Source organism: Haliotis rubra, unplaced genomic scaffold, assembly GCF_003918875.1.
Source record: "Haliotis rubra isolate DU_JTF1 unplaced genomic scaffold, ASM391887v1 Scf1294, whole genome shotgun sequence".
NCBI lineage: Eukaryota > Metazoa > Mollusca > Gastropoda > Lepetellida > Haliotidae > Haliotis > Haliotis rubra.
In genome coordinates this window covers 75,762-147,850 of record NW_025765219.1, presented here as the reverse complement: position 1 = coordinate 147,850, position 72,089 = coordinate 75,762, and the positions used below count along the sequence as shown (strand labels likewise).

Genomic DNA, 72,089 nt, shown 5'->3' with positions numbered 1-72,089 from the left:
AGCGTAACATAGATTTACGTAGCGCCAAGACAGCTTTGTGCATATGGGCCCTCACGTCATGTTCATGCAGTCGACCACTGGTTCACCTGACCTCGACCTTTACCAGCCGCCGTCAGTCAACAGAAGGCTGGCCAATGGCGGCGTTAAGAGCCCTCACGCCGACTTATCTCTCACACGCTATTACAGGTTCTTTATCGTGAACAGTATTCAAGATTTCCGGCACATCATCCCCCTGAATATAATGTTAAACAAAAATGTCAAACATTACATTTCTCATTTGAGGACGTGAGATTAATTCCAAATATATATTTCTTATGAAATACAGACAGTGCAACACGTGGTCTAAGAGATTGTTTTACAGGGAAAGTTTCAAACTGAGCAATGCCATACATGATATTCTGGTTGCATGTATTCAGTGAGTGGTATTACGTTTCAGATTTGCCAGGGGTACTTCAGCGGTGCGACAGGCCCTATATACTTCAGTCTTGGGTCACAGGCTGAGGTCCAGTTTGAGTACGATGACACGGATACTCTCAGCATGCAGTATGTTCACCGATACTTGAACGTAACCAGGTGAGTTTCTCTACCTGAGTGTTGGGCAGTGTCCGCTATTAACGCAATGATATTGATAAAGGGGCATAACTCTGTACCAGTGAGTTGTTAAGTTGATAATCTGAAACACAATTATCCGGTTAAACGAAGCCTCCACTGACTGTCACACTGTTGGTCCATTGGGAAGTGTGTGTGTGTGTGTGTGTGCACGTGCGTGCGTGCGTGCGTGAAGGGGTGCGCATACCTCCTTTTGTCCCGAGTTTATTAAATGGCCATTGAAACTCTCGTGATAACGGGTGAAAATGAAGTGTGCCCCTCACTTTCTCAAAGGTGTGCACCCCTTCTTTCTCAAAAAGCTGTATCCGCCCCTGGTGTTTCCTGCAGAAATGTTGCCGTGATGTTGCTATGGCTACATGATACCACGTGTGTCTCCCCGCAGACTGACGGTGATCCGGCTGGTGTGTGACGCGACCACGGAGGGAGAGCTGACGGTACAAGGACAACACAAGTCAACGCTGCCGCTTTACGTGAGTGTCACGGGGACAGTACGTGTCACGTGCACCATCCTCGGTCATCCAGTGTAGTATATCTACATTTCATTATGATGAAGACCCTTGAAGATCCCGGTTAGAATTGATCTTCAGGAACCCATGCTTATCGTTAGACGCGGGATGGTGGTCAGGCTCGCTGACTTGGTTGACACGTGTCATCGTATCCCAATTGCGTTGATCGATGTTCATGCTGTTGATCACTGGATTGTCTGGTCCAGACTCGATTATTTACAGACCGCCGCCGTATAGCTGGAATAGTGTTGAGTGCGGCGTTAAACAGCAAACCAACCAACCAATCATTATGATGAAATGCCCCGACCCATTAACCACCATAGCAGCCAGAAGTGAAACCAACGGGTATTCAGAAACATAATTTGGGCGAACTGAGATTCGAACTCAAGATCATAGCTTCAAAGGGTATAACGGATGCAGCTTGACCACATGGCTACACTCGTCATCTGTTGTGTGTAAAGCTGAAATGTTTAACTTATGAACATAAACATGTTTTACTCACAATGGCGTTTCTTACAATTCGTACAGAACTTCGAACTGATGAGCAAGTACGCATGCGTGGTTCCCTTCCCAACAACATCACCACCACTTACCGTTTCCAAGGAGACACGTGGTCCTCCCACAACAACGCCATCTCCCCAAATCCGGGATCTCAACGCCATCGTCGTGCTTCTGACCCGCGTATTGTAAGAACCTAACCTATTGGATGGTCGGATGAGAATATACGTAGATATTGGTCGTAACGTTACATGCATCAGTTCAGCAAGGTTGACTGAAGCCCCCATTGCCATGCTAAAACATACATGTCCATATTACGAGTCACGGGTCAAAAAGGCTAATCAACTAACTCAAACTGGCCTGTGAAAACAAACTCCTTTTTGTGAAAACAGACAGATCATTTATGTAAAAACAACCAATGTATTATAGTTAAATCACCGTCAAATATTCTTGTCAGAACGGCCAGAACTGTCATAGTCAAAACACTAAAATATGTCTATGTAAGAACCAAATATTCATATGAGAACAGCCAAGTAGCCAAATAGCCATAAGAGAACAGCCAAGTAGCCAAATAGCCATAAGAGAACAGCCAAGTAGCCAAATATCCATAAGAGAACAACCAAGTAGCCAAATAGCCATAAGAGAACAGCCAAGTAGCCAAATAGCCATAAGAGAACAGCCAAGTAGCCAAATATCCATAAGAGAACAGCCAAGTAGCCAAATAGCCATAAGAGAACAACCAAGTAGCCAAATAGCCATAAGAGAACAGCCAAGTAGCCAAATAGCCATAAGAGAACAGCCAAGTAGCCAAATAGCCATGAGAACAACCAAGTAGCCAAATAGCCATAAGAGAACAGCCAAGTAGCCAAATAGCCATAAGAGAACAGCCAAGTAGCCAAATATCCATAAGAGAACAGCCAAGTAGCCAAATAGCCATGAGAACAACCAAGTAGCCAAATAGCCATAAGAGAACAGCCAAGTAGCCAAATAGCCATAAGAGAACAGCCAAGTAGCCAAAACACATCGTAACAGCTAAAGAGCCAAACAGCCACAGGAGGAACAGGGTTTTAAACGTACTGAACATATACAAACATACAATATTTTACAGTGTAACATGACTGTCTGTCTGACTCGCTATGATGTTACTGAAATATATTGAAATACTGTTGAACCAGAACACAGCACTCTACCTATGAAGGCAGACCAGGGTAGCTTAACGGGATTCCACTCACACCTCAGTTTTCTATTTCTATTCTGGATTCTAAACACCCGGATGGAGTGACATCGAGCTTCGTCGATCATGTATTCAACTGGATTTCACATTATTAAAATGGTTGCTAAAACAGTTTCTCAGAACCTTTCTAAAGACATAATTTTGCGGGCTCTGTTGACCGGGGACCTGGACCCGACTTTAATGGTTACTTCGGGCTTTCATCCCACTTTACGCTGACACGCCAATGATGATAGTGTTACAAGCGTCCTAAACCAGACTCACTCATTCATTGACTGTTGAAGGAAGAAACCACCACATCAGGCAATATGCTGTGAAGCATACGCTAATACTGGTGGGAAGAAGTCGAGTTTTAGAATGTCTTTAATACACAAAAACACCACAACGTTTAAACACTCGAAAACCGGGAGCTGTTTGCTTTGCGCATTGAATTGCATGCCGATATGAAAATAAGATATATGTATGTGTATATACCTTTGTCCAACTTCCTCAAAATACAAAAGACAATATAGTGTAGCTAGTCAATGAAGCTTGGTGTGACTTGTGATCTTAGTTCAGCGGGGGCGGAGGGGTAGCCCAGTGGTTAAAGTGTTCGCTCGTCACGCCGAAGGCCCGGGTTCGATTTCCCACATGGGTACAATGTGTGAAGGCAATTTCTGGTGTCCCCCGCTGTGGTTATGCTGTAATATTGCTAAAAGCGGCGTTAAACCATACTCACTCACCCATTCACTGCCTGACCTGCGTGAACATTCCTCCACATCAAGCAGAGACGCGATGTCGTAACTGAGTAGGTTCACAGCAGCGTCAAACCCAACCCACTCACTCACTTCACTGCAGAACTATTCACTCACCCACCAGTCTGACTGGGTACATTTCCATCAGTATTACCGAAACACCAATGGGCTTCACACATTGTACATATTCGGGGACTCGAACCCAGTCCTACGGCGTGCTGAGCAAACACTTTCACCACTAGGTTTCCAATGCCTCTTCTTCAACATGGAGATTATATATGTCAAGTGGGTTTGTGCATCTGTATTGGTTGCAATAACAATTAGTGTAAAGTAAAACTGAATAATAATTTCTGAATACTGTTTTGGTACGTTCGGGACTAAGACGACTAATGATCATGAACACCTTCGTATTCACTTCTCCAGTTTTGAGCAGATCGAACTGGGGTTAACGCCTGTTTTCCAGTCGTCTGTTTGATGTGGGAGGAATGCCCTACTTGCTGAAACAATCAAGAACGGGTGCCGTGATGACAAAACTGGAAGTCAAAACATAGTCTATATGCAGTTTCCTGTAAAATGTGGGTATGAAATACTTCAAACATACGCCTCTGTGTTTCAGTGTGGGCGTTTGTGTTGTGGCGTTCCTTCAGTTGGCGCTCATCTTTATCCTTCTGTGCAAGCTCCCCAACACAGCAAGCTTCCAGCAGGACGCACCTGCTAGCACCCATCACAAGGCGAAGTATTGACACGGACAATCATAGTGTTGATTGGTTAACATGTAACATATAGAATGTCGAGAAACTAATTTCAAAATCGTGATATCAATCATAAAGTTTAATATAAATCTTAAGGGAAGAGTGTAAAAAGAATAATACTTATCTTAAGCCGGATGGTGCAGGAATCTAATATGAACACAATTAACAAAAGGCTAAATAGGTGTCCAGTCAAACGGCATTGTTTGCATTAAGGACAAGCTCCTCAGTAGGACACATTAAAACAATCAATTGATTTCATGACATTTGATAACCTAAGCAAAACTTGTTTGCATTGTATTTACGACACGCCCACAAGCAGTCTGTTTCAAGTCAAGTATGGGCGGGATTGAGCCTCCCTACGGCAGTGCCCTGGGGTCAGCGATTCCCCTTGTCTACAGTGCTTTGTGTTCCTGATTAAACTGGCAGTCTGGGAAGTCACCGACTCACTCGTGTTTATAAACTGACTTCAGCCTTCCGGCCCTTGTGGAGGTATGAACGCTGGCACCCTCGATTACCCAGTGTATCATATTCCTTCTACGTCATGAGTAAGTGAGCGAGTTTGGTTTTACGACGCATTTAGCAATATTCAAGCTATATCACGGTGGGGGGACACCAGAAATTGGCTTCTCACATAATACCCATGTGGGAAATCGAACTCGGGTCTTCAGCGTAACGAGCGAACGCTCTAACAACTAGGCTACTGCAATCGCCCCTCTGTCATGAACACAAGCCAAGTAATAGCTGGGTTCTTCACAAATTGAGGTGGGTAATTCATGCTGTGGTCAGACCTTCACCTCAAATAGCCTTAGTCAGGCGTTCTTCTTGCTGTTAAGGCTAGTTCTACCCAACCCTGATAAGACCTTTCCACCATTTACTGAGACAACACCTTCACCTCGGCTCAGGTGTCGGATATACCCTCATACTTTGGAACAGAGGACAGTGTGACCAGGTAGAACATTGGATTCATTTCCAGGACAAATACAGCTGAAACAATTGCCTTTGAAATAAAACAATTGTGTGTCAAAGTTCTAAATATCATCGTTTAAGATCTTACACGTTCGACTCGTTATATTCTTTTACTAATTAGACACAACACAGTTTCACTGAATATAATCTGATTTTATTACAAAAAAATCTTGTATATCACACTTGCTACCCCGAATACTCCCAGACATACTTCACAGATTATACTAACACAGAACCAGAACTAGACATGCAAACACACGTGATTCAGGCAAACAGTCAGTTCCGGGGGATGGACTATCTTCGAGAACATCTTGCACGTACATCAGGATCCTGCACCATGCTATCTCTTTCACTATTGGTCGATACAGCTACGATTATCATTTAACACGTATCTGCTCTGGGGGAAAAGAGACAACAACATGAGGGCACCCTTATAACCCTTGAGGACTAATTGGTTACAAAACGCAGAATGTGTTAATGATAGTTACCTTATAGGGAACTGACCCAGAATAGGACAGTTCACTCTGCTTGCTTGGCCACTCACAATATCACACAAGGACTAGCTGCTAATGGAAACCTTGTGGGGAATCAAACCAATCTACAACAGATGACCCTGCCTGCCTGCCCGCTCGGCTACTGGCGCCACTTCAGGACTGGTCCTCTCGGTAATCAAATCAGAGTTAGAGGTCTTGAGAGCTGGTCTGTTGACGATTGAGAATGCTGATGATGGCGTTATGTCCACCTGCGTGAATCCAGACCAATTGTATCCCTGAATCCTGCCACTTGTCAATGCATACAGATCACATTGCTAATGCATGTAAATGCACTGGATACCACATGAAATACTGGCTGTACTTCAATGTAAATGAAAGCATTATGAATGCAATTTGAATGCATTATATACATATTAGAAAATGTTTGATTTATGATTTGATGTACTATTGACTCCACCATCTTTTCAGCAACAGACTTGACATCTGTAGATACGGAGTTGTGTCCCCTTGCAACACTCCAAGTGACAATGTAGTGCATCAGTTTACATCACAACATTTGTAACATGCTAATGCCCTTCATCGTAAAAACACGAACAAATAAGGAAGACAAACTGATACAGTAATCTCATAAACAGGCTGATTCTTTAGTCTGTCAATGTACTAATGTAATTATCTGACTATAAAGGCTGAATTTGATCTAATTTAACTGATCACTCTTGTATCAATGTCTCAAAATATCTTCAGCCTGTAATGCAAACTGTTGCTAGGGGACAACAAGCTCCTATTTCTTCAGTTCACAAGCTGGTCCACTGTGTCCACAACATCACTCAGTCGGTATCATCATCTCCAGTGTCCATCAGAGTTCAATGATCAGTCTTCTCAGAAACTGTGCAAAACAATTCTGACTCACATTATCACACAACGGTGGTTCTGTGGAATTCCGTTAGAAGCCCATCCCTCCCATACCACCCATCCCACCCATGCCTCCCATCCCTCCAGCTGGTGCAGCTGACTCCTCCTTGGGGATTTCCGTGACAACCACCTCTGCTGTGGTGAGAAGGGAGGCTACTCCTGCTGCATCAACAATTGCTGTCCTCACAACCTGTAACAGAATACAGTCTAACTGTAATCATCCAGACTGTCCACAGAGTCTTGTTTGTTTCTTGCTTCATACCACACTCAGCAATATTCCACCGGCGGGGTCTGTAAACAATTGAGTCTGGACCAGATAATCCTGTGATGAAAATCATGAGCATCAATCTACTCAGTTTGATGACAAGTGTCAATCAAGTCAGCGAGTCTGACCACCCGATCTCGATAGTGTCCTCTTGGCAAGCATGAATAGCTGAAGACCAATTCTTAGCCAGATCTTCACGGGCCGTCACACAAAGGGCAAATGAATTGGCATTTAAGTGGGTATGTTCGTCCCATGTTCTCTTGACCATGATACTCACCAATCATAATGTGCACTCACTCAAGGTGAGGCAGGCAATACACGTGACCTTTTAGCATTAGATGCACCAAAAAGCTGGGATCATTTCAAACTTATCTTCTTTCATTCAGAGCTGTTTAACATTACATCGGCATCCATATTGGTGGGCTCGTTCAGCAAGCATGACAGAGTATCTCTTCCACAGATCCTCTTACACCTCGCAAATACATACACTTTTACAAATCATAACACTTTGGCATTTTTTAGGTAAAATAAATAAATGAAGGAAACAAAACATTATAAAAGTATATCAATTACCTTTGTTGGGTCAATAATTCCCTTCTCGATGAGATTCCCATCATTCCCATCATACCCGAAGTCTCCCTTCTCATTGAGGACCTTCTCCACTACGACGTGGGCCTCGACGCCGGCATTTAATGCAATGGTGAGACATGGCATCCTCAGGGCCTTGCGTACAATCTCAATACCTGGCAACAATGTACACAAAAGCTTTACACAATCCCAGATCAGCAAGAGGAAACAGTAAGGCAATTGGGAGTAGCTGCAAGAACTGCCATCTAACATTGATAATTGATAATATCCAACATGTGAACTCATATCCGACCTGTGAACCCGTATCTGACATGTAAACCTCTATCTGACATGTGAACCTCTATATGACAAGTGAACCTCTATATGACATGTGAACCTCTATATGACACGTGAACCTCTATCTGACATGTGAACCTCTATCTGACATGTGAACCTCTATATGACAAGTGAACCTCTATCTGACAAGTGAACCCCTATCTGACAAGTGAACCTCTGACAAGTGAACCCCTATATGACATGTGAACCTCTATCTGACAAGTGAACCCCTATCTGACAAGTGAACCTCTATCTGACATGTGAACCTCTATATGACAAGTGAACCTCTATCTGACAAGTGAACCTCTATCTGACAAGTGAATCCCTATCTGACAAATGAACCCCTATCTGACAAGTGAACCTCTATCTGAAGTGAACCCGTATCTGACAAGAGAACCCTATCTATCTGACAAAGTGAACCCTCTATATGACACGTAAACATACCCCTATCTGACAAGTGAACCTCTCTATATGACATAACCCCCATCTGAACCCCTATCTGACAAGTGATCCTCATGACATGTGAACCTCTATCTGAAAAGTGAACCCCTATCTGACAAGTGAATCCCTATCTCACAAGTGAACCTCTATATGACAAGTGAACCCCTATCTGACAAGTAAACTCTATATGACAAGTCAACAAGTAAGTGAACTCTATCTGACAAGTAAACCTCTATCTGACAAGTTAACCTCTATATGACATGTAAACCTCTATCTGACAAGTAAAACTCTATCTGACAAGTGAACCTCTATCTGACAAGTCAACCTCTATATAAATGTGAACCTCTATATGACAAACCCTATCTGTAAACCTCTATCTGACAAGTAAAACTCTATCTGACAATTAAACCTCTATCTGACAAGTAAACCTCTATATGACATGTGAACCTCTATATGACAAGTGAACCTCTATATGACAAGTGAACCTCTATATGACTTGCAAGAGCATCCAAGTTAAGAACCTGTACCTAGCCTCATCAGTAAAGAGACAGCGTGTTGACGGTGTCTCCAAGTAAACTGACTTGATTAGAGTTGATCTAGCACTACTGTGCACCTGAACAGTTACAGAACTGTGCAGGGAAGAAGAGTGCATTTCTGTTTGTTCCTGGCACTCCATTTAGGAATGAGACCACCCCACAGACCGCAAAAGTCTCCTTGCACCAACCTCCAAGACGGCCCTCTATCCTGTAATAAGACCACTCTACAGACCACAATAGTCTCCATGCACCAACCTTCAACACGGCCCTCTATCCTGTAATAAGACCACCCTACAGACCACAATAGTCTCCATGAACCAACCTTCAAGACGGCCCTCCATCTAGGAATAAGACCACCCTACAGATAACAATAGTCTCCATGCACCAACCTTCAACACGGCCCTCTATCCTGTAATAAGACCACCTTACAGACCACAATAGTCTCCATGAACCAACCTTCAAGACGGCCCTCCATCTAGGAATAAGACCACCCTACAGACCACAATAGTCTCCATGCATCATCCTTCAACACGGCCCTCTATCCTGTACTGTAATAAGACCACCCTACAGACCACAAGAGTCTCCATGCACCAACCTCCCAAAACCGAAAAAAACATAAATTAAAACTGAAAGCCTACGGCCTTCTCTTTAAGTTGAATCACTAACCCAAACCGCAATAACATAAACTTAAAACAAAGAGGGTTAAAACGTAAAATAACAATAACAACAAAGAACTAATAATACCAGTAAATTAAAGGGGAAAAAACATCGAGGTAAAGTCGGGCATGTGAAACTGAAATATAATCCTTGGCTCAAGTGATTTTCTACACTTGGATCAAGTTCTATGAATTGAGTCGGTCGGCCGGCCGAGGCATTGATAGTATTGTTTCCAGGTGAGGGGAACATGCTTTCAATGTCTACGAACTAGCCCGGATATTTGTCTTCAATTCCACCTGGTGTGATGGCGAACTGAATTTTTGCTATGTTTGCACTTGGTTTGATGTTGTCTGGAAGGATGAATAAAACGTTTTCATTGCTGCGCTTAGCCGTGGTATTGTTTTTAATTCCACCTGGTGTGATGGCGAACTGAATTTTTGCTATGTTTGCACTTGGTTTGATGTTGTCTGGAAGGATGAATAAAACGTTTTCATTGCTGCGCTTAGCCGTGGTATTGTTTTTAATTCCACTTGGTGTGATGGCGAACTGAATTTTTGCTATGTTTGCACTTGGTTTGATGTTGTCTGGAAGGATGAATAAAACGTTTTCATTGCTGCGCTTAGCCGTGGTATGTATTAGATATACCCACACTTTCCGAGGTGTGTTGTTAATTAGCTAGTGTTTGAGTCGTGGCCTCCGAGGCGTTAGCCGAGGAGACCACACGACTCAAACAGTAGGGGTATTGGGCGACACACCGAGGAAGTGTGGGTACATCTGACTTATACCTCACTTCTGGTCGAGTTACGAGTTTATTATAACTCTTTATGTTCTAGTTATGACAAAAAAAATTATTTCTTTTCCATCTGTTTCATTTATTTTTAGCCCACTGGTTAAGACCCTCCAATGTCCCGCGTCTATAGTCTGTTTGTAGTGAAACCTACCGATCAATTTCACTTTAAACAAAAATTATACTCAACAGTGAAATTAAGATTGCGAATCTCATAACTTGACCTTGCCAAATGAACATCTCAGAATTATATTCAACTTAGAATAAAATTTGTTTAACAAATGATCATAGTTTCAAATCAATATTATTGGTTTGTATTACAATTTTAGGGGGGTAAGCGCAGTAGTTGGAACAGTGAAACAAATGCCCGTGCGGTACGTAACAAGCGTTAACTTCTACCAAACCTGCATTTTCTGGGTGTTTCATTTAATGCGCATACCCCATTGTAATACAAACCAATAATAGCGCTTTGAAACTTTGATCGTTTGTTAAACAACTTTTATCCTAAGCTGAATATAATTCTGAGATTTAAATGTTCAATAGGCAAGGTAAAATTATGGGGATTTGCAATCTTAGTTTCACTTTATTTGATTTACTTTTTTAAAGTGATATTCATCGGTACGTTTTCACTGCAAACAGACTATAAGCAGTCGATTGCACGTGCATGCACGGGCTTGCACGATTTCCCACGATTTTAAACACCAGTTCGGGCGCGAGAATGACTTCAAGTAGCCCCAAATATGCACAATATTACTGATAATTGACATTTGTATGGGCAGACCAATGCGCATGCGTTCTCTGACTCGCATGTGGCATAGAAAACATTTGGAAGATCACACGTTCGTTCGCCATGGATGCTGAAGAGTGGACAGAGGATTTTCTTTCTCAAATTGACAGTTCGTTAGCGTCACATTTCGACCTGGATGATAAGGAAGATTTTGAAACAATCGAAATCTCAATGTGAGTCCATTGAAATAAAATTATAATTCACCGTTTGTTGTGTCTTTATTGCTTCGGTATACCCTAGTGAAAAAGTGTAGGTGTATCATTGATACACCTACACTTTTGACAGGTGTACCGGTCAATACACCTACACTTTTAACAAAGGAAACCATGGCAACGAGACCGGAAGTGGGGTATAATGTCTTTAATTCCACCTGGTGTGATGGTGAACTGAATTTTTGCTATGTTTGCACTTGGTTTGATGTTGTCTGGAAGGATGAATAAAACGTTTTCATTGCTGCGTTTAGCCTTGGTATTGTCTTTATTTCCATGTGAAGAGAAAACGGAGACACGGTTTTTGTGATATTTAATTCTTATTGTTTGTTACTAAAGGTCACCTTCACACAATTACATTCCTAAAGTAGCTTCATAGTGAGTTCTTACTCACCTCATTGTCTTCAAATGAGCCTTGATTGGTGTCACGTTTGCAGAGGCACTTGTTTGGGTGGAGCACACAAGCTTTGCTCTGATGTTTTGATTGTAATGCCTAATCCGAGAGTTTCTGAGTGAGACATGGAAGCCAACCAAGTGGCGGGAATTACGACTGAAAGCGCCAGTCGTTGATCGGTTGTTTAATCGCATAAGTGAATGGGATGAGTGAGTCGTGTCAGGTTTAAGCTACCAACCGGCCTTAATCCATGAATGATTGATTGACTCTGTGACCTCAATGCAGAGCTTAATACAAACACTTTTCAATCGCTCGGGCTATATATACCTAGCAGTCAGATGCAAGCATCACGGCACTTGTGCTAACATTGTTTGACACAACTCATTGTTGAAGACTTCATTCAAGCCATGGCCTGCACACTTTTTAAAGGTCCTGTTTCAAAGCCAGTCCACTTTGCCATCCTGGGACATAGCTTCGTGCGGCGACTTGATCAAGTCTGTCCCCCTCCACGTGGCATCATCACTTCCGTGCGAGGGATAGGAGGGGCGACTGTCGCTCGGATGAAAGCAGTGGTGGATGCCCTTGATGCAGGTTTCCAGGGCATTGTTTTCTTTCAAGTGGGAGAGAACGACGTGTCGGCGTCAACTGATCCTCAGAACCTGGTTGAGGACTTGCTGGATCTTCTGGACTACCTTCGGTGGAAACGGCCGGGCTCCAGAGCAGTGATAGGAAGTCTGTTCCCGAGGGTAAAACCAAGGAACATGACGGTCTCTGCCTACAAGCGGAAGGTGGAGCAGGCGAACCGGCGCTTGAAGAGGATGTTGCGACGCCGTCTGGATGCCACCTTTTGGGACCACAGCCAGCACATGAGGATGGAACCTGCACTGTTAGGCAAGGATGACGTCCACTTGACGTCAAAAGCCAATGCCCAGTTCTGGCTTTCCATTCGTAAGTGTATGTGTAGGTACGTTTAAACGCCCATGCCCTGTCCGGTAGATCATCATTTTATCGTAATTCCAAAACTCAATAATTGTCGTTTCGGCCCATTGTGTTTATATACAGCAGTGGCAAAAGGGTTCCGCGTGTGAGACAAACGGGACGCACAGATCAGTCAAACCTGAGCGCACGAGGCTTAGCTTGGGATGGCTTTAAGGGTGGGAAAACGTGACGACATCCGCACGTGTCGCACATGACGTGAAAGCTAAGACACGGGGCTTTCGATCCATAGTAACAATAAAAGCCTGTGGTCGATGTACGAAACATAACAAGCACCTGCAGCGTGAAATACTGCCGTAAATCGGGCAAATCGGGCTTAAAAGCGCCCCGTCTTCGAACCCGTTAAAGACAGGTCACTTCTGATGATACCACCAGTTGGCCCTGGGAACCAGCTTCACGTCGATGTGCAACATGTCAATGGATTGTGTATAGTCGTCGTCCACGCGACGTTTAAACAACAACACGCACCGTTTCTGGCCCCTGATATAGTAATGAAAGCGACACATCCTTCCCATAATTAGTAGCGAAAGTGACATACTATTAACATAATTACTAAGAAAAATGATAAACCCTTCCCATTATTACTAACTAAAGTGACAAATCTTTCCACGTATACTGACAACAAGACTAAGCCTCCGCATTATTAACAACAGCAAGCATGTGATAGCCCAGTGGTGTAAGCGTTCAGTCGTTACACTGTGTACCCTGTTCGATATTACTGGATTAGTGTTAAAATTGGCGTAAATTAAAATCACTCACTCACTACTAAGAGAAGCGACAAACCCTTTCGATGTTGAAATATTCATTTCTTTTTTTCATTATAATTGATTTCCTTTGTAGTATAACTATTGCGCTAAAGTTATCAATTTACATAATAAATACCCACTCACGCTAATCGTTATGTATGTCAAAGCCATTGGTATAGATATATAAAACTGATCTCATATTCACAGGTATAAAGGTAAATTCTTCATTTAAAATATATCCTCCAAAATGTTCATGCCCCTAACTATTATTAATCGTTGCATAGTGACACTGATGCAAAGCTGCTGATAAAGGAGTTGACAAATTTGTGTCTCAATACCTCTGTCTCAATATCCGACCATGGTCCCTAGCATGGTGATCTACCTTCAGTTGTTGGTGATCTATAGCCTATTTTTATATTGTGTTGTCCTCTATAGTTAAAATGTTTTAGATTTAATTACTAGTTTTACATTTGTATCTGTGATATTCTAGTTGTTTTGCTGTCCATCGTTGACAGGATTTTATACTCTATCTTTAATTATTGTTAATCTATTATATGTTGTTTTAGTCATGATATGGCTGAAATATTGCCAAAGTGACTTTAAATTTTAACTGACTCACTCACTCGCTCAATATCCGAATAGCATGAGACTTATTTGAGTGACATACTGATCTCATCTGCAATTGTCCTGATTATTCATATTCGATTTACAAGCGATTAAGAATTTACATTATCCTTCTTAGAAATTCACATTTTTGAAAGCAGATGGTAGCATTTACTTTTTAGAATGTCTGATACTAATGAAGTATAATAATGGTTGTACGAGTGTACCTTGTAAATACAAATGAAACTGTGTGTGGGATAATTGAATCTGTTAGAATCAATTCCATATGTTTGTTTGATCTGTGACTCTCACAGCTTGTCAAATGTCTTGAATGAGTGAGTGAATAGTTTTCCAAAATCACGGCAGAGGACACCAGAATTGGGCTTCACATCTTGTACTCTTGTGGTGAATTGAACCTATGAACTGACGAGCGAGGGCTTTAACCATTCGTCTACCCAAAATGGATTGACATGAGGACCATTAGATATTCAATACCAAGAGCTACAGCTCTCCCAACAACTGATGTACTCTGTGTCCAATGACAGTACCATTGGATCGCAGAAGTATAAATTTTATAAATACTAGTAAGAAGCGTGAACACAAGAAAAAAACCTAAACATTCCGCTGATGCAAAATCCATCTTGTGTAAGGCAAAACATAAGGTGAAATATACATAAATGGATCACTGAAAACTGCACTGAGCGTTCACGCCATTGGCTGCATTTCGTGGATGCTGTCCTCGTGATGAGCACTTTTCAATTGTTCAGTAGGTTCCAGTGCCTTCTGAAGTTTCTAAAACGCAAACATATTCAATCAATATGACATTTGAAAGTATGATTTCGGAACATGCTAATGCTGTATGGATTCTGTTTACCAGGGAACGAACAAATATCCACAATCTGTGCGTTTGTATTATCAAATTCGATATTATTACAATACTTGACAGTACGTGTTACTTCAGGTCATCTGAACCACAGTTGCCTTCAATGATGTTTCTCAACATGATCAGTAGCTTTGATATTTCAAACCCTTTTCCTGTTTACACTGAAAATAATTTCAATGAGTCATTGATTGAATTTTCTCGGAATTATGAATTTGTCTGCCCTTCGTGAATTAATACTGTAAGTAAAATGTTCAATATATATTAATTCGGAATGAATGCCCATTTTCTGATAGTTTGTTTTTTATTATTTAACAATACCTCTTTTAATGAAGTCCCACGTGTGTTGACAACCGTCCAGATGAAGACTGCCGGGAAAGGCAGGACTGCTACAAGTGATATCATCCAACCAACTACATTGGCCCAGGCTGGGAAGATGTAGTCCTCATACTTGGGCGGCCGGTATGAATACACTGAATGGCCAAATATCACCTAGGGAAGTATTAACGACGTTGTCAATTCATTACAATGTTATTTTTGAGTGAGATATCTGGTGAATAAATACACATTAGCTCTGAACGTATTTTATCGGGTATTTACAATCGGAGTAAGACTCGACAGTCGGGAGACCAAGAGTGTTTATATGTTTGTGTCGAACTTGGTCCATACTAAAATCATTTAATACTATGTTCGTATTATTTTAGTTTAGTTCGTGCTGGTAATAGGGGTAGGTTGCACACTTTGTTGAACGAAATATCCGAATATTTGAAAGCGTTTGTATTTATATTTCGGTATATTCTCCCCAGAAGGTGTTTGCTGTCACGTTCATGCCTCCTTTAACCCGTGGAGATCCGGGTTAGAATAGATCATTGTATCCCAAATGCGTAGATCGATGTTCATGCTGTTGATCACTGGATTGTCTGGTCCAGACTCGATTATTTACAGACCGCCGCCATATAGCTGGAATATTGCTGAGTGCGGCGTAAAACTAAACTCACTCACTCACCATAATCGCCTCTGTACTCTAACCTGCATATTTACGGGTAGAAGGAGGAAAAGAACCACGTGATATTCTAAACTACAACGCAGCAATCTGTGTTATGTCTTTTTGTTGTTTGACGCCAAACTAAGTAATTCTCCAGCTAAATGACGGTCATGTCGTACAACAAGCATTGATTATCACAGATTAAATACGCTGAATGTGTATTTTAACAAAATTGTTAGCTTATCGAGAATTGTCATCATATACTTTTGCCTGTTTAGTTTTAGTAGCTTCAGACCTGGTATGAATGATATATACCAAATCTGTATTATTTGTCATCACCACCGTATATAGTCCGCACTATCCATCGGAACAGATTCCACTGTTCGACAAAGCAACATAGGGAGAAAATTATACGAATGGATCACTGAAATCATTACTTCCGATGTCTACATACTTGAGACAACGGTTGTGTATGATGTTGTGGTCAGCCATTGTGGCAAAACACCCAGTAGACACACCTTGAGAATACAGGCTATAACCAAGAGGCTTGATCCATACCTTTGAACGTGAAATGGGAAAACATGTATTTATTCACATGCTATGGAATCAGTGTGGCTGTATACATGTAGTTGTTGCACAATATTGACGTCATCATCTCTGCAGAGGAAAGCAGATTTATCTTTGAATGGAAACATTCACTTTTACAATTGCTGTATTTTTACTTTTAAACCAGCATGTTCTAAAGTTTTGGTTTTGTAAAAAAAAAAAATTTTAAATATGAAACATTAATACCAGAGGATAATCTGTCTCGAGTAAAGGCTAAGATAGTAGGGAACATTTTATGTATGGATGATAGTGGTACAAGTTGTTCACAAAAAGGTTGAGGGTAAAGCATTCCAACTTTTTCGTGGGTCTTCGAGCCTTTGAGTAAAAGATTGCATTTCACGAAAATGGTAAGAGTTGAGACTTCCAAGTTACTTTTGGGTCTTTGAGCCTTTCAAAATTGGGGTTGATGTAGAAATAAATTCCATCTGCGGATCCTGGTAGTAGACAGACACGGATGAGGAAGATGGGGTAATGATGTACGGAATAGCCACGGTGACATACACAAGCTGAAGGAAACCAACACGCCGATTGGATTGGAACCAACTATTCATATTGGATATAACAACATATACTCCTAACAAAAAGTTCGTTCGTTCGTCACGTCGAAGACACGGGTTCGATTCCCCACATGGGTACAATGTGTGAAGCCCATTTCTGGTGTTCCCCATCGTGATATTGCTGGAATATTGCTAAAAGGGGCGTAAAATCGTCCTCACTCACTCAGATGACAGTAGTTCATCCTGCAGCCTTGCATTGTTGGACAGGAATTACATGTTATGAAACGTTCGCAACACAGTATGTCCCTTTGTATGGTGAGCATGCATATTATGTTAAAACTTTCTCATGCGTTTCTGATGACACGCCTATACAGATATATTGAGACAGTCGGACATAAAAACGTGCCTTGTTTCAGAATTTATTAGGTAATACATTTTAAAAAGTTAACCAGTTATTGCGAGTTTGTGTTTGCGCCGTTTTAGGTGTAGTCAAGCATTATAATGGTATGTAAGTTCCATATGGGATTGTCTGGCTTTGTTAAGTGTCCAACGCCTGATTTTAATTATTCAAACTAATTAACCTGCGGGAAAAGTATATGTTTGAACTTTGATGTGGTTTGTTTTACAACTACACAGTGATGCTCATCTGAAGGGAATGGAACACAGCCTTCATAGCCTTCACTTGGCCACCCAGCCACAGCTACTGGCTGCTACTTGGCTGAAACGTATGCATCGGAAGTTAATATCCATTCTCACACGCACCAAACCGATGCCGAACATTTTATCACTGGATAATCTGACCCGTGCTCCGGATTATGTACAGATCGAATCTTTACACGGATAATATGTGTGAAGCCTCTTCTGGTGTCCCCCGCAGTGATATTAGTGAAGCATTATTAAAAGCGGCGTAAAACCATATTCAAAGAATAAAAAGAAGTTGTTGTCATGTATTCATGTTCGTCCAACTTCTAAATGCCTCACAAATTCTTCCTGAGTATCCAGGTACATACTATCACTGATGCTGTCTTGACGTCAAAAGCCAATGCCCAGTTCTGGCTTTCCATTCGTAAGTGTATGTGTAGGTACGTTTAAACGACCATGCCCTGTCCGGTAGATCATCATTTTATCGTAATTCCAAAACTCAATAATTGTCGTTTCGGCCCATTGTGTTTATATACAGCAGTGGCAAAAGGGTTCCGCGTGTGAGGCAATCAGTGCAAACGGGACGCACAGATCAGTCAAACCTGAACGCACGGGGCTTAGCTTGGGATGGCTTTATGGGAAAACGTGACGACATCCGCACGTGTCGCACATGACGTGAAAGCTAAGACACGGGGCTTTCGATCCATAGTAACAATAAAAGCCTGTGGTCGATGTACGAAACATAACATGCATCTGCAACGTGAAATACTGCCGTAAATCGGGTCAAATCGGGCTTAAAAGCGCCCCGTCTTCGAACCCGTTAAAGACAGGTCACTTCTGATGATACCACCAGTTGGCCCTGGGAACCAGCTTCACGTCGATGTGCAACATGTCAATGGGTTGTGTACATTTGTCGTCCACGCGACGTATAAAAGATGATCGCCGAGCAAGGCTCTTTTCTTGGTATAAAGACATGTCTATATCAGATTGCCAAATGGACGTGGACGTCCAACCAGGTGCCCCACGTCGACCCCGTGACGACCCCAGGTGCCTTATGCACGTGGCAACATTTTCATATATATGATATGCGTGCATATGTTTCTTTCTCCGGGGGCGAGACGATTAGTGCAAGCGGGATGCAGAGATCAAACCCCTTTTGATATGAAATCTGAGCTGTTTTGGCTCCCGTCACACGCACGGGGCTTAGCTTCGGGGGGCTTTAAGGGTGGGAAAACGTGACGACACCCGCACGTGTCGCACATGACGTGAAAGCTAAGAGACGGGGCTTTCGATCCATAGTAACAACAAAACCCTGTGGTCGATGTACGAAACATAACAAGCACCTGCAGCGTGAAATACTGCCGTAAATCGGGTCAAATCGGGCTTAAAAGCGCCCCGTCTTCGAACCCGTTAAAGACAGGTCACTTCTGATGATACCACCAGTTGGCCCTGGGAACCAGCTTCACGTCGATGTGCAACATGTCAATGGATTGTGTATAGTCGTCGTCCACGCGACGTTTAAACAACAACACGCACCGTTTCTGTCCCCTGATATAGTAATGAAAGCGACACGTCTTTCCCATAATTAGTAGCAAAAGTGACATACTATTAACATAATTACTAAGAAAAATGATAAACCCTTCCCATTATTACTAACTAAAGTGACAAATCTTTCCACGTATACTGACAACAAGACTAAGCCTCCGCATTATTAACAACAGCAAGCATGTGATAGCCCAGTGGTGTAAGCGTTCAGTCGTTACACTGTGTACCCTGTTCGATATTACTGGATTAGTGTTAAAATTGGCGTAAATTAAAATCACTCACTCACTACTAAGAGAAGCGACAAACCCTTTCGATGTTGAAATATTCATTTCCTTTTTTTCATTATAATTGATTTCCTTTGTAGTATAACTATTGCGCTAAAGTTATCAATTTACATAATAAATACCCACTCACGCTAATCGTTATGTATGTCAAAGCCATTGGTATAGATATATAAAACTGATCTCATATTCACAGGTATAAAGGTAAATTCTTCATTTAAAATATATCCTCCAAAATGTTCATGCCCCTAACTATTATTAATCGTTGCATAGTGACACTGATGCAAAGCTGCTGATAAAGGGAGTTGACAAATTTGTGTCTCAATACCTCTGTCTCAATATCCGACCATGGTCCCTAGCATGGTGATCTACCTTCAGTTGTTGGTGATCTATAGCCTATTTTTATATTGTGTTGTCCTCTATAGTTAAAATGTTTTAGATTTAATTACTAGTTTTACATTTGTATCTGTGATATTCTAGTTGTTTTGCTGTCCATCGTTGACAGGATTTTATACTCTATCTTTAATTATTGTTAATCTATTATATGTTGTTTTAGTCATGATATGGCTGAAATATTGCCAAAGTGACTTTAAATTTTAACTGACTCACTCACTCGCTCAATATCCGAATAGCATGGGACTTATTTGAGTGACATACTGATCTCATCTGCAATTGTCCTGATTATTCATATTCGATTTACAAGCGATTAAGAATTTACATTATCCTTCTTAGAAATTCACATTTTTGAAAGCAGATGTAGCATTTACTTTTTAGAATGTCTGATACTAATGAAGTATAAAAATTGTTGTACGAGTGTACCTTGTAAATACAAATGAAACTGTGTGTGGGATAATTGAATCTGTTAGAATCAATTCCATATGTTTGTTTGATCTGTGACTCTCACAGCTTGTCAAATGTCTTGAATGAGTGAGTGAATAGTTTTCCAAAATCACGGCAGAGGACACCAGAATTGGGCTTCACATCTTGTACTCTTGTGGTGAATTGAACCTATGAACTGACGAGCGAGGGCTTTAACCATTCGTCTACCCAAAATGGATTGACATGAGGACCATTAGATATTCAATACCAAGAGCTACAGCTCTCCCAACAACTGATGTACTCTGTGTCCAATGACAGTACCATTGGATCGCAGAAGTATAAATTTTGTAAATAAGAAGCGTGAACACAAGAAAAAAACCTAAACATTCTGCTGATGCAAAATCCATCTTGTGTAAGGCAAAACATAAGGTGAAATATACATAAATGGATCACTGAAAACTGCACTGAGCGTTCATGCCATTGGCTGCATTTCGTGGATGCTGTCCTCGTGATGAGTACTTTTCCATTGTTCAGTAGGTTCCAGTGCCTTCTGAAGTTTCTAAAACGCAAACATATTCAATCAATATGTCATTTGAAAGTATGATTTCGGAACATGCTAATGCTGTATGGATTCTGTTTACCAGGGAACGAACAAATATCCACAATCTGTGCGTTTGTATTATCAAATTCGATATTATTACAATACTTGACAGTACGTGTTACTTCAGGTCATCTGAACCACAGTTGGCTTCAATGGTGTTTCTCAACAGTAGACACACCTTGAGAATACAGGCTATAACCAAGAGGCTTGATCCATACCTTTGAACGTGAAATGGGAAAACATGTATTTATTCACATGCCATGAATAGGAATCAGTATGGCTGTATACATGTAGTTGTTGCACAATATTGACGTCATCATCTCTGCAGAGGAAAGCAGATTTATCTTTGAATGGAAACATTCACTTTTACAATTGCTGTATTTTTACTTTTAAACCAGCATGTTCTAAAGTTTTGGTTTTGTAAAAAAAATAATTTTAAATATGAAACATTAATACCAGAGGATAATCTGTCTCGAGTATAGGCTAAGATAGTAGGGAACATTTTATGTATGGATGATAGTGGTACAAGTTGTTCACAAAAAGGTTGAGGGTAAAGCATTCCAACTTTTTCGTGGGTCTTCGAGCCTTTCAGAATTTGGGTAGAGTAAAAGATTGCATTTCACGAAAAGAGTTGAGACTTCCAAGTTACTTTTGGGTCTTTGAGCCTTTCAAAATTGGGGTTGATGTAGAAATAAATTCCATCTGCGGATCCTGGTAGTAGACAGACACGGATGAGGAAGATGGAGGTAATGATGTACGGAATAGCCACGGTGACATACACAAGCTGAAGGAAACCAACACGCCGATTGGATTGGAACCAACTATTCATATTGGATATAACATATACTCCTAACAAAAAGTTCGTTCGTTCGTCACGCCGAAGACACGGGTTCGATTCCCCACATGGGTACAATTTGTGAAGCCCATTTCTGGTGTTCCCCATTGTGTATCCAGGTACATACTATCACTGATGCTGTCTTAGTACTAATATATTGTCAATTCTGAAACGAAATTAACAGCCCTTGATTTCAGCCTCGAGGGGAGCGCCATATGTCAGTGAAGCGTCCGTACAATACCTATGTCTGCGATAGCAGTATTCCTTCCCTTTCATGTCTCTCTCAGATTCAGAATCGAATATTCGATAATGAAATTGAATCGTAAACCATAAATCTTATATTCTTAATCAGAATCGAATATTCGATAAGGAAATTGAATATTAAGCCTAAGAAAATATCACTATTTGAAATAGTGACTTGTTATGTAGCCGTAAAGATTAAAATGACAATTGATTCATTCCGGCAACAACTTACATTACATACCACAACAATTAAAATTTACTACTTGTATACAATTTGACGATTTTTACAAAGGGAGGAGGTATATTTAATACCTAGACCGTGTTGACAACAGGATGACCCATACCGAGAGCTGATAGTCATATAAGAAATGAAAATAGTGCTTTGATCATTTAGGGATCGTTCAAACTGTATGGCTAGGGGTCATCATGATGATGTTTAAGGATAAGCATGTACAATGTGAATGCCACACCACCGACCTTATTGCGCAATTTCTGTACACAGTAGTGACAAATGCATGTCATGCACAAAATCAGTGACTCCCACCCACCCCTTCCCATGAATTTTAAGCATCATTTATTAATGGACACCAGAAATGGGCTTCACAAATTGTACCCAAGTGGGGAATCGAACCCGGTATTCGGTGTGACGAGCGAACGCTTTAACCACTAGGCTACCCCACCGCCCCTCATCATCATCATCAACTGGTTTTAACACAAATACAAAAACACGCAAAGCAAAACAAACAAATAATATTAACATTGACACGATAGAAGCATGTACAATGTGAATGCCACACCACCGACCCCCACCCCCACCCCTTAAATTTCTGTACACAGTAAGTGACAAATGCATATCATGCACAAAATCAGTGACTCCCACCCACCCTTCCCATGAATTTTAAGCATCATTTATTAATAGTACCCTCCCCAGAACAAAATGGGTGACATTCCCTTAAAATCATCATCATTATTATCACTGACTGACTGAGTATGGGTTTACGCCGTTTTTTAGCAATATACCAGCAATATCACGGCGGGGGACACCAGAAATGGGCTTCACAAATTGTACCCAAGTGGGGAATCGAACCCAGGTATTCGGCGTGACGAGCGAACGCTTTAACCACTAGGCTACCCCACCGCCCCTCATCATCATCATCAACTAACACAAATACAAAAAACACGCAAAGCAAAAACAAACAAATAATACAACACACACACGCGCGCGCGAGCGCACGCACACCAAGCCATATTTTTATGAACAGTTCCTTATCAATCTGACCGCCTCCCTGGTGTAGTGGTTAGAGCGTCCGCCCGGAGAGCGAAAGGTCGTGGGTTCCATCCCCGACCGCGTCATACCAAACGACGTTAAAATATGGTACTTGTTGGTCCCTGCCTGGCGCTCGGCATTAATGGGTACAACAAGGACTGGTCGGCTCGGAGTCAGTATACTGTGTCTGAGTGGGGTATTCATGCTTCACTGCGGCATGGTATCTCAGTGGGCTAGCACTATAAAACCAGCTTAAGTCTGGGCTAGTACAAGCAGCCGCACATACACATACACACGCATGCACGTCGTCATATGAGCGAAATATTCTAAAACCCAATTTCACCTCACCACCACCTTATCAATCTAAGCTCTCAGGAAGAAACTGTGTAAGTGACAAAGGTGCACATTAACGGGCGTCAGGTGTAGGTAACCGCCAGCATAGTCTCTCCACTCTTGCTGCTTAATGCTGTAAATACGTGACATCATGTTATCTCAATAACGTAATTTATGTTAAAGCATAAGTGTGTTCTAAGCAGTGGAGTAGCCTCTCTCTCTCTCTCTCTCAAAGTGGCGGTGGGGTAGCCTAGTGGTTAAAGCGTTGGCTCGTTACGCCGAAGATCCGGGTTCGAATCCCCACTTGGGTACAATGTGTGAAGCCCATTTCTGGTGTCCCCCGCCGTCATGTTGCTGGAATATTGCTAAAAGCGACGTAAAACCAAACTCAGTCAGTCAGTGTCTCTAATTATAGTTCAAATGAGTGAATCTATGTTTCGCAACCGTGATATTATATATATACATATATGTTGCGCTACTAGTGGTTGATTTTATATGACGAGTGACAATGGTGATGCAAGGACACGCATTCATGCAGACGGCCTCCATTTTACATAAATTCCATATATAAACGTCTTCGCCGGCTATAAAATAAACCCCAGCATGTCAGATCTGACCGAATCACTTCAAACAGGTCTGAACTCAACAGATACCGTCTAAATGATTCTAATTTCATATAAAGGAGGCTTATAAACACACCCAACCTTGAGGGTATAACGTACACTAAGACGCCAGAGGGCGCCTCAGGCACGTTTCCTTGGTGAATAAAACTAGCCTGTGTTCAGTTGCACAAACACACCACACTGTCAGGTGCAAATTACAGGTGTCGGGCACGCCCTCTCTCTGTGATTCTATGGATGAACATTGTATACGTAAAATGGGTATTTGGACGCCAAAGTGGGAGGTGGTAGAATATATACAGTTACTTCAATGACAGTCAATAAAAGAGTTGTGAAGTGAGTGAGTGAGTTGTGTTTGACGCCGCGTTTAAAAACAATATTCCTGTTATGGTCGGCAGCCTATAATGGGAGGAAAACCCAAGGTGATGGTGTCGTGAAGCATTTTCTTATTCCACAGCTGGTCGGTGGGGTAGCCTAGTGGTTAAAGCGTTCGCTCGTCACGCCGAAGACCCGGGTTCGATTCTGACATATCTAATCACTTGATTATCTGATTGACGCGGTTGTACTCCGGATTATGTACAGGCCTCGCCATATAGCTGCAATGTCGCGGGGAGCTTCGTGAAACATCAGTTCGGTTCGTGTGAGAATGAGGTGAGGTGACATGGTGTTTAACGTCGTACTCGAGAATATTTCGCTCATATGACGACGTGCATACACATACATACACACATACACACACACACACACAGACATACACATATACATACATACATATACATACATATACATACATACATACATACATACATACATACATACATACATACATACATACATACATACATACATACATACATACATACATACATACATACAAACAAACATTTGTATAGCGCCGATATCCAGTACAACTGCTTAAAGGCGCTTTGTTTTTCCCTCGATCATTGGATATCCATCACAACGGTACATCGTATTTTTCAATCTCAACTCCCTGGGGACCATACAACAGCATACTGCCTACTAGGCGCACCGAGTTAATGTGGCTTTTTCCATCCTTACGAGGTACCCATTCACAGCTGGGTGGACTGGGACACATAGTCACAGTACTTTGTCCAAGTTTACTGCACGTTGCTGTACCCGCAACTGGGTGTTTGCACGTATTCCAACGGATTCGTGGGTTCTTTTAAGTGCACAGGGTTGTGTACTGTACACTAGGGGTTGTGGCAACACTGAAAGAGTCCGCACACAAAGTTGACTCCAAGGCTTTTTACACCCGGTCACAGGTGGGCTCGATCCCGGCACCTCCAATCCAAGCTCGCTGGATTACTAGCCTGGCGCGTTAGACAGCTCGCCCACCGCGCCCGCGCATGCGTGTGTATGTGTGGCTCCTTGTACTAGCCCAGACTTCAGCTGGTTTTATAGTGCTAGCTCACTGAGATAGCAAGCCGAAGTTAAGCATGAATACCCCATTCAGACATATGTTTTTTGTATACGGACTCCGAGCAGACAAGACCTTATTGTACCCATTAAAGCCGAGCGCCAGGCAGGGGCAACAAGTACCATATTTTATCGTCCTTTGGTATGACCGGGATCGAACCCGTGATCTTCCGCTCTCCGGGCGGACGCTCTAACCACTACACCCTGGAGGCGGTCGTGTGAGAGCGAATAGTAACTTACAATACATATGTCAATAATTCAGACATGGTAATCAGTTCAGTATTTGTGACAGGGTAGCCTAGTGGTAATACTAGTGGTAAGCCTAGTAGTAATACGAAGTCCATCCATTCCTCTCATGGCTACAATGTGCGAAGCTTCTTTCTTGCGTCCACTGCCATTATAATAGTGGACTACTCCAAAAAGCAAAGCAAATACCTACTCGCTTTAACTGGTTAACTTACTTATATTCATTACCTGAAATGCTCTAAAACCAAGCACGTTTTATGGCCGACTGTCTAAATATATATGTGGGCGTTTCACATCAGAGTCGCATTAGAAAGTTTCAATATGATATGCCTCTATTTTTATGTGTCCTAGATTAACGCTTAGTCTCTTATATTTAATTTTGATAGTAACAAATAAACCCATTTAAATTGAAAAGGAGCCCAAGTGAGATGGGAACCTGGGGGAATCTAGACTTGCTTCATATAGAGCTTTTAGCATTGCAGCGATCAAGGGCAAGGCAGTAGGGAAAACAATGTGGTACAGGGACTGTGAGACAACCTATACATGTCTCCGTACAGGAGTCAGTATAAGCAGCGTCCTATCGCTTAGGCTGTCCACATGATTTTCTGTGTTTCCCATCTTCTACCAGCCCTGAATTTTCATTCCGACGTGAATTTAAAAACATACGTGTCCCAGTCTGAGGGTATTTATGCCCATTTGTGCCAAACAATACTCATGAGGGGCAGTGTGGTAGCCTAGTGGTTAAAGCGTTCGCCGAAGACCTGGGTTCGATTCCCCACGGAGGTAAAATGTGTGAAGCCCATTTCTGGTGTCCCCTGCCGTGATATTGCTGGGATATTGCTAAAAGCGGCGGAAAATTAAACTCACTCACTCACTCACCATTCGTGACAATTATATAATCCACGTGTGTGCCAGAAACACCTGTCCATTTATATTTATTTTTAGTACTGCACTTTATGGCACATGTTTTCATATTTCAAAAACAGGTAGGCTTCATATTCTTTTCATTTACATGTATTTTAAAACCCGATCTTCATTATGAATCAGTTTTACCGAGTGGTGCAAAACAAAATACATAAAATTTCATGAAATAAGGTATGCAATTTGTGAAAAACGTTTTGTTTTGTTAGCGAGCGCGTCCGCTCTCATGACAGTTGAGGCTGGATTTGAGAAACATTAAAAATTCCGGATATCCTTACACATCGTACTGAATTAATTTGCAATGACTTTGCAAGATTTGTCAGCGCGATAGGTGTTACGCTCCCCATTGTCCTGTGGATGGATCGCATTTGTAGTTTGTGTCAAACTGACATGGGATACGTAAGTGAGACCTTAACATTACACCCTACACCAGTTACTCCCCTTTTATATACAAACATGTTCCATGAAGTGTTTGACATTTATTTACTCAGGTTGGTGACAGGGGAGTCTCTCCACAAAATCGAGTGACTCACGAGGCCCTTCGAGTCACGTGATCAAAGTTGTGCGCTTCCAAAAAGAGAAAAGTAAGTTAAATTTCATATACATGCGACCTATACAACTTTTATCCAACTTACGCAACTTTGTAATAGTTCTCGCCTTAATCGTGTACAAAATTGTGAAAACTTTTCAGACAGTTCGAGAGTAGGCGATGACCGCCATCTTAGTCGATGAGAGAGGTGGAAGAGTTTGTTTGCATTTGTTGATAACGTTCAACAGGTGGTATAACTTCTAATCACAGTTTGATTTACACACTGCTACAAATCGGTAACCCTCCCAGGTGAGTTATGTACATTAGGCGCCATAAGATTGTGATATGTTGCTGTTAATATCCTTCTTCTACAGGGGTTTGTTTACAAAACGAATCCGGACACCGAGGTCTTGCAAATCATGATTTATTGTTACACAAACTCACACATTGTTGTATATAGCCATGTTTATTGTCGTTACTGACTTTATGACCGGTTGCATAACCGATTTAGTGCAGGTGTCGTGTGATATGACCAGGTCACCTGAACTGACGATGTTGTCATCTGGTCAAAATGTACTACAGAGTAAACAGAGTGAGACGCTCCTATGCAAACATACTATGGGATATACTACCGTATTACTTGTTTTCCTGTGAAAGGTTAACAACTATGCCTAAGCTATCAAATGCTTACTACACCACGTTTGACACCATTCGTGACAGGGGCAGTGGGTAGCCTAGTGGTTAAAGTGTTCGCTTGTCTCGCTGACCCAGGTTCGATCCACCCCATGGGTACAATGCGTGAAGCCCATTTCAGGTGTACCCTGCTGTGATATTGCTGGAATATTGCGCAAAGCAGTGTAAAACTAAACTCACTCACTCACTCACCATTCGTGACAATCATATAATCCATGTGTGTCAGAGGCCCAGATAAGCTGCATATTTGGGTAAAATACGCACAGAAAATTTCCAATTACGCATTGAAAAATAATTTTTGCGTACCAATTACGCATTTAAAATGTTAAGCACAAAGTTTAAAACATATGCGTACAGAATATATCTATAAAAATCACTTAAAGAAAAAGACATCGATTGGTATCAAGTTGTATTGTTAGTATAGGAAATAATTTCCATTATATTTAAGTTGGTTTTGCTTCAGTATGACATAAGGCAGTACATACCTGCTTAGTAAACTTACTCAATGACATATACTTAGGTGAGTAAAATCACTGAAATACCCACATATTTGAAAGCAGTGGGTAACGGAAAATGAAATACCCACTCAACATTCATAATACCCACTCCAAAAAAATACAGTGGGTACAGTACCCACATGAGCTAAATCTTATCTGTAGCTCTGTGTGTGAAAGAAACACCTGTCCAGTTATATCTATTTTTAGTAGTGCACGTTATGGCACATGTGTTCATGTTTCAAGTACCGTCATGTAGAGGATTGAACTCACTCTGCCAGCTTCAAGCTGAGCTTGGCTAATGAGTAATTCTAATTAGCCAACACTCTTCCACAGGAACATGTGTGCTATCACAAATAGTTTGTGCTCGTTTACCAAGTCTGTCAACACTATTGTTTATCCTTTCGCACATGCACAGTAGTCATGTTCTCAGTGAAACTCACAACTTGTTAAAACCGTATGGCTTTTCCCAAACCATGGTCATATTATTCATTAGGTGCCATGTAAGATCTATGAAGTGAAAGCCAGAGTCTGCAGTCTGCACTAATTAGCACTACAGTAATTAGCTCTGCAGTACACTGTCCCTTTAAACTGCATTCCTGCCATTTCCTTGCTATTGTAAAAGAAGACAGTTTTGGCATCTATTATTCAAGCCATTACTGTTAATTAATTAGAAAGGGACCTCCAGGGCAGTACACCATGCAGTTAACGATAAACAGAACTGCTCCGGCAATGCTATATTTCTGGGATGTCAGCACAGTGTTCGTGGTTGGGAAAAAAGCTCTGCATTCCTAAAACGCATGGCCATTGGATGCATCATCGTCATTATTTTGAAGAAGGATCAACTAAACTTTCACCCATTCAGCAAGTTTTACAGTTTCATAAAGAATTTGGGGAGGTGTGGCTCACTACACGTGACTCAAATCTCAGAACTGTGAATAACTATATAAGGCATGAATTCGTGACATATATATGGTCACACTCGGTTCGGAGTGTTGCATGCCATCTGGCGATGTCGCTATTTATAAACCTGGGGAATTCCAAGTTTTGATGACATCACCATGTCAAGAAGTACGATGTTACATTTCAGCATCATGACAAATAAGGAAATAATTTGGAATGTAACTTCCCAGAACACAAAATGCTTTACGTGCAGAACATGCAGGTAGAAAATATTGTTCGTGAAATGTAGATTTGTTTGAAACATGCATGTTCAGTTAACACGAACACTGTTCAACACATACAATTTGCCAAAATATGTTTCCAAGCAATTGGCTGGTCTGTCTCACATTCCGTGAAATTCTGCTATTCTTGATGGTTTGCTATGTTTGATCATGTATTAAGTGATGCTATCAAAAGAATATTTCCAGGAGTGTTATATATATTTATAACACCTTATATGGTCTACAAGAGACACCTGTGAAGATTCGGGTTAGAATTGATCTTCAGCAATCCATGCTTGTCGTAAGAGGCGACTAACAGGATTGGGTGGTCAGGCTCGCTGGTTTTGTTGACACATGTCATCATATCCCAATTCTGTAGGTCAATGCTCATGCTGTTGATCACTGGATTGTCTGGTCCAGACTCGATTATTTACAGATAATCGCCAGATAGCTGGAATATTGCTGAATGTGGCGTAAAACTAAACTTGTTCACTCACCCAAAAGAAGCCATGTGACTAGCCCCCATTCCACTATGTTCAAAAATTACATTTGCACCTGATTAGGAAGGCAGAGAATATGTGAAAATGCATTAACAACACATGGTAGGTATGGCAATTGTCACAAGCAGGTTTTGTCAATAATCAGAGGAGAAAACACTGAAAATAGATAATGAAGTGGTTCAGATCCTTGACCCTACCACAAGATTATTGTGAGCATCTCAAATTTTCTATTTATGTAAGTCCTAGGGCATCGGTAACTTTCCCCAACAGTTGCAGGTGGGATTCCCTATGTACGGGTCATGACATTAACTGTGCACTTCCCTTCCACTGAGTATGGACAGTGTGTACCAGGCCGTGAAGGAACATCTCTTTCTTGAACTTTCCCTGCTTACTGTGTTCAGACTTTTAGCTATCAAAGATGTTATCAAAGGCCAAAGTTAAGTTTGTATTTGGGGACAAACACTGTTGAAAAAACAAAGGACAAACGATATCATTTGTCTTGAATAGAATTCTCAGGGGTTTAGTTAGACCGGATCATAGGCCATTTTCCCCCTACAACTCTGCAGCAAATGTCACTTATACTTGCTGGATGAGGACATTTGGGTAACCAAGTGGTTAAAGCGTCTGTCCATCATACTGAAGACATGGTTTAGATTCACAACATGGTTACAATGGAAATGCCTATTTCTGATGTCAACTGTCATGATATTGATTGAATGTTGCTAAAAGTGGCATAAATTTCACTCACTCACACATTCACTCTCTCACTCACAAATTTGAAAATTTCCCTTTTCATGTTTATGCAGTTATGTATGTGAGGTGAGGTGAAATTGGGTTTAATGTCGTGCTTGAGAATATTTCGCTCATATGACGATGTGCAGGCGTGTGTATGTGTATGTGCGCCTGCTTATACTAGCCCAGACGTAAGCTGGTTTTATAGTGCTAGCCCACTGAGATACCATGGCGCAGTGAAGCATGAATACCCCACTCAGACACATTATACTGACTCCGAGCCGACCAGTCCTTGTTGTACCCATTAATGCTAAGCGCCAGGCAGGGACCAACAAGTACCATATTTTAACATGTTTTGGTATGACGTGGCCGGGGATCGAACCCGCGACCTTCCGCTCTCCGGGCGGACGCTCTAACCACTACACCACAGAGGCGGTTAGTTATGTATGTTATCATCACAATCCTGGTTATTTCTTTGTAGTGGAGTTCATGCTGTTGATCCCTGGATTGTCTGGTCCAGATCCGATTATTTACAGACCGCCGCCATGTCGCTGGAATATTGCTGAGTGCAGCGTAAAACTGAAGTCACTCACTTACTCTTTGTAGTGGTAACTTGTACATCACACTCAACTGGACAAGTGAAGAGACATTTACTACAAAGGCTTTAGTGCTTAGGCTTCCATTATTGTATGGGGCGGTGGGATAGCCTAATGGTTAAAGCGTTGGATCGTCACGCCGAAGACCCAGGTTCGAATCCCCACATGGGCACAATGTGTGAAGCCCATTTCTGGTGTCCCCCGCCGTGATGTTGCTGGAATATTGCTAAAAGTGGCGTTAAACTAAACTCAGTCAGTCAGTCAGTCCATTATTGTATTCAATACTGTGTTGAAATATCTCCAAATGTAGGGCAAATATGAGCAATTATTTCCCAATTTTCCTTCCAAAGGCACTTGGTTTAGAATTAAGTGTAAATCCCTGATCCAGATATTGAGAATAATATTTTTTGTTGGTTTACATATATCCACCAACATGAAAAATGTTAATATGAAATTTACATCAAAATAACTTTTCTAATAATTTTTGTAATACAGCCATCTCTAGTGGTATGAAGATAGATATTAAATAAGTTAACTAACACTCCAATTTATTTGGAAAAGATTAATTACAAAATATAGCATACATAGGAAAGTATCAATCACAAGTTTGGAGAAAGCGTTGATAATTAAAAGTCTCTGTCCTTTGTGCATTTATGTGGGCAACATTTATGTTTGAATGCAGTCAAGACCTTTCTGTCGTACATCTGACGTTTTAAGAATAAAATAACATTCATAAATGGATGTCAACGTCTTTATTATGATGAACATGACGTTCCCTTCACCTGATGAAGGAGTGAGACAATTGTCGTGTTCCTCATAATAAAGAAGTATTCATCCATAAATTTTCACCTTTTATGTGTATCACTTCTAAATGCCATTCAAAGAAAATTAAAGTCCATAAACCAACTGACAAAATGAGAGCTAACAGAAAATCCTCTTGTCACCAAAGACAGGACTATATCAAGCTGTTACTTAGTGTTAGCATTGAATATAATACTTATTTCAGAGCGCCAATACTGAACTGATTGTTCTAGAAAAACTATGTCTTTTAATATGTGCAGTGGTTGACACTGTGTTCTAGTGATGTTCCGATGATCGAAAATCGATCGAAGAAGGATTAAAAATGATTATCGATTGTAAAAAACATTTTTTCAATTAATCGGAATTTTGTCATTTTTGTATAACACCCTTGCATGTGCGCATTTCATTGCATGACCGCATTAGTTATAAAAAATCATTAATTAGAAAAAAATGGGGAAAACCCCTTAAAATTGGTGATTACATCAAAAATGTATATTTCGATTATAATCGATAATCGTTCACCACAATCCTCCAATAATCGATAGTGGATTTGGTTTCCGATTCCCAACACTACTGTGTTCACAGATATGTTCAAGCACCATTGTATTACACAATAGTGGCTTGTATAGAAGGACTTGTTCGTTATAGTCATCATCAATCAGGTATTATTTCCACTGGTGGTAGAAAACATGAACGTCATACTAAGATCTTGAACAACCTTATGTGACTGTTCTTCATGTTTTCAAGATTTTTAGAGGTTGATATCTGTCCCAATTTCTTTAACAAGTGTCAGTCAAATTCTTAATTTGGCATTGACAATTCCCCATATCATGTTATTATAATCTGGTAAAAAGATTGCTAAAGTTTTATTGATCATGTTTAATAGGACCCGGATTTCATGTTTTGTTCAGTATTTAAGTTAAAAAACAGTGAATTAGGTAAATATGAGTGTCATTATTCAGGATTCCAATAACAATGCCAATTTTGGATAAAATATCTTTTCCCAATTTGTATGCCAGAGGCACATAGTTAAGAGGTATTAAAAACATAGCTCCCTGCTTTTAATTGGTTGCAACTTGGGAGGCCTGGATGTATCAATGTCAAGGTGACATCCTCATCCATGAACACACAACAAAGACACAGAGAGCGTTACCATAGTTTCTTGTGTACTGTTTGTTAATTTGTTTGTTGTTTAACTCCTCACTCAGAAATATTAATAATAATAATAATAATAATGTGGGTATTTATCATCCAGGTACTAATACCCGCTCTTGGCGCTACAATAGAATAGGAAAAAAAATAGTTAAGACTATATACAGAGAGACAACTGAACATAGAAAGTCTAATGATAGGCAAGACGAAAAAAGTGGGTTTTTAGAGACGATTTAAAAGTGTCCAAAGATTCAGCATTCTTGATGTGAGTGGGCAAGTTGTTCCAGAGACTGGCAGCTGCGTGTTGGAATGATCTTTTCCATAGGATGAGAGTCGAACTCTAGGAAAGTCAAGTAGCTGGTGATTCTGGGATCGTAATGGTCGGGTTGGGATGTACTGACACAGAAGACTGGAAAGGTATTCAAGTGTTTGTCCATGTAGAGCTTTGAAAGTGATACATAGAATTTTGAAGTCAATCAGGAATTTGACGGGCAACCAGTGTAGAGGCATCAGTGAAGGTGTGATATGATCTTTCTTGGACTTGAGGCTGACGATGCGAGCTGCTGAGTTCTGTAGGTTTTGAGGTTTCTGAATTTGAGTTGAACTGATGCCAAAGTGCAGACTGTTACAATAGTCGAGTCAAGAGAGTATAAGGGATCAACCAAAGAATGAGCACATTCTGTTGTGATGAGGTTTCTGATGGAGCTGATTGTTCGCAGACAATAGTGGCAGTTCTGATAAAGATGGTTGACTTGCGATTCCAAAGACAAACTAGCATCAAGATATGCACCAAGATCCTTAGTGACAGCTATATTGCGGCAATTTGTAATTTATCGAGTCTGGACACAATACAGTGATCAACATCATGAGCATCTATTTACGAATTGGGATACGATGTCAACCAAGTCAGCGAGCCTGACCACCCAATCCCATTAGTCGTCTCTTACGACAAACATGGGTTACTGAAGATCAATTCTAACCCATTGTTAGGTGCAGGATATTCATTTGGAAAACAGCTAATGCACCCAGTTAGTTTTGATGATTGTTCTTTTAGGATCATTAAGGCATTCCCAATAGCGCATAACTGTCCGATAACACTGGAAATATCATTTAAACAAGTGCATACTGAAGTATGTAATTGAAACATATATGTTTGCAGTATATCTCGATTTAAATCTATTTTATTAATTTTAGTCACAATTTCAATCAATATTTCCAGATTATTTGAGCATAATTCTTTCTGAAGCATTTACAAAGGTATAGATAAGCTTCGTATCTGCGTAAATTATGCAAATATTTAAGTGAAAATTTAATTCCTATTATGTCTTGCATACAAGTACGCTTGAATTTTTGTAAATACTCGATAAGTTTGATCTTACATGCGTACACATAAAAATGTCAAATCTTAGCATGCGTACTGTAGCATCCAGCAAACCTACCAGAATTTGAAGTAAGCAGACCCATGCGCTACAGATAGAGGTTAGTTAAAATAACTGAGGTATGTTGTGAGGTTCCATTTCAGCACATGAACTTGGCAACTTGCAGTCTTTCTTATCTTTTCTCTCATACAGATCAAATATAAATAATACACATGTAAACCAACATTTAATCTTTATTCTATTTTCACAAATAATGGGAAATGGCAAAATACCCAATTGAGTTTGAGGGAGGAGAGTATAATTTATTTGGTTACTCAAAGGAAAATCAGGATACCCAATTGAGATGAACACAAGCGAGTACACAACTCAATGACCCAAAAAGTTATCTGTAGCTCTGATTTACCATGGTTACATTATTCTTTTCCAAAATGCATGTTGTATATGTAGTTGTTGCTAGGTTATTCTTGGCATATCTACCCATTACCATGGTTACAGAATGCCTCAACTCCAGGCATCAATATCAGCTGTGATAAGGCAACCAATTTGCACACAGAAGCATTACAAATCCCTCAGACAATTATTAAACTTTATCATCATCCTGATGATTGCATCGACAATATCCACATTTTGTGAGGCCTATTCAGTGTCAATAAAGAGTGAAATGTTCACCGGATATTTATATTCTCAAACGCTAACCAAGCATATCCCTGTGATGACATTAAAAACTCTACTAAAATAATTCCAAATTGACACTGTCTCTTCATAACTAGTTAATGGTGCATGGTGGGAAGCTTGTCTCCTAACACCATCCATTTCATCACGTGTTGTGTTGGAGCTTGCACTAACAAACATTTAAAATGGAATTGAAATTGATTTTAAATATTATTTAATAAATGTTCCACTATAACTTTTCAGAATAAACACCAGAGAGTGATTAAAGTCCCACATTTACAAGTTTTTAGAATGAGTTGTCGCAAAAAGTAATTTGTCGGCGCATTATAAAGACTATTGAGCATAAACCGTGCTGAATGGGAGCGAGAGAAAGCATATTGACTGTTTGCTTTATCCATGCTAAAACAAACATGGCCGGATTAGGCTTTATTTGACACTCACTCAGCCCTGCGATTGTTGGCCAATGTTTGCTTCTATAATTAGCCGGAGGAATGTCTTGTTCCTGACGGCCGTGGTGACAGGCCGATGGTCAGCATCACAAGATGCAAAGTAGGTGCACTTCGACTGTAATCGCGTAGCTTTAATACCGAGTATCACGTGGTTGAAGATGCTGATGTAGCATTACCAAGCCCTGTATTAAAGGTACACATGTAAATATTTTGACGGCATGCTTTTAACAGGACTCTGTAAATGGTGTTTGGTTTACCCCTTGGAGGAGGAATTCATGTTGGTAGATGGTTGTCATTGTTGTATTGGTGGATTTTGTTATGGTGAGGGATGTGTTGGTTTGCTTTAATGTTGGGATGATCTTCAGATTCCGATGATCCAAACAGACACGTTTATGAAGTTTGTCAAAATTGTTTTTTTCACAACACGCCTCATGCATACATATTTTTATCACTTTGAGGCAGTCTTAGCCTGTTAACATGTTGTACTAAGTTGGGTTGTTTGAAGTAGTAGTAGTAGTAGTAGTAGTAGTAGTAGTAGTAGTAGTAGTAGTAGTAGTAGTAGTAGGTACAGAGGTACAGATAAGCTGTATATCTGCATAAATCACACAAATATTTATGTGAAAACTCAATTCGTATTAAGTCTGTTGGGTACAAGTACACTTGATTTTTTTGTAAATACTCAATACATTTGATCTTGCATGTGTACACACACAAGTGTCAAATCTTAGCTTGCGTACCGGTGGATAGATAAAGTAACAAAGGTATACTGAGAGGCTCTATTTCAGCACATGAACTTGGCAACTTGCAGTATTTCTTATCGTTTCTCATGTTACAGATCAAACATGGGTAACAAGCACGTTAACGAACATTTAAACTTATTATATTTTTACAATTTATGGAAAATGGCAAAATACCCAATTGAGTTTAGGTGAGGTGGATACAATTTATTTGGTTACTCAAAGGAAAATTAGGATACCCAATTGAGATGAACACAAGCGAGTACATAACTCAATGACCCAAAAAGTTATCTGTAGCTCTGAGATAGTTTTTTGATTGTTAGTAGTAGCTGAGTTTGGCTTTACGTTGCATCAGCATTATTTCAGCCATATATGCATTTATACACAAGTCTGCATTTTAAATACAAAGTCCAAATGAGTTTTATGTTTAAAGAAATATATATTCATTACATGTTTAGTAGTAGTAGTAGTAGTAGTAGTAGTAGTAGTAGTAGTAGTATAGTGTCGTAGTAGTAGTATCGTGGTCAGTTTCATGATGATGCAAATAAGTTGAAAGATTTCTTTTCTCAGAAGACATGAAGAATGTCCTTTCACTTCAGTAATGATGAGACTTGAGTAATTCCTTACCCAAGCTGAATTTACTCACAGACCCTGTCCTGATTCTTTCATATCTCAGTCTTAATGTTTGCCCCGTACCTTGCTTCTGATTCCAATCCCTGCCCGACCCAACTCACATACACATCTCTCAACTCTGACCCATCCATATCTTGTATATAACATGGATATCAGGTCGCTTTGAGTGATCATCGTGATCAGGGTCCTATTGGTCAGTTTTTGAGATTTCCAAAATATCTGCACCAATATCATCTTTACTGACCCATTTTACCAAGGTCTGTATAACACTGTTACCAGGGCTCCAGATACTTTTTCCACATCAGGAGTACGTACTCCTTATTTTTTCAATATATGAGTACTGGAAAACAATAAGAGTACATTTAGAGTACTGAATGGAATTTAATGGTGTATCATTAAACTTGTGCTTCGTTTCATATATGCATGACAGCATTGCTATTCTGGTGTAAACGGTCAATAAACAATTAAACAATACTTTTTCAGATAAATATATCTGTAAATGATTTTAAGACCGTACACAATTGCTGTGGTGCGTATCTGCTATGTTTTCTAAATTATTTCCTACCGTATTGTGTATATTTTTTATCCGTACCTACGGCGATATGGCCCTTATCTGGAGCCCTGCTGTTACCATGCCATTAGTAATCCTCCAAAGTGGAACCTCAAATCATTTGGCCACAAGTCTTACCAGAACATGGCATCGGTCAATTGGAATTCTCTCCCTGATGAACTTATGCTGTCTCCAACCCGTGAAAACTTTAAATCTCCTCAAAACCTTTCTCTACAAAAAGTTCAATGGACTTCAATAATGCTTTATCGATTGTTAGTGCTATGAGCGTACCTAGTGTGGAGTTTGGTGCTATATAAATGGACACATTATTATTACTCTTCTTACATGGGACACTTTTTCAGGCCCCTCTGGACTTGGAAGATGTGATTGTGAGCAGGTGCTCCTGGACAGAATGAAGACGTATAATTAGGTGAGACAAGCACCTTGTTTACCCTGTGTTAGCAGGATGTGTTTATATTGACACCAGGGGACAAGGGCGCAGGGCTAAACTAGGTTGTACTGGGCATTCTAGGGGAAACACAGACTTCCACTTAGTCTCTGAAAATATATAGAGAAATAAATAACTATTTAAACTTGCTTCATGACGGTTTTGAATTAGATACTGTTAGTTGTATGAAGTTATTTGTACAAAGTAGAAGTTTGTATTAGAATTGGTCTTCAGCAACCCATGCTTGTCATAAGAGGTAACTAACGGGATCGGGTGGTCAGGCTCACTGACTTGGTTGACACATGCCATTGTATCACAATTGCATAGAACGATGCTCATGCTGTTGATCACTGGATTGTCTGTTTATTTAGAGACCACCGCCACATAGCTAGAATATGGATGAGTGGTATTAAAACCCAAAAAGAGCTGTTATGTGGTACAAAAACCTCACATTGTATTGTGGCTGCCCAAACTGAAAAAAATTGTTTCAGATGAAATAGACCCATATCACCAGGAGTGGAAATAACTTTAAAATTGCTAGTGTACTCCGGTACAGTGGCACATGTAAAATCACTTGCCCTGATAATTTTCCACTATACCGGCTGTTTTCTTGTTGATTTTTTAAATAAACAACACAATTAATATTGGAAAGTCAACTGGACACCGGTACAGTGTGATATCCAAATTTGCTTCCTCGACAGAAAAAAACACTGGACTCGGGCGTCGGGCAATGGGTTATTTCCACTCCTGATGACAAATATGGGTCTGTTCTGTAGGTAGTTTTTGTTTAATCTTTGTTTATTATGTTTACAAACACGACTTGTGCAGCACGTTAAAGACTTGATAGTCGATTTTATGGGAAACATGTCCAATGAGATGTTATTTGAAACTGGGTAAACCCCATATGTGTTTCAGATTCCCAGATCAACCCTTCGTGTGGTAGCAACATGGAGATTGTGGTTGTGGTGGCTATCAGTATTCTTGCCACGATATTTCTTGCCTCTCTCGCGGCGCTAGTATTTGTATGCCGGCAGAGATATTGTCGCAAGGTGGACCTCATCACAGCTCAGCACAAGGACACAAGGTAAGATGCCACGTGTTTTGACATTTTCTGATCCTTGACAATTATGTTAAGAGATTTTATCATATAATGACTAGTGATATCGATGCGATGAATTGGTCCCATAAGCTTGATATCACTTTCATATAATTATGCAAATGAGGTCGCCCAGCAGGATCTACTTTCAAGTTCAGGGTCGGTGGGGTGGCCTAGTGGTTAAAACGTTCACGCGTCACACCAAAGGCTTGAACAATGTGTGAAGTACATTTCTGGTGTCCCCCACTGTGATATTGCTGGAATATTGCTAAAAGCAGCGTAAAACCCAACTCACTCACTTTCAAGCTCAATGCATCAATGAAATGTCTTCTTGTTTGAAGAACTAATGTCTAACAACCCGAAATACCTAGATAGGGGTGTCTGAATGTGTCACAGTGTATTAATAGATGAACGTGGCTGCACGTCATTTAGCTCTGAATGATAAATATAGTCATTCACTCAAACGTTGTATTCATACTCAGGGCCTGTAAATATCCAGGTTAAATTTGTCTTCCGCAACCAAAATTAGTTCATGCATCAGCTGGTGCAACATTTAGTGAAAGTGTCCTCACAAATTTACATGAGAGGATTTTATTGGACTGAACGATCTGATTTTAATGAAATTGGATGTGCAGGTGCATCAGACAAACAATGATACCTTTTATAATTTTCTTTAAATATTATGTTAAAATTATGTTAAGCATCACAGTCCTTATACTCCTGTTTTGTCAGGCCTGATGTGCAGCTCATCACATCCGACTCGGGTCCACAGACAATGACTGGCGTGGAGCTGGACGATGTCCAGATAACCAACCCCAAGATAGAAGAGATCCTCAAGGATGAGCGATGGGTGGATGATGCCACGTAAGTCACATATACTCTTTAGCTCCTTGTAGTCACAAGCCCGTGAAGGTCCGGGTTAGAATTGATTTTCACAATAACCCATGCTTGTCGTAAGAGGCAACTAATGGGATCGGATGGTCAGGCTCGTTAACTTGATGCTCATGCTGTTGATTGCTGTTGATTGTGTGGTTCTGACTTGATTATTTACAGACTGCCGTCAAATAGCTGAAATATTGCCAAGTGCAACAATAAACAATAAACAAACATCTTTGCGAGGCATTTTAGAAGTTGTATAGGTGAAGGGAAACCAAGTTTTATGGATAGTCAACTTCTATATTGCAATTAGTGGCGAAGTTTCGGTGAAGGTACTAACACCATTATCAAGCTGTTACTTGGTCAGTTTCTGTTACTATTCACGTTTTACATCAGTATAACTTGTAATGAAGTGCAGGGCTTGAAAAATTCAAAAATCTGCACTCGCCCTGCAGGGCAAGTAATATGAACTTTCCACTCGTCCTTCTAAACTTGTACTTGCCCTATAGATCATGCAACATAATGAATGTAAATTTAAATTATTTTATTTCAAAATGTTTGCTTGTAATAAATCTATAACAAACATTACTTACTTTGTTTGCTAATTTGTTCACCATTTAAGATAGCTGAATTTCAAAGAAAAAGAAAAATGTTACTTCCCTTGGCTTTGTAAGACGATACGCAGTTAGATTGGAAATATTTGAGAAAACTAGCGTTCAAATCAACGTAATGGATATTGTAAACCCAACAAAGCATGAATTAGCGAACTATCTTACCTTGTTGAAGATAACAATGACACTTGGCAAAAGCGTTTGATAAATGTCAGGATTTTTAAAACATTAGATTAAATTAAAATTTCCACCTCGTCTGTTTAACTCTTTCAATGCCAGTGAACAAGAGGCATTGACTGCCATGACACTGAGTTCCCAGAGACTCTGAGATCATAGATGAAGCCTGTGTTTATAAAGGAAAATATCAGCTTGTAAATCATTACTGTTACTACATATCATACACCATTTGGAAGGTCTATTCCTCCTGTTTATAAATATGCAATATATATTTTATCATATTGTTCAAATAATAGGACTACAATGTAAATAAGTTAATATTTAATGAAAATGCATGCTTAGACATTTATAATGTCCAGATAAACCACGAAGGAAGCAAAAAATGCGGCGATTTTTTTCCATTTGTAAAATGTCATAATATCCCCTTACCTTTTCTTTTAAATTTTCATTTTACGTAATCGGAAAATTATTAAAAAAAGATTTCTCAAATAATATGTATGGTCGTCTATTTCCCGATATCAGTAGCTTTCTGCTCGGTAACATGATACAACAGCATTAAACACCTCTGTTTTGGAAGGGGGCTGTGGGGTAGCCTAATGGTTAAAGCGTTGGCTCGTCAGGCCGAAGACACGGGTTCGAATCCCCACATGGGTACAATGTGTGAAGCCCATTTCTGGTGTCCCCACCGTGATGTTGCTGGAATATTGCTAAAAGCGGCGTAAAACCAAAATCAGTCAGTCAGTCAGCTGTTTTGGAAGCTTAGTACGAATAACGTGAGGCAATTCGTTTGATGGTGGGTATTGTTCGAAAGCTCTGAACATCAACACTATCACTATACCCTTGCCAAGAGTATTTCACAGTTGTAAGAAGCGATTTTATTGGATAAAGATTGGTTTCTAATGACCCTTTTCTGTCGCAGTCTGCTATGAGGATCATGATTGGACAAAATTATGCATGTGACCTAAGGCAGCTAATCATATTGCAACAATGGACACTGTCCTCGTAAACGAAAACTTTTAACGTCAGACGAACGTTTTGGGTAAAATCATGCTACAGTCGTGCCCGTTTATCCGAACCTCAGATATCCGGAAAACTCGCCTTCCGAACGAAAATTCATTAAAACGAATTCGCAATGTTGTAAAACTACTCACTTAACCGAAATCCGGTTTCCGTAACCGAATGGTCATTTTCACATACCAAATGCTAAATCATATGCATTTTTTTCTCGTATATCCGGATGGCTGAGCACCTGTCAGTATGTTTACACCGCGCATTTTACCGAGTGGCCTTGCGTGCCCTAACATGAAACAAGGGTTACAAGCCGGCATTCTTTGAAGGGTGAGAGGATTAACTGCCCTTAATTAGCAAGGTGACACTGAGTTAATCTTGAGGCCTGTCAATTGTTATTGGCAAGGCTAGACGTCCCCGTTGTTTACTCACGGAAGAGATGAAAAACACATCAGTCTTATGTTCCGAATTCTGACGATCTGACGATCTGACGAATTGACTTCTACTGTATATGAAGCTCTTTGTGATTTCAAACAAGCCGGGTTGTTGTGAATGAGATGATTGAGTGTTAAGTGACTATTCGCTTCATGATGTACTGGTAAATAAAATCTTAATGAATAAATCAAATACTGCTGTATTATTTCTTTCCGAGTCGTTTCATGGTAATCTGTTTTGTATCAAACCATCTGTCATGTGACCAATTTCCATTGCGGCCACAACACACATTGCTGTTTTCGCTAATTCGTCGATGGGATTTGGCTCATTATTTAATTATGTTTTGGGAAATCCATTACAGCGACAGTTAAGTATGATTCTTTATGCTACTATCAGTCATTTTAAGATTCCCGTAGATTTCTATCTTCAAAAGCGCGAAAATAAAACCTGCGCGAAATATAATCGTTTACAGTATTTGTTATTTCTTGATCAATCAATCAATAAAGAATACGTCTGAGGCTTATTATGTTCGTTTGTTTGTCTGTCTTTTTCCATATGGTCCTCGGTTCAGATATCCGAAAATTTGTTTATCCGAACAATTTCAAGAAAAACACAAGTGTTCGGATAAACGGGGCACGACTGTATTCTGAACGTGTGACGCAAAACATCACCACCTATACGTATATTATGGAATTTAGTGGACGTATCGTGCTGTGCTAGGCTATGACCTGTGACAAAAATGCTTCAGGCATATATTTTAGCATTAAACATTGTGTCCACGCGCGAAGTTCGAGGCAACGAAAGCCGAGATGTCACTTGAATTATCAATAATTACATTACACGATCGCACAAGAAAGATGGAAATAGTAAGTTATAATGTAAGTTTGACAACTTTTATGAGTACTGTTATTGATTTTTATTCGTCAGTTTATTCAATTTGTTTAATTATTATCTCGAAACATCGTTACGTTGATTATGATCGGTAATAACAAGCAGGGAATTCCCAATTTTCTAGCTGATTCGACAACAATCATGTTGTGAAGATTTTTCTCATTGGTCAGTTTATTAATTATAGCCAATCAGGATATTAATTATAGCCAAACTGTTAGAAAAGGATACCAAACGAACTTCAAGACTTAAACTTTGCGGTTAGTTTTCGGGGAATTTGAAAATACTGATAATCGGGAATGACGATGTTAAAACTAACTTATCATTTTGAAAAATAGTTAGGTCAGAAAACATACTCGTCCTCTAGGACGAGCAAATTATGTTTTTCACTTGCCTGAAACAAATTTTACTCGTCAATACGAGCGAACAAGTGGAATTTTCGAGCCCTGAAGTGAATAGTATGTATTGCAATACTGGAGTTGTAAATCGATGTATTGTGTAATGAGCCTCAACATGATACAACAGTGTATTGCTGTGTTGTTCAGCCACTACTTTTAAGGCAGGTTCTTCATTGAAGTTTTTCCTGTTTTCGTGTTGTTTTCAGTGGACTGGTGCCTCACTGTATATCTATACTGAAGACTTGCCACCAGCTGACTGAGAAACTCGTTGGCATGACCATGGGCAATGCTCAGAATATCAGGACACAGGAAACTCTCACCGATATTGTTGCCATCGCCAAAAGAATAAGTCCAAGAGTTGATGAGGTGGTGAAATCCATGTACCCCCCTCTAGACCCTCGACTACTGGAGGCCAGGTGAGTCAAGTTTTTGTCAATCATCTGGATAGTCAGTTACTGGAGGTCAGGGCCCTTATTCTCGAAACGTTCGTAGCCCTAAGAATTCTTAACTTTGATCGTAGCCAATGTGATAAGAAAGGGGTTAAGAAGTTTGTAGGGCTACGAACATTTGGAGAATGGCTAGTCAGGTGAGTAAATTATAATTCTGCCATGACATTTAAGTATGTTTGTTTTTGATTGGCTGTTACAAAAAAATTAGAAGTGAAAAATTTCAATAATCACTTCTGAGAGCGGTTCACTGCGTGTTGTGTCAAAACACTACGCAAGGGTAATCAGTGCATATTTAAAACTCGTTTTATTCATGGTGCATATGTCATGGTAGAATGGAGATAATCCTATTGTGTTTACATTTTGGAAGTGATTATAGTTGGTTGAACGATGCTAAATGTTTAGGAACAGATTATCTCCTAATTATTCTCCACCACAAACTGGAAGGGGGATATTGGTTTGAGTTCTGTCCATCCTTCCGTCCGTCTGTCTGTCTGAGATGATGGGGACAGATTTTCTAAAAAAACATTACAGATAGGGAGACCAAATTTGGTATTTTTAAACTTATCCTATCTCACGACTTGCACCTCTCTCTCTTCATTCGACCATGAGTGGAAACGAATTAAACTTTGCTCCAGGCCTTCCTTGTCCCTGTCCCTGTGCTGTGCATGCCTTCCTGCCTTAGCCATGCTCACTAGGCCGTGACAGCACATGGCATGCGCAGTCCTCACCCACGTGATCACCTTCAGCCCCACCCTACCTGCTCGCCGTTCTAAATCTCCCGTCTCTCCTAACGAAGATTTTATGGACGCTTCGGCTGATTCCTATTTGTCTGAGAATGTTAAAAGGCGTTTGGGACGATTTCCTCGCCTAGCTCCAGTTCTCATGGGCATGCAAGGGTGGTAATGACTGATATTTCCTCTACACAAGACCTGCGATCGACTTCATCGGACCGTTCACAGTCCTCGAAAACTTCTAAATCCAAGCATTCATCATCGAAGTGTGGATCGGCGTGGTTGGAACATAACCGTTCTCCCCTTCGTACGGTTTCATCCCACCGAAACTATTCACCGACACGAGTTGAGTCACCATCTGGTTCGGAGGTTCGAATTTGTTCTTCTACTGCTGGGAAGTGTCGTTCTAGATCTCGTTCACGCTTTAGAGCTCTCGTCCTTCCAATGTACCAGTCCGAACCGATTCACCTCCTCGATTCATTTCACCAATCAGAATTGGGTCTAATGCCAGTGTTGGTTCACTAGAACGGAACCATTCACCTAGCCTTGTCATTGCCAAGGGTCGAACTAGTTCACTCAGCCGAGCCGGCTCACCAGACCGTGATCGAATGGGTTCACCTGACCGAACTGATTCACGTAATCAAATGGGTTCACCTGACCGAACTGATTCACGTAATCGAATGGGTTCACCTGACCGAACTGATTCACGTAATCGAATGGGTTCACCTGACCGAACTGATTCACGTAATCGAATGGGTTCACCTGACCGAACTGATTCACGTGATCGAATGGATTTTCCAGGACGAACCGGTTCACATTCCCAACTCAGTTCACCTAAACATAGGTTTCAGTTCGACTCACCATCTCATAGTCGAATCAATTCACCACAGCGTTTTGATTCACGTAGTCGTTCAGTCTCGCCTGATCGAAGTGGTTGGCCATTTCGATCTGGTTCACCTAGCCGTACGGTGTTTTCGTCAGAGTGATTCTCGTAGTCGGTCTCATTCACCTCAGGTGAATCAGGATATCCCGTCTTGTCAGTCTAGAGCTAGTGAGCACTTGCGGTCAGCACCTTTACGTGATAGTTCCCCTCATTAACATCGTTCTGTGCGGGTGGTTTCACCTGCTAGGCTGCGTTATGGTTCAGTGGATCGGCGTTCACCTTCACTCCATGCCACTTCTACTTTGCCTCGGTCATAGGTTATTGCTGAGTCTTGGAATCCTGCGCTTGATCCAGCGCCGGGTTGAGACACCATGCTTCTTGCTGTTGACCCTAAGTAGCGTAATTTTGCGCACACTGTAACAATATTTACTTCTCGGATCCCCACTCGTCATGTGTGGGTTGTATTGACCTGTGTTCCTGGAGCAAACGTTGTCGGGAATGTGCTCCCTTATCAAGGACGTTTTTAGAGCATGTAGACATGCTTGCTCCCGTTGGCTGGCAGACAGAGCTCGTTACACTTCACCCGAAAAAACCCCGCTTTTAACGACCGGTATTAACTGCTCGTCATCCGGAGATTCCCATGTCGGACGGTGATAATTTTATTGGCGCATCATTAGATGTCTTCTCGTGGTTCCGCCTCATCAAAACGCTCTGTGTTGCCAGCTGACTCACACATCCGATCTACATCCGATCTACATCGACACCACACCGAATCGGTTCACCATACCGAATGGATTCACCAGACCGAACCGTTTCGCCACGGCATATGTGGATTACGACATCGACTCAGTTCACCATAATATTAAGACTGTTTCTTATCGCCGAAACGGTTCACATCATCGATTCAATTCACAGCACCCAAAAGATTCACCTCGGCCGGAACATTTCACCTCGCCTCACTGGTTCATCTGAGCGTTCTAGATCTATTATGATAAGGGTCTTTGGTCCAAGTGAGGGTTCTGGTGAAACCCCTTATCTAACTGGCGTGCTGGTCTGCTTGGGGGAATTAACTCAGCAAAAGAGTCCGAAGTCACAAGAAGCTAACTACAATTTTATTAACAAGAACAAAAATAACATGGGGTGGCCACAGAGAGTCGGTACAACCCTCTGGGCTGAGGGTTAGAGCTGACCTGTGTTGGGAGTCTAAACCCTACTGACGAACAAATGGAGTTGGTGACTATTTATCTAAAATTGAAACAATAAAAAGATTATGATTCGTCGAATGATACAAAAATGGGTGTTCCCTATACTAACCAATGAAATACAGAATATGCGGTATGGGTGTGTCCTACAAATGAAATGACCAGACAGGGAGAGTACTTAATCCTACTAATCCTATTTCAACTGGCACTAATTGTGTTGACACATGTCCTGGAAGCTTCCTAATTAACTGGCACTAATTGTGCTGACATGTTGCTTGGGTGGTTATGGTGTTACAATAGATGGCTTAATGACCCTAATTTAAAGTGTTTGCACAATATGTTTTAATGGAGGTGATGACATGTTTACATTATCAAAGCAGTTCATTAAATCGTCTAGACATTAACCTTTTTCAATAGTATGTCTGTGAGATGAGTTTTACTACTTTTGACTGGAGTCTTTTTCTAAGCTATTACTGATACATGATGAAACTAATATTCTATAATTATATTTTCCTAGTATCTGCATCCTATTATATCGCTTGTAGTGGTTATAATTAATAATGAATTTCCGTATGAATTATTATTCCATGATAGATCTCTCCATCAGCTGAGATCATTTAAACGTTTCGGATTACCGAACCGATCCAGATCACAGTCACGATCCAGATCATAACGCTGATCCAGATCACGGACTGAATCAGATCACGTCAACATTCCGGTTCACCACCCTGAACCGATTTACCAGCCCGATTCGTACCGTTTCACCAGGCCGAAAAGCTCCTTATCGTCGAACCAGTTCACCTGGCCGTTCAAGTTCACTGAATTGTCAGCATTTATCAAACTGTCAGCTTTCATCAATAATCCGTTCCTCGGACCTTGCCAGCAATTGAGCTTATTCATGAATTGGGCGATTCACCACTCGTGTTATTTCCAACACGGCGCATCTTACCAGCCTATCAGAGCCTATGCCAAATGTGTCTGGGATGCCTCCCAAGACACTTAACCCACATCGAACCTCATCTTTGTTTTCATGGTTCGGGCTACGCCAGTCACCTATAAGAGGCAGGAATGGTTTTGGTTGATTTGACAAACATGATCGCATGGTTCGCCGACCACCTACAGCTACCTAGAGCAAGATACCAGATGTTCAATTGTTTGCATTCAACATGAAGGATCGGGACTTGAAGGATCTGTGAGGCGCTGAATTCCTCATTACGAAGTGGCAAGTAAAGCTCGACAATTTGATTTGTTTATCCGGTTTACCTTACGGTTGTGAGGTGCTTAATGTTATTAGTCACATAACTTATCCCACCGTGTACCCCTTTTTCGGATGGTTGTACAGAGGTAGTAGCTATGTGCTTCACCATGCCGAATTGATTTACATGTGATGTCAGTAGCGCAGTCATCTAGAGATATCACGCTCGGCACTTGACGGTCTGACGATCCCAGTTCTCAAGAGTCCTCCGTGACCGGGGCTCATCTCATTCCAGATTTAATCTACCATCCGATCTTCACCTTTGATGAATGATTCGGTTCAACGATTCTACCCTTCGGTGTAGATATCAGTTCTACAACCACCCGATATGGCATAACTAGATACGCTTGCTAGCCAGGAATACTTTACGACGCTCCGATGAGTCTTGTTACTACAGACTACTGGTAACAGCGTGTTTGTGTATCGCTGGGTGCAATTGTTGCAGATGGTTCGTCATCTTCAGCTCCCTTTGTTTTACATGATAAGCAAGTTTCTGGACAGATAACAAATGGGTGAAGTTTTTTCGCATGGTACCAGCAGTGATGTTTTGTCAAATAGCCATCATAGCTCAGCCTGGAATTTATGGGTTGCGACTCGCCCGGTTAACCGAAGACCATGTTGTCCGTTTTTGTCACTCTCGTGTGTAACGTTTGCAAATGGCGGACTACTGTTTGTTTACCGGAATTTTGATGATTAGAGTGACTATGAAGTGCCCTTGCAGACTTGTCTTGGTCCCACGAATCGGATACCAAGTCCAGCCTTTAAATGCTAGTAACAATGAACGCTGCCATTCCCGGTAGGAGTGAATGTGTCGGGATTTTGACAGCCAGTCGAGAGAGACTGCTTATCGAGGGTGACAGACAGAAACACCCGTGAACGGTTTGACTAGTTCAAGCACTGAGTTCAGAGGTCACTGCAGTTATGCAAGGACTGTCACCAGGCAGCGATCTACTACCTTTATCACTCCACCTGGCGCACCATTATTTTGTTCGGCCAACCGAAACGTTCCTGAGGTCACCGATCGTACGAATTTCTACAATTCGTTTACAATGTGAACGTTCCTGTAGATTGACTGACAATCTCCATGCGCCGAACATACTACATTGAGCACTCCGTCAGAACTGACGTAGTTGCTCGACTTTTATCTAACGTTCTTATATCAGGAGATATCTTTTTGTCAGAGGCAAGAGTGGTTAGACCTCTCATTTCCCTCGACCTGCGAGGGCCGTGGGGTAGCCTAGTGGTTAAAGCGTTGGCTTGTCACGCCAAAGACCCCGGTTCGATCCCCACATGGGCACAATGTGTTAAGCCCATTTCTGGTGTCCCCCGCCGTGATGTTGCTGGATTATTGCTAAAAGCGGTGTAAAACTAAACTCAGTCAGTCAGTCCCTTTGACCTGTGAGACGCCTACCTTCACATCCGGATACATCCAGACTATCAGAAGTATCTTCGATTTACTTTCAAGGGGCGTCATTGATACCAATGGAGGGTCCTGCTGTATGGGCATATGTGCGGCCCTGTGGCTTTTTACTCAGATACCCATTCCGATAACAAGCTACCTGCATTGTCGAGGCGTGACATTTGATTCAGTGCAACTCACCACTAGTGCTGGTCCAACCCACACCTTTTCGCCAGTGGCAGAAGTTACTAGGGTGGTTGACGTCGGCACAAGCGCTGACTTACAGGGGCCAGCTGCGGCTTCACCCTCTTCAGATGTTTCTGTGCCCATAATATCGGGGACGACAACCCCAGGGAGTTGATTCGTCTTCCCGCACAACTACATTCAGTCTTTCGTTGGTGGCTCAACAAGTGGAATGTTTGTGTTGGAGTCTCTATGGTGCCCTTCATACTGACTCAACACCTGTTCGTTGACACATCTTTCAAGCTGGGGCGCTCACTTTCTCCATCAAGTGGCCTAGCAGTGGTCATCAGGAGAAAGGGCCCTTCATCACAATGAATTGGAATTGAGCACTGTCATTATCGCCTGTTCGGCACTCAGGGACAACCATCAGCTTCAGCGCATATGATCACCAGTTGCGATCGTTTCTGCTTTGTGTACAATCTGAATAAAATTCTGAATTTTATTTCTGATTTGTGTCTTCGATTCTTCTGGGACTTCAATTACCCTTTCACCCTCCACGGGACGGTATCTGTGGGGGTTGTTTCTAAGCAGGGGCTGGCCCGATACTGCTCGTCAGACCTTGGAAATCGTGGTAATGCGACTGATTACACTCGCTAATGCGACTGATTACACTGAACACCAAGCTCGTCCTTTCACTTTGTGAAGGTAGTGACTGAACACCCACATTGCTCCACGGAGAATCCGGTGAAGTGAGTCCCTGGTAGCGTTCAGCACTTGTGCTTAGTAAGTCAAGTGGATGTTGTGGTACTGAGCGTTAAAAATTGTGAGTTTTCCCTCACACCTTTCAGTAACTTTGTGTAGTTATGGGCCTACTAGTCGTTAGACTTTTATTACGGGGTTTGGAAATGTTGCTTCCTGATTACACTCGTTGTTTTGGAAGGTATAATGAACACCAGCTGTTATCGCGGTCCCTGGGAGCACTTGTGCTAATCTCATGACCCACCTTCCTACCTTTGGTATATGGGCCTGCAAGTCATGAGATTGTTTTGATAAGTTTAAAAACTTTGGAAATTTTAACTATAAATTGTATATTTATATATACTTATCCTATCTCACACGATGAAGTCCCACCCTACCTCCCCACTACTTAGATTACCACCGTTCCGGTTTTGTCCTTTTATGGCTCCAAGATCGAGAATGAGTATGGAAGGTGATCACGTGGGTGAGGACTGCGCATGCCATGTGCTGTCACGGCCTAGTGAGCATGGCTAAGGCAGGAAGGCATGCACAGCACAGGGACAGGGACAAGGAAGGCCTGGAGCAAAGTTTAATTCGTTTCCACTCATGGTCGAATGAAGAGAGAGAGGTGCAAGTCGTGAGATAGGATAAGTATATAAATATACAATTTATAGTTAACATTTCCAAGTTTTTATGTGTTTTCAGGACATGAATGCCTTGATGCAGTTAAAATACAGGAACCAAATAGGAACAGAACACTGTGGTGGGAGATATTGATGACCATGTCTTCTTGTTAACTATGTAGTACCATAACTGATAAACCACCACCATGCAAAATGTAACGTGTCCAAGGAGCTCAAATCAGGAGGGGCGGTGGGGGTAGCCTAGTGGTTAAAGCCTTCGCTTACCACGCCGAAGACCCAGATTTGATTCCCCACATGGGTACAATGTGTGGAGCTCATTTCTGGTGTCCCCTGCCGTGATATTGCTGGAATATTGCTAAAAGCGGAGAAAAACTAAACTCACTCACTCACTGAGATAATGCTCATGATGTTGATCACTGGATTGTCTGGTCAAAATTCAATTTTTCACAGACCGCCGCCATATAGTTGGAATGTTGCTGAGTGTGGCGTTAAACAACAAAAAACAACCATCATCGGCATTAGCAGCATGCAATTTATGCTAAAATTCTTTTGGATGGTAAAATATGTTTGTGTTAATTCATTGCAGATGCACAGCCCTGGTCCTCTCTGTCAGTCATCTTGTTTTAATCACTAAAAATGCCTGCAAGATGTCAGGAGTCCTCGACTGGATTGACCAATCTCTGGCAGATGTGGAAGATCACCTGAGGGTAGGAATCTCTACCATCATCGGCCATCAATATTACAACCCCTATAATATCATGTACCTCTTCCTAATTCAACCCTGGACATTAACATCTGGAGCCAAGATCAGATTTGTACAGACACAGAGACTTAAACTTTTCTTGGCCTTTTGCTTTTGATAAAACACATATGGTTTATGTTGCAAAAAAATTATTTATGGCTTGTTTTTTATTTATTGTTTTATTTATTTATTTTGACATATAACAAAACCACACTCGTTAAATCATGATGTTTGCCTTTGTGGAGAATTGCTGTTTCCTCTCAGTTGGTTCTAGTATTTTCTGGGGTGGCGGGGTAGCCTAGCAGTTAACGCGTTTTCTCCTCACGACGAAGACCCGGGTTCGATTTCCCGCATGGGTACAATGTGTGAAGCCCATTGCTGGTGTCCCCTGCCGTGATGTTGCTGGAATGTTGTTAACGCGACGTAAAAAACATTTCACTCACTCACTCTAGTATTTTCTGCAGAATGTGTGACCCAAGTATTACAATCGTGCTGTTTTGGTGCCACAAAATATAGGCATGTTAAGCTTGTCTGTAAATTCTTGTATCTTTGCACTCAGCAGGTAGAAAGTTGTCAGAGTTTTTCACCTTTCTTCGGATACAAAATTGAATTTGTGATGTTCTGATGTGCAAATCTGACCTTGATCCTATATCATGTATATCTGTCCCTTTTCATGTTTCATAAAACCAACTTTTATCCAACTCTTTTCCCCTTGCTCAGTCACCTGAGCTCATACATAGCTCCACAGGGCTTGATTAGAGCTTTGTTACTTACACTTGTACAGTCCAATATTACAAAGTGCAACCTAGTTATTAGTCTAACTTGCACCAGGTGCAAGTCAACTTTTTAGTGGGTAAACTTCTAAATAAAGCATCTAAATAATTCAATAGCATATTTCTTTTATTACATATTGCAATAAAAGCAGTGCCATTGGAATTTGGCTGGTGCAACTAGGGTTTATATCTTAGGTTGCACCTGGTGCAATTAGGTTAACATCTCAAATCGAGCCCTGCTCCAGATAGATTGATTATTTCTTGACATAAGCCTGAAAACATTATACTCAGCCACCTGTTTGCTTGGATTATAAAGGGACCGAAGGTTACATGAGGTTTGAATAATTGCTGTTATTTTAGTTTCAACTCTAGGTATTTCTATCTTTGAGACGTGACCAGGTCATTCTGCCAGGTTTAGATCCAGATATTATTAATTTGCCAACAACAAAGGGGAAGGCATAATGTGTTTGCTTGAATTTTATTTTCTCAACCATGCTCGGAGATTTTCTACCTAATATGTCTCCCTTTATACCTATGAGATTTTTGGCGATCATTTGATCCACAGAACTTGATCGGAAGAAGCTTGTGTGCATGAAAACTTGAACATTCATGATTGAAATTTGATACTTGATCATGAAATCAGGGACTCATTTGTTGAAGGTCACCAAAGGTCAATTTAAATTTGAGATTCATTCATGAAAAATCCAACAATTTCCCAGTCACTTACAATTGACTCTAAGTAATCTTAACTCAAGCCTATCATGCTTCTTGAAATTGTTTTCACAAAGCATCCTTAGCATATAGTACGTTGTCAGCATTAGGAAAACATCATTCAGTATTACATAAATCATGTGGAAAGATATTTTTCCTGTTTCTGAAACCAGGGTTAGCATATTTAGTGTAAAGAGTTAACGAATAATGTATTTATTTCATTAAATATGATAGATTTAGATTTAGATTTTACCTGGAGCCCTGTAGAGACATGGCAAGATCTGCAGGCCAGTATAAATTAAATTTTACCTTAACTGATAGTTTTATTTGGACAGACTCAGTTTGGAGTAGTGTGAGCAAAGATGACCACTTTGGTTATCAAGACCTTCCTCGTAATGAAATTGAACATAACTATAGAACATAATGAAAGACCATCTAAAAATTTATTTACACTCAGGGGTTCTAAAATCCCATCACCCGACGCCCGGCACAAGACAGTTTTCATTTCGGGCAATCAAATAATGGTATCTTACTTGTCCGTGGGCTACTAGATAATTTCCACTTATGGTTTCAAATTGCAAATAAACTTGGATTTAAATTCATATCTGCTCAAAATGTAGCTATTAAATTTTGCAATGATAATAAAGTAGAGTTATCTTTCTTTGCTATTTATCACTTTTCAATAAATAGTCCAGTAAACATTAACATCAAATACCATGTTGATTCTTCTTTCATAATTACATCATCATAATTATGTCATAAAATCAGGGCAAGTGGAAAATTAGTCAGGACAAGGTCCTTCCTAAAAGTCACTTGCCCTGTGGCAAGTGGCTTTTTAAAAAAGAATTTGAACCCCTGACACTGGCCTTGATGTGCCAAATCTAGAATGTGGTTTGGTGTTGTCATAAAATGACTGGCACCCATCTTACATGTATGAAATGGGACTAGTTTTAGGTAATAAAGAAACGTTTGGTTCGTAGGCGCTGAAATTGGAGAAAAACAATCTCCCTGAGAATATATTATTAATATGTTTTGTGTTGTTATATGTAACCATGTCTAACATGGACATGTACAATGCTAACAGTTGTAAAATGCTAAAAGTTGTTTTTGAGGCATTCTGGCCATGATTTACATCGTCAAAAATCTGTGTTCCAAAATTTGGACTTGTCAGAAGCTCATTGACGAAAGATTCTACCGTGACTTCAGTAAATACTGGATTGTCATTCAGAAGTATATAAACACGTTATATACCTCTGATTTTCCAACACAGTATGTATTTTGTTTAAATCTTGATAACACGGTTATGGTAGAATAGAGATAAACATACTGTGTTGGAAAATCGAAAACATAATGGCTTTAAAAATTCCATATTTCAGAACTTTTTTTTAAATCAGCGCATCATAACCAATTTTTTTATGTTTTAGCCTGACACCAGACCAGTATGTGTTCTTGCTTTTTAGATACAATTTGGCAAAAAGTATTATTAAAAATGCTTTGTTCAGTTCAAAACATGTTTTATTTGAAACATCTTCACTGAAACTAAAGTTAATTTTTACATTTTTCGTACAAAATTTTCAGGAAATGCACCCCATCAGTAAATCGTTTCACGGTTGGTTTTTAAACCCTTTTTTATCACCTTTGTCAGAAAATACTCTGTAAAGCAAGGAAGCAGATAGGTCTGGTGTGATGGTGATGAGATAATGGGTATGGTGATGGTGGTGGTGATGGGGGATGGGATGAAGTTTATATGACCTTAACATGTCAGCCGCTAACATTGCCCGCTTGTTTTGTAGATAATGAAAATCATGGCGAACAATGAACCTGGTGTAGGTTAGTATCACTAACAATGCTAACACCATATTTCCTCAAAATGATGCTCGGACATCAAGAGATGCCACATCAAAACCAAATTTGTGAAAAACAAAGTTGCAAGAGATGCTGTTGAAAAAGTATTAAGGTATTAACTGCCCACATTTAGAATGCATACAATAAAAAGTTTCTCGTTACTCCAAAAGCGTATGAATGGGTCTTCAACTGATAGCAAGATGTCTGATCCTATGTAGCATATATTCTTGGAGCATCAGGGGTGGTTGGGTAGCCTAGTGGTTAAAGCGTTGGCTTGTCACGTCGAAGACCCGGGTTCGAATCCCCACATGGGTACAATGTGTGAAGCCCATTTCTGGTGTCCCCCACCGTGATGTTGCTGGAATATTACTAAAAGCGGCGTAAAACCAAACTCAGTCAGTCTTGGAGCATCAATTAGATGAAATATGGTGTGCTTATGCCACAATGAATTTCTCACATTTATCTTGTGCTTTGTGTTTATAACTGCTTATTTTTGTTTGCCTTCTGTCATCAATGACTGCTATATGTATATATGCTTATTTTTCACCTACCAATAAGCCTGTACTTGATATGACAGAAGTTCTATATGGGCCTCATATCTCACCCATTGTCTGTCATTGTACACTAACTCCTCTGAGACAGACTATTTAAGAATTTGGAAAAATTATCCAAGTTGTCACTCTTTGTGAATTTGTTTCTCTTGCATCATCATTGTAAAGTTTAGTTAATGGGGACAGTGGAGTGGTTTAGTGGTTAAAGCATTCGCTTGTCAGTTCAAAGACTCGAGTTAAAGTCCCCACTTGGGTACAGTGTGTCAAGCCTGTTTCTGGTGTCCCCTGCTGTGATGTTGCTGGAATATTGCTAAAAGCTACATTAAACCATACTCACTTACCTTAATTTTGGTGAGTTATGTCCCTTTGTTTTGTTACACACCTTCAGGTCTCCAGTCAACACAGTTGTACAATATAAACACAGTATGTTGGTGCTCTCAACAAGGGAGAGCTCCACTTTCAAGGTTTATTGAGGGGGTGTATAAGGATATAGCATTGCTTTGATAAAATATTTATCTCGCCCCTCTGCATGGGATATGATTCATGATTATGACCCCGCTCTGATATTGTTGGAATATTGCTAAAAGCAGTGTAAAACCATTCTCACTCACTCATGATTATGAAATGAGGTCATAGATGGTCCAGACGTCTAATGTGCAGCATTTTGCTGTGCAGAGTTGCGTCCCTTGGGCATGCCAGAAACCTGTGCTTGTGGGTTCAAATCCTGGTTCACCCAGTTATGTTTTCTGGTTTGTCAGCACCATGCTGTGAGTTTCACTAAAAGTATAAAACATATGAGGCCTGCATAGCATATTACTCACATATTCAGCTGATGTGCCATGATCATGATGATGCAACAAGAAAACTGTTCACATTAGTACCTGTGGACGATCCAGATTAGAATTGATCTTCAGTAACCCCTGCTTGTCGTATGACACAACTAACAGGATCAGGGTAGTCAGGCTCGCTGACTTGGTTGACACATGTCGATGCTGATGCTGTTGATCACTGGACTGTCTGGTCCAGACTCGATTATTTACAGACTGACGCCAAATAGCTTCAATATTGCTGAGTGCAGCGTAAAACTAACTCACACACTCACTTTTCAAAGTAGCATCAAACCCAACTCACTCACTTAGTCTTTCATGACACAATACATGAATACTAGAACACTTGTACTCAGTGTCTAAAATAGCTTTCGACTGCCTCCGTGGTGTAGTGGTGAGAGCATCCACCCGGAGGGCAGAAGGTGGCGGGTTTAGTCCCCGACCGCGTCATACCCAAAGACGTTAATATTGGTACTTGTTGGTCTCTGCCTGGCTCTCGGCATTAATGGGTACAACAAGGACTGGTGGGCTCGGAGTCAGTATAATGTGTCTGAGTGGGATATTCATGCTTCACTGCGGCATGGTATCTCAGTGGGCTAGCACTATAAAACCAGCTTAAGTCTGGGCTAGTACAAGCAGCTGCACATACACATGCACACGCATGCACGTCGTCATATGAGCGAAATATTCTCAAGCACGACGTTAAACCCAATTTCACTCCACCTGACGTTTTGTTTGTTTGTTATATAATGCCGTACTCAGCAATATTCCAGTTTGTGACGGTGGTCTGTAAATAATCGAGTCTAGACCAGACAATCCAGTGATCAACAGAATGAACATAATTCTACACAATTGGGATACAATGACATTTGACAACCAAGTCTGTGGGCCTGACCACCCGATCCTGTTAGTCGTTTCTAGCAACAAGCAGGGGCTGTTTGGGTAGCCTAGTGGTTAAAGCGTTAGCTTGTCACACCAAAGACCCAGGTTTAATTCCCCTCATGGATACAATGTGTGAAGCCCATTTCTGGTGTCCCCTGTTGTGATATTGCTGGAATATTACTAAAAGCAGCATAAAACCAAACTTACTAACAACAAGTAGCATTTGCTGAAGACCAATTCTAACCCGGATCTTCACAGATCTGACAATTTTGTCTCAGCATTCATCTCAAGTCACATGAGATTGACACTTGCCTTTGTCAAGCTGTAACTGTTAAAGGCATGGAGTGAAATAAATCCAAGAAGAATGACATTTTATTCTCCAGCTTGTATTTACCTGCTCCTTCATTATAGGCTTGTTACCATGGTAACGTTTCTAACTAGCCAGCACACCTGCCTTGTTATTAAGAGTACAAAGTTTCAGACACTGCTTTAAGGGCACTTTATCCTTCATCACAGGAATGTACTAGAAATTTGAAATTTACTTAAAGTAAATATTGTAAAATTGAACAAACAATGTTATCTGACCTTCTGTATATATGTATTTCTGAGCTGTTTTCACACCGGTTGTCCAAGTTAATTGTAATCTTGTAGAGTCAGTGAGTATGGTTTTACACAGCTTTAAGCAATATTCCACCAGAAATGGGCTTCAGAAATTGTACCCATGTGGGGAATTGAACCAGTGTCTTCAGATTGACGAGTGAACGCTTTAACCACTAGGCTTCCCTACCGCCCCTAATCTTGTAGAATGTACATCAATCATGCAAAACAGTGCACAGTGTGACAAGCCCACAAAATAATGATGGTCTTGTTGTAACCTGACCCTTCTGCATGTTGTACCTAGTGATCTCGCCTTTGTCAGATTAAGCAAAAAGCTGATTCACTAGAAACACTTACTTCCTTGTTGCATGATATTGAGGTCGTCACGACCATCCTATTTTTGTCTTTCACATTACAAAGAAAACAACCCCAACTTTAGGCGTTATATTTGTGGGCTGATGGATTCCACAACAGAAGTGAAACTTTAAAAAGTGATTTAGCAGCATGTTTTTATTCCACTGCATATTCTGTGTATTTTGCAACAGCATATTGAGATGGAGTTTTAAAACACCAATCCTGCGCTCCCAAAATTTAAATGTTTTATTTTGTATCACCTGATCATCAACAGACATTCCTTTAACAAAGTCTTCCATTATAGTGAGTTAATATTTAACGTCACATTGGCAATATTTCAGCCATACTGTGATCTTGCATTAGAAGACATGTTAATGCTTGTGTTTGAGGTTTTAGAATTTCAGTCTGTATCCTTCTCACCTTAGTAATTGCTTTGGGCTCAAAGACAATTATGGAAGAAGATAGCTTTTTAACAAAATGCATCAGGTTATTTTTTTTTGGTCAGATATTGAGCAATAGAGAACAAACCTTTTTCAAATGCTTATCAAGCTTTCAAAAAATTGAAAATTATTGCAAAGCAATAATATTCCCTTTCCAATGTGCTTTTTTCTCTAAGTAGTCTATTCCCAAGAAAATGTGGACTGTCTAATTTGACTGTTTCAGTAAGAGTTGCTAAAAAAGATTACCTGCATATTCTTTCTGAAATTTGTCAGAGAGCGTTAAATATGGAATGTGTGATACGTTTCTTATAAAACTTTAACATTTTAGGAATATTATATTACATAGGTATACTTTATTACCCATTGAAAGGGCGGTGGGGTAGCCTAGTGGTTAAAGCATTGGCTCGTCACGCCGAAGACCCGGGTTCGATTCCCCACATGGGCACAATGTGTTAAGCCCATTTCTGGTGTCCCCTGTTGTGATGTTGCTGGAATATTGCTAAAAGCGGTGTAAAACTAAACTCAGTCAGTCAGTCAGTACCCATTGAAAATTGTCAGCACATTGTTGTCAAAATCATTGAAATGGTCACATAAACGTGCTAAAAGTATGTTGACAAACTTGAGAAGGATTTGCTGCCGGTCAATAGAAATGTATTCCATTGGTCAAGGCCAAGATCAGAAAAGGCATTTGTGACCTTCATATTAGGTCAAGGTCACAGCAAATGTCCTCTTTTTTGTTTCATTTGTGCTGGCTTGTTTTGGTTTTTTTTATAGATATTTGTTGAATGTGCATGTGCAAAACGTTTTGCAAATGATGACCATGTGTACACTCAGAAGGCATCAGAATATGCACATGGTGATTTACAAGTTGAAAAAAGAAATACCAATCTCTCTGTAAAGGACAGTGGAAAACAAATCATTTTATGTGAAGTTTGTATAATCTTGGCAGATTAACCCATATTCTAATAACTTGGTTATCAAATTTTTCAGCATTTAAGAAGTCGTCTTCTTTTTTTCGCCAGGTCCTACGAGAGGCGAGTCTGAATAATGAGTATTACAACCCCCCTCAGACAGAAGTCACGGTAACAACGCCAGACATCGAGGTACAGATGCCTCAGCCTGAGATTGTCATGCAAGCAATATCGTCCAACAGCTCGTCTCAAGTGTGAACATGTCAGATAATTGTATGAAAGAAATGTTTAATTTTAGTACTGCTGTAATCATGAAAAACAAATGGTTGTCTTTGCGAAGGTCAGAAGTGATGAATGTCGATAGCTGCAGCATGGAGAGTGACTACCATCTAGGGAAGACGAAAGGTCTTCATGCATGGGGAAAACGACATTACTTTTTGCCCCTGCCTTTAGGATTGTTTATTATGTGACTTTTATTATGTTGAAGGCCTTATTCTGTGACTTTTATCAATGGTCATCTCCCTATGTTTAATATTGAAATCTTCCTCACACCAGAAACCATATAATAAAATTATATCTTTATTATGTTTCATTCTATGGTTTCTGATCACATGTGGTTGCCAAGTCGGCATATATTTTGTTTCATGTTTTAAATATTTTTGTGACAGTGTAATACAGGGATGGCAATTTTCCGCTGATCCGTGGATTTCCGCTGATTTTATTTCAAATTGTTCAATTGTGAATCGTCTAAATCCATTCAGAAACCCCCAACTCAATGACACAATATTAATTTTTTAGCTGAAAATAGATTTTCCTGTTGCCATCCCTGGTAATAAGATGTTTGCTGGTTATAAGATGTTAAGACACCTGAGTTATGGGCTATCCTTAACTTGTTTTGAGCAGTATATGGCAGGATTGTGTGAAGGTCGGTCATGGACATGGGAGTTTATAACCTTACACTGCTGAACAATTGTACTGGGTTCAAAAAATATATTTTAGAACTTCTCTCAAAGAAGTTGTTTAATGGCAAGTGACTTGTAGATGTACTGGACTTTATCAAGTTCATGAACAAGAATTGAACAAAATGGCCACCTGATTTACATCATCATACAAAGTAATGAGAGAACATTGATTGGTTGAATTTCAAATTTGTCAAATTCCTCATATGATGACTTTGGAATATGTAAACACACGTCTCCAGAAAATAGTGTCTTTCAGTTTCTGCCAAGAACAGACACAACTGACACAAGAAACAGCATATTTGTGGAGGTAGAGTGTTATTCATGAGGTCTGTTATTATGATGGCCAGTCCTTGTATAATAATGATCATGAACATTTTGTCTTGACTTCTGGTTTTCAGATGGTGATTACTTGAGAGTATATTTGATTATGGTTGTTTATATTTGAACAAAAGGTTTTTACAGTTTTATAATGGTAGCATCTCATTAACTCATTGTTGTGTGATATTTTTAGGAAAACAAAGCGTGAGTTGGACCTGATAACCGAAACTTTGACTACCGTATTTGACATAGTGTTTGACATGTATCGATGACTATCAGAGAGTACCCATTCCACATCATTTTAGCCAGATTAAACATTTAAATACATAATAACAATATTTGAATAGACAAAAACAACAGCTAGTCAGTATGTTTGAAACTTATGGAGTTTGTTTGATACAGTGGAAGTACATCAGCATCTACAATGTCAGTGTAGAGTTCACTGACTCCTTTCATGAAGCAACCTTTATGAAGGTTAACCTTAACTCCCCATCTTTAACGCTGCACTAAGGTTACTATTTAAGTGACTTACGATCACCTTAGTACTTTGTGAAAGGAGGCCCAGATTAATAGTTTCTTGCAAATTATTTTTAGTTTTAACAATTCCAAAATGTCACGCTAAATATATGTTTTATGTATATGGTACATTTTCAACTTCCCAAGTTTGATATACAGGTGGTTGTTACACAGAAATATTGCTGAAAAGGTCATGTCACTCCGTGAAGACAGCTTGTTGGATGTTAGATATTGGGCAGGTGGGCATTATAAGTTGTTCACTGGTCACGAGGGGGGCATGGGTTGATGTACCCTCGATGTTTGTTTATGTTCCCTGAGCCCGAAGGGCCCCGAGGGACCAGTGAACAACGTATTTATCTTACCGAACACCTTAATGTTAATTTTAAATTGTTTGAAGCACGGGTACAAATCTTTTTGTAGCCATCACTAGATTTTGCTGACAAGAAAAACAGAATTAGAGTTATCTGCCTTCCATCGATTTGCATTCGCAAAACATCGGTAATTTCCGTACATCATACCTGATTCAATGTTATTTGAGATAAAGAATTACTACCATGAAGTACCAAATGAGTGACTCGCTTATAACCAGGGTACATTGAAAATAATTGAGTGCTCAGCCAATCAGAAAGCGACATTTATGTGTAAGGTAAGATAAGGCTGCATATCTCATGTTTGATGAGCCCAAGTTAGCATTGGGGAAGTTTATGCTGCAACATTAACTTTATCATTTCAGGATTTTTTTGTATGTCTCAAAGGACTTCTAAAACACCCAGCAATTTCCTATTACTTGCTTTGTTTGTTGTTTGAAGACACTCAGCAATATTCCATCTATATGTTGATGTTCTGTAAATAATAAAGTCCGGAACAGACAATCAAGTGATCAACAGCTTGAGCATCGAATTGCCCAATTGAGATACCGTCACTGTGTAAACCAAGTCAGCGAGTCTGACTACCCAATCCGTTAGTCACTTCTTATGACAAGCATGGGTTACTGAAGATCAATTCTAACTGGGATCGTCATGGGCGTCCTGTTGTTATGGTATAAATGCCATGCCAGGATGACCATAGTAATATGAAAGAGCTTGGTGTTCTCTGTTTTCTTTCAAATAGCATATATTACATATCAAAGTGCTGTTAATCACTGGATTGTCTGGTCCTATTTACAGACCACTGCCATATAGCTGGATCATTGCTGAGTGTGGTGTTAAACAAACACTGATCAAAGATCATTGAGACTGACTTTTCATCATTCAAACTACCAAGGTGCTTCAATTAATTCACTCACTTACATGCTCTTCTATGGGGAGCTGTATTTTATTTGTTTTTCATTCATGACACTTCATAACAGGAAGTGTTTTCTACAATGAATATATTTCCTGATTTTGAACAATTTTCTCTGAACCAATACATTACAAGCAATGTTTGAATCAATTTAGCACCACTTGGTTCTTTTAATCCACCCGTTGTATTGATGAAACAGATAGTGCTAGAATCTTGTGGGTAACATCTTTGAGAGGCGTATATAAGTTGGAGCAGTAAGGAATGATAACAATATATGGATGAACAACTTCTTTATTACAGAGAGAGCAATGTTTCGGACTAGGTTCTAACACATTGAAAACGGTGTAAGAACCTACACAGAAACGTCGCTCTCTGTGTAATAGAACCTACACAGCAGTAAGGAATGATACGATGAACAACTTCTGTCTGTAACCTATAAATGTAATAAAAAGTGATCACGTGCTTGATAATGGTGTTAGAACCTATCCCGAAATAAAGTAATACACTGTAAAAAAGATGTGAGGTGAAATTTAGTTAAACGTCGTGCTTGAGAATATTTCGCTCATATGACGACGTGCATGCGTGTGTATGTGTATGTTCGTCTGCTTATACTAGCCCAGACTTAAGCTGGTTTGATAGTGCTAGCCCACTGAGATACCATGCCGCAGTGAAGCATGAATACCCCACTCAGACACATTATACTGACTCCGAGCCCACCAGTCCTTGTACCCATTAATGCCGAGCGCCAGACAGGGACCAACAAGTACCATATTTTAACGTCTTTTGGTATGACACGGCCGGGGATCGAACCCGAACCTTCCGTTCTCCGGGTTCAGCCATATGTTGTTATCCTTCCTAGCCATGTGGGTAGTTTGTGTAGCACAATCCATGCTTGAAAACAGGTCCTGAAAATGACAAATGCTGCGCTCGCTCACTCACACTCAACCACTCACTCACTCACTGACGAATAGTTCCTGAGGCAAGAGTTGATGCTGCAGCTGACATTGACTTATGAGTCTTGGAGTTGGTTCCATTTCCAGGGTTTGTGATTATTAGTGCTTTCTCGCTTTAAGTTTTTAACACTTGAGATTACCACTCATCATAATATGCAAACATGTAACCATGGTAACTAATATTCACATGATCCTGGTTTTCTGTATTTGTGTTTGTATCTTCACATGTCGTAGGGAAGTCCTGAAGTGGACGTCCTTCATCACGCTTCGTCTTGTCATCCAGTTAGTAGAATGTTAGTGCTATCATCACATTTGCTGAAGGATTCTTTGTTTTGGGTACCACCCAAGGTACCATTCTTTGTTTTGAAAGGTACCCTAGTTACAACTGAAAAAGAGATTAACCCTTGCTGGCCAGTGCAGGGTACCAAAGCCACTTGAGAGTTAACAAGACAAGTTAATCTACAGATTTCAGTAGAAGTTCAAATATGGCTGTTCTTGATAATCACTGGATCTAATGAGATCATTTGCTGAAGGGCTTTGTATTGGTGAAAAACATGTATTGCAAAGTATTATGGTGAGGTCCTTGACAGTTATTGAAAGTAAGTGTACATTCTGATCGATTTTCCAGTGCTGAAGTAAGACACAAATTCAGCATGGTCAGTTGCTGCCATTTTGTAGCCATAGAAACAGGGGAGGTAACAATGTTAGAGCAAAATCACATTGTCAAGCAATTTCAAAGGGAAACATTTGAAAACGAATTTCTTTGACAATTTGAGATTAATTGATACAACTAATAAAACTACTTGTTTTCCTAATCTGCAGAAAAGAAATTCTTGCAGTTTTTATGGTGTTTTATTTTATTTTTTTAGTTGTTTGCAGTATACTGGAACAGTGAACAACCCCAAATTTCATTGTAACACCACAGTTACCACTGTCTAGCATAGGCGGATCCAGAGGGGGGGTGCGCACCACCACCACCACCCACCCTTTTTTCTTTTTTTTTGTTCTGAAAGTTTGTTAAATGACCATTGAAACTCTGGTGAAATTGAAGTGTGCACCCCTCCTTTTCTCAATAGTGTGCACCCCTTTTCTCTAAAAGCTGTATCCGCCCCTGTCTAGTAACAGACTTTTCCTGTAGCATGCAAAATAAAGCTGCAGAAACAAATTTCATTCACCTTTCAAGAGACTCACCAAGGCACTAAATACCATGCACTGGTCAGCTTTGGTAAATTTTGTACAACCCGCTTTAGCCTCTTATATTGGTTTGTGTTAGATGTTGTTAACTCTGAGCATATTTTTAAGAATCTTTATCGAAACTGTTGAGCTTAGAATTTGGATATTTTAATGACTGGAATACTTGTAGCAGAAATTTGTTGTAGTATGTTGTAGCTTGTTATTGTGTTAGTGTTTGTACAAGATATTGTGATGAGATTAGTTTGATACATATATCGTGTCTGTAATGATCTGAGAATAACTCATTTATATACCTTGCATATGTAAATACAGTACTCTGATAGTGCCTCAAATGAATGTGAGTGATAATCAGTGTCAGACAAGTACTGATTGTTCAAACAATCAAAAATGTCAATCTTTTGTTAAAGTTGTGTAAACAGTATCCCTTAAGATGAATTCAGACAATTTATTGATGATCTAATGTCGTTATTTCATAAATGTCATTATTTCGCTCATTCCACCAAAGGCACAGGTTTGATTCCCTATAGGATCATTGTCTGAAGTTATTCTGTTATTGATATTGCTGCACTATTGCTAAAAGTGGTGTACAACTGTACTCATTCACTCTTCTTAGATTTTGTTTGTTTTTTTACACGGCACTCAGCTATATTCAAGCTATATGATGGTGGTCTGTAAATAAACAAATCTGGACCAGACAATCCAGTGATCAACAGCACAAGCATCGATCTACACAATGGGGATACGATGACATGTGTCAACCAAATCAGTAAGCCTGACCACTCGATCCCATTAGTCACCTCTTACGACAAGCATTGGTTGCTGACGACCAGTTCTAACCCGGATCTTCACAGGTCTTTTCATAGAACCACACTGTACAGATACATCATAACTGGTGGAATCTGTCCAGATTTAAGGCACAAAACCTTCCAGATTTTGTTGTTTTTCCTTTTGTTTTTTATTGTTTCGACTAGGTTTGAAAATTGACAAAGCTGGATTAAAACCATACTTCTATTTTGATATTGAAAAGTTGTGTCGGAGGACTTGTTTACATTGAATATGGTATTTGTTTTTGTCGTATTCCACTTTTAAAGCATATCACAAAATTGTTGCTTTTGTTGATGTTATATTATCTTCGCAGTTTATCACATTCATATCCCACATGGGAGCTCTGGTTGAAGTCATTTTCTTGTGAGGCTGGAGCAATTGTGCTTGTTATGAAATTCTAATTGAATGGAAATAATTGTAGAGTATTTTTCTGCTGTCTCAGCACAATGACAGTATTATCTAGTAGTCTGTGCTAGTAATGTATCCAAGTAAAGCAATAACTCTGTACATTTCAACCCTGTTTATCTGAACAACCCTGTTTATCTGAACAACCCTGTTTATCTTAAATAGCCTGAATAAAAACTAAATTTTGAGGATTGCCAAATAACTTGCATCTATACAGCTCTATACAAGAAGTGTAAGAATGCCCTATGTTTCATTATGACTTCATCTGATATGTCAGGGATGATAGGTATTGCAATACACAGGTGTTCCTTTACTTGTTTTGAGTGGTATATGTCCCATTAGTGGTGTACAAACCTTATAACAAACACTGGCCCGATTAATGTTTCACTGCTTTGTTTTTGTATGTTATTTTCATGTTGCAAGAAGCCCATTTCTGGTGTCCCCCGCTGTGATATAGCTGGAATATTGCTAAAAGCGGCGTAACACTAACACTCACTCAAGTTGCAAGCTTGTAGTTGCTTAATTCTTTGAAAATAAAAACGTTTGGAATCATTGTAATAGCCCTAATGTTAAATGCAAGAGTCTTCAGGTAGCCAAGTACTGGAACTTCAGGAGAAAATCTCAATGGACCTAGAACCATTAATGCCTTTGTTGTGACAAAATGTGACAATAATAGTCCTTTGGGCCCAGCACGCAAAAAGGGCAGATGGCAATGTTTTTTTGTGGGCTTTATGATTCAGTTGACAGTTTAATGTTCTATAGTGTTGAGATAGGCTAAGCAATGTCAATTGTTCTACAAATAACAAGGAAGAATATTTTATGTATTTTGTGATCAGATTTGAATTTTATCAATGCTTATTCATAAATATTTTCATAATGTTGAATTTGTCAGACAAGGATGTGCTGTGGAGTTGTCGTCAGTGTACATACTACAGAAGTGAACCACAGGTACATTGTATCTTAATATTTGCAGAAATGTACCATAGTATGGTAATATTATGGTCACTTAAAGTGTGATGGTTCATGATTAAGGAAAATATGGTAAAGAACATGTGCGGACTGTATTGACCCAGCTTAAATGACAGCCAAAGTAGACCCGTGCATTGCGAAAATAGATAGTGACGGTCATTATATTACCATGCTGGGGTATATTCATTCGTGTACTCAGAAAGATGCCTGACGTATAGTTCTTTTGTTCATTTTTATCTCATTATGTAAATTCCCAGTTTTATTTTACACCCTATGGCATCCATGGCGATCTGTCGCTACCACTACAGCAACAATCAGGAGATCTGTTTGAAAGGGGAGGGATTGTCATGTGGCCAAAGTTGTCTCAAGTCGCTGTATCCAGTTGCTTCACTTGGCAGTCCCTCCGGGATTCCTCAACGAATATTTAAGAATTCCACGGAAAATTTAAGTAAATTCTGCATCCCAATTTTCAAACTATTCTGCAGTTAAAAACTTGAAAAAGCTTCAAAATGATTGATTTTGTGAACATAATTGCAGTGTCAGATTCAAATGATGTTATTGTAAATTGCATAAGAAAAGATTGCCCTATGAATAATAAATCATCTTTATTTGTGAATATTTTGAAAATATCGTTATATCAAATGTCTCCGTTCATCTTTGTGTAATCAATCATACTTTTGACATGTACCCCTACTTTTCATTTTGGTTGATAGTCAATCTTGATTCAACTTTTAAAATAAGAAAATTCTGTGGCAGAAAAATGGCAATTTCTGCAGGTATTCTTCTATATGTTTTCCCTGGACCAGACGTTTTTCTGCATCAAAAGGTAATTTCCGCAATTTATTCTGCAACCGCGGAATCCGGGGGGACTGACCTGGGATTTGCTGGTTGTGGGGCCAAATTACAGTCATTATTAACCAGTGTGACAATATATAACAAAATTGACAGTACTGAACTGGATATGACTACCAATGATTGCTGGCGTATTAATAAGAATAAATTTATAGTCAATTAGAAAACTTAACCATACTACAAATCCAGTTACTTCAGGTGTAGGCTGCCGCCATATAGCTGGAATATTGCTGAGTCGGTCTTAGAACTAAACTCACTCACTCACTCACTTCAGGTGTAGGAAAGTGTTTTGGTGCTTTAAAAAAGGTTTACAAGGTACATAATGGCATGGCCGAGGATGGTAGGTATAGATTCAGAAATATATGTGAGAAAAGGGTAAATTCTGCTAATACTCAAGAATTGTTCGATGTTTTAATACCTGTTATTCTTCATTTGTGACCGTGATCTATCACTGGTGTATTTTATGTGTAAAACAGTTAAGATTTTAGTTGAATCTTGTTAATGTGAAATCTGAAGGCTATTATCAAAATGTTTTCTTTGTTATGCAGATTGAAGTATGATGGCATTTTTTCATTGGCATTATAGGTACCGGTATTGGATATGTGAATGCATTGTTCTTCCTGTGTTGGAGTAACTTTTTTTTCAAATGATGTGATAAACAAAAATGAAATCTTGCTTTAACAAATATGCTACATGCTTTCTTATAGCTTATATATACGTTCATCATTTAAACCATTTTTGGGGCCAATATTGAATATTTGCTGACTCCCATTCCTATGAGTAAGGGAAGGTTATGTAGCTAAGTAGATACAGTGTTGGTATTTCATGCTGAAGTATCAGGTTCAATTCCCAACATGGTACAACATATCAAGGTCATTCCAGGCCAAGAACTGGAATATTGCTGTGTCAGCTGAAGTAATATTCTGACATACCACATATCAATAACCCAGGATATATACTATTCAGAAGTGGTAGTAATATGAAAAAAAATGGTTGTTCCTTAACTTCTCTTGAGGAGTATATATCCTGGTGTTGTTCATATACCTTAATGAATGTTGTCAGTGAGGAAATGTTTGGTCAGATTTACTCATGTCACAGTATAATCACTTCAACATGAATATGGATGTGGTAGGGTAGCCTAGTGGTTAAAGCATTCATTCGTCACGGCGACCTGGGTTCGATTCCCCACATGGGTACAATGCGTGAAAACCAATTCTGGTGTCACCTCGGGGCGGCGGGGTAGCCTAGTGGCTAAGGCGTTCGCTCGTCCTTCCGAAGACCCAGGTTTGATTTGCCACATGGGCACAATGTGTGAAGTCCATTTCTGGTGTCCCCTGCCGTAATGTTGGAATGTATTGCTAAAAGCGTCATAAAACTAAACCCACTCACTCACTCACTCTGGTTGTCACCTGCCGTGATGTTGCTGGAATGTTGCTAAAAGCGGCGTAAAACTAAACTCACTCAACATGAATATGATCTTGATATGATTTATGGTCTTGTCATCGCACAACATGCTGTATACATGCACAACTTCCATATTTCACTGTATCAAATGTAAGAGATGTTTGCTTCATGAAGAATAATCTCCTGATATTTGTCATGTTAATCAGCAATTGTCCAGTGTTGAATTTGTTTTTGAAATGAAACAATGCTCAGATTTGTTATTTTGGATATAATTTTAAAATAGGTCAAATTTTCTCATATCACTCATGTTGGTTGTATTTGATGCATCAAGTTCTTATCCTGGTCAGAGATTGGTTCATTTTTCAAGACATTCCATATGACGCCGTCATCATTCCTGCTGTTTTCAGATAGTTAGGATTTAGTATATCAATCAACATCTGTTACTATTCAAAGGTTCTACCATTGTACTATTGATGAATTTGAAAGAATATTTTGTTCTTGTCATTCCAAACAAAGTTTTATATGATTGTGTATTATTGATACATTTGAAAATATATATTGTTTTTGTCATTCCAAGTTGTTGTGGCTATCATCTGTGGTGCTGCAGTTTGCTGTAGTTGTCTCCCTTAGATGTGCCGGGACCCAAAGATCATGGATTCCTAGATTTGCTCTGATTATGTTTTTAGGCTTTATGTGCCCATAGGTTTCATGAAAGTGATAATTGTCTAGCATTTTTTTCTTTGGGTGTGCTTCCAACATCAGACAGCCATTTTTTGATAAAATTGAAATTGTGCTTGAAGGAGAATATAATTTAACCAAATAATTTAACTGTGGGAGAGTTAACAAAATCAGAGACTTTATCTTAGTAGGACCAAGAATTCATCAAGAATGATATAAATACTGTCAGATGGGACTGAGGCCCAGTGGGTCAGTAGTCTTAGATTTCATGGTTATGTTTTCAAAAGCTAGTTTGTTTACTGTCATATCAAGCAGAGATGCCAATCATTACGCTTTTGGCGTAATTATTACGATTTTGACCATTAAATTACGCCATTACACTTAATCTGCGAAAATTACGCTTTTCAACTTTTACGAAGTTTTACGAAAAATCAATCAAGTGGATACAATTTAACAGGGAAGTGTTTTATAGGCGCAGAGGTGCAGGGGTGCAGAAATGCCCTTGCACCGATAGGAATCGCTTACTCTTAGCATCGCACTCATTCCAATTAACTCGCAAGGCATTAAAGTATTTTGACTAACATTACCAACAATTTTCGATTTATGGAGGTTCATAATGATTCGTCACATGTGTTTCTGTCTGGAATCTTCCTTTCGTGAAAACGTGTACCATTTTGAAGCGATCGGCAGACAAGGACTACACTTTTTTAGGTCCAAATTACACTTTTGACCTCAAGTATTACACTTAGGCCCAAAATAGGGTTGGCATCTCTGTATCAAGAGGCTATGGTGCAACTGAAACACTGTCGAAAGTGAAGTTACACCCAACACACAACAGCAGCTTAGTATGATCAGTCTCATGTGTGCTTCTCTAATGAGCACATATCAACTATGTAATGTCTATGATGAATTTTTTATGTTTTGTTTTGTGGTTGTTTATTTAGCTCACCTGACTGAAACTCATGTAATGGTTCGTTAGCCTGAAGTGCATCATAAACGTCTTGGAAACCACGGAATTAACGAAAATGAAACGTCACATACTGTGATGACCTCCACAAATTATGTAACCCTGTAATTTGTTAGGGAGGTTCAAGTCATGTGTTTGATATGCTCCATTCATTGCATTATTTTGATTATTGCTGCCTCACATGAATACCTTTTTAGCTTTGTAAACTCCTGGGGGTGGTGTGGAAGCCAAGTGGTTAAAGCGTTCGCTCATCACGCTGGAGACCCAGATTCGATTCTCTTCATGGTACAATGTATGAAACCCATTTCTGGTGTCCCCCCGCTGTGATATTGCTGGAATATTGCTAAAAGCGGTGTTAAACCATACTCACTCACTCACTGTAAACAGTGGTTTCACATTTGCATATAGAAATCTTCTTTGATGACATTCATATGTTGTTCAAATTACAGGATTATATTTAAAAATCTGTGGTCTCAATATTTTTGCAGAAAATGTTTTAACATTATGAATGAAGACAGCAACTTTAGTTAAGTGTTTATGTCTGCTGACATATTTGGTGACTAAATAGCCAGGTGAGCTACAGTATTGATCAGCTGACCCTAAAAATCAGAAACGCAGCTGTGTGTGATAATCATAGTTACAAGAAAAGAACCAAAAACACTCTTTTCTGCCTGACAACCCCCTGATTTGGACAAGTTGTCATTATGAGTACTATTCGTAGTCTCACTGGTATTCTAAGTAGTGTGTGGACTTCTTCAAATGGAAAGGCAATTAATCCCTAAATGAAATGAAAATAAAAAATATTTATTTTCACTTCGCATCAAATTGACAGGTGTTATTTTTTTCT

General features: G+C 40.0%; 2 protein-coding genes across 4 annotated transcripts in view; both read left to right on the top strand.

Annotated features, from left to right (window-relative positions):
• Positions 1–4,772, top strand: part of LOC124267004 — a 6,240-nt gene extending 1,468 nt beyond the window's left edge. Inside the window, exons 3-6 of the mRNA XM_046701848.1 lie at positions 437–573; positions 992–1,079; positions 1,644–1,801; positions 4,195–4,772. Coding sequence (XP_046557804.1) covers positions 437–573; positions 992–1,079; positions 1,644–1,801; positions 4,195–4,321 — 510 coding nt within the window. The 3' untranslated portion in view covers positions 4,322–4,772. The remainder of the gene's footprint in view (positions 1–436; positions 574–991; positions 1,080–1,643; positions 1,802–4,194) is intronic.
• A 22,503-nt stretch (positions 4,773–27,275) lies between these two features.
• Positions 27,276–60,651, top strand: LOC124267003 (transmembrane protein 98-like). 3 transcript variants are annotated; one of them, XM_046701847.1, is made up of 8 exons: positions 27,465–27,622; positions 38,227–38,294; positions 39,228–39,396; positions 40,141–40,272; positions 44,008–44,217; positions 51,872–51,992; positions 55,305–55,341; positions 60,030–60,197. In XM_046701847.1, the coding sequence occupies exons 3-8, from the start codon at positions 39,260–39,262 to the stop codon at positions 60,053–60,055; spliced, it is 663 nt and encodes a 220-aa protein (XP_046557803.1). In that variant the 5' UTR covers positions 27,465–27,622; positions 38,227–38,294; positions 39,228–39,259; the 3' UTR covers positions 60,056–60,197. The 3 variants fall into 3 exon arrangements, with proteins under 3 accessions (XP_046557802.1, XP_046557803.1, XP_046557801.1); XM_046701846.1 differs by lacking the exons at positions 27,465–27,622; positions 55,305–55,341 and adding an exon at positions 27,276–27,368 and having other exon boundaries at positions 60,030–60,651; XM_046701845.1 differs by lacking the exon at positions 55,305–55,341 and having other exon boundaries at positions 27,473–27,622; positions 60,030–60,651.
• Positions 60,652–72,089: the final 11,438 nt, after the last annotated feature.

Bases quoted from the DNA above. Each gene is read 5' to 3' on its own strand.
- LOC124267003 (XM_046701846.1), top strand. From the start codon at position 39,260: ATGGAGATTGTGGTTGTGGTGGCTATCAGTATTCTTGCCACGATATTT. The intron at 39,397-40,140 runs GTAAGATGCCAC...CTGTTTTGTCAG, and splicing joins GCTCAGCACAAGGACACAAG to GCCTGATGTGCAGCTCATCA. The intron at 40,273-44,007 runs GTAAGTCACATA...TGTTGTTTTCAG, and splicing joins CGATGGGTGGATGATGCCAC to TGGACTGGTGCCTCACTGTA.